Source organism: Hoplias malabaricus, chromosome X1 (assembly GCF_029633855.1).
Source record: "Hoplias malabaricus isolate fHopMal1 chromosome X1, fHopMal1.hap1, whole genome shotgun sequence".
NCBI lineage: Eukaryota > Metazoa > Chordata > Actinopteri > Characiformes > Erythrinidae > Hoplias > Hoplias malabaricus.
In genome coordinates, this window is record NC_089818.1 from 26,202,224 (window position 1) to 26,274,312 (window position 72,089).

At 45.6% G+C, this 72,089-nt stretch overlaps 3 protein-coding genes across 4 annotated transcripts in view; 1 reads left to right on the forward strand and 2 right to left on the reverse strand.

Moving 5' to 3' along the window:
* The window catches only part of LOC136675499 (kin of IRRE-like protein 1), an 89,588-nt gene extending 77,045 nt beyond the window's left edge, over positions 1–12,543 (forward strand). Inside the window, exon 14 of the mRNA XM_066652047.1 lies at positions 11,953–12,543. Coding sequence (XP_066508144.1) covers positions 11,953–12,543 — 591 coding nt within the window. The remainder of the gene's footprint in view (positions 1–11,952) is intronic.
* A 15,909-nt stretch (positions 12,544–28,452) lies between these two features.
* LOC136675982 (WD repeat-containing protein 47-like) lies at positions 28,453–51,874 on the reverse strand. 2 transcript variants are annotated; one of them, XM_066652819.1, is made up of 15 exons: positions 51,741–51,874; positions 50,041–50,207; positions 47,297–47,380; positions 46,999–47,083; positions 45,131–45,942; positions 43,772–43,883; positions 41,653–41,834; positions 38,981–39,214; positions 37,615–37,675; positions 36,478–36,635; positions 35,110–35,279; positions 34,752–34,922; positions 34,484–34,615; positions 34,077–34,295; positions 28,453–33,487 (listed from the first exon to the last, which is right to left on the reverse strand). In XM_066652819.1, the coding sequence occupies exons 2-15, from the start codon at positions 50,196–50,198 to the stop codon at positions 33,345–33,347; spliced, it is 2,721 nt and encodes a 906-aa protein (XP_066508916.1). In that variant the 5' UTR covers positions 50,199–50,207; positions 51,741–51,874; the 3' UTR covers positions 28,453–33,344. The 2 variants fall into 2 exon arrangements, with proteins under 2 accessions (XP_066508916.1, XP_066508915.1); XM_066652818.1 differs by having other exon boundaries at positions 37,615–37,690.
* A 10,760-nt stretch (positions 51,875–62,634) lies between these two features.
* Positions 62,635–72,089, reverse strand: part of LOC136675431 (calmodulin-regulated spectrin-associated protein 2-like) — a 67,607-nt gene continuing 58,152 nt past the window's right edge. The window contains exons 13-18 of the mRNA XM_066651978.1: positions 68,623–68,759; positions 68,198–68,418; positions 67,173–67,269; positions 64,877–64,986; positions 64,322–64,440; positions 62,635–64,025 (exon numbers count right to left, since the gene is read on the reverse strand). Coding sequence (XP_066508075.1) covers positions 63,729–64,025; positions 64,322–64,440; positions 64,877–64,986; positions 67,173–67,269; positions 68,198–68,418; positions 68,623–68,759 — 981 coding nt within the window. The 3' untranslated portion in view covers positions 62,635–63,728. The remainder of the gene's footprint in view (positions 64,026–64,321; positions 64,441–64,876; positions 64,987–67,172; positions 67,270–68,197; positions 68,419–68,622; positions 68,760–72,089) is intronic.

The following is a 72,089-nucleotide window of genomic DNA, read 5'->3' on the forward strand; positions in this document are numbered from 1 at the left end:
AAGCCCTGCAGTACACACCAACACACACACACACACCTTAAACACAGTGACCCCCACTCATACCGTTACAAAGCCGTGCAGTACACACCAACACACACACACACACACACCTTAAACACAGTGACCCCCACTCGTACCGTTACAAAGCCCTGCAGTACACACCAACACACACACACACACACACACCTTAAACACAGTGACCCCCACTCATACCGTTACAAAGCCGTGCAGTACACACCAACACACACCTTAAACACAGTGACCCCCATTCGTACCGTTACAAAGCCGTGCAGTACACACCAACACACACACACACACACCTTAAACACAGTGACCCCCACTCGTACCGTTACAAAGCTGTGCAGTACACACCAACACACACACACACACACCTTAAACACAGTGACCCCCATTCGTACCGTTACAAAGCCGTGCAGTACACACCAACACACACACACACACACCTTAAACACAGTGACCCCCATTCGTACCGTTACAAAGCCGTGCAGTACACACCAACACACACACACACACACCTTAAACACAGTGACCCCCACTCATACCGTTACAAAGCCGTGCAGTACACACCAACACACACACACACACACACACACACCTTAAACACAGTGACCCCCACTCGTACCGTTACAAAGCCCTGCAGTACACACCAACACACACACACACACCTTAAACACAGTGACCCCCACTCGTACCGTTACAAAGCACTGCAGTACACACCAACACACACACACACACACACGCACCTTAAACACAGTGACCCCCACTCGTACCGTTACAAAGCACTGCAGTACACACCAACACACACACACACACACACACAAACACAGTGACCCCCACTCGTACCGTTACAAAGCCCTGCAGTACACACCAACACACACACACACACACTAAACACAGTGACCCCCACTCGTACCGTTACAAAGCCGTGCAGTACACACCAACACACACACACACCTTAAACAAAGTGACCCCCACTCGTACCGTTACAAAGCCCTGCAGTACACACCAACACACACACACACCTTAAACACAGTGACCCCCACTCATACCGTTACAAAGCCGTGCAGTACACACCAACACACACACACACACCTTAAACACAGTGACCCCCACTCGTACCGTTACAAAGCCCTGCAGTACACACCAACACACACACACACCTTAAACATAGTGACCCCCACTCATACCGTTACAAAGCCCTGCAGTACACACCAACACACACACACACACACTAAACACAGTGACCCCCACTCGTACCGTTACAAAGCCGTGCAGTACACACCAACACACACACACACCTTAAACAAAGTGACCCCCACTCGTACCGTTACAAAGCCGTGCAGTACACACCAACACACACACACACACCTTAAACACAGTGACCCCCACTCGTACCGTTACAAAGCCCTGCAGTACACACCAACACACACACACACCTTAAACACAGTGACCCCCACTCATACCGTTACAAAGCCCTGCAGTACACACCAACACACACACACACACCTTAAACACAGTGACCCCCACTCATACCGTTACAAAGCCGTGCAGTACACACCAACACACACACACACACACACCTTAAACACAGTGACCCCCACTCGTACCGTTACAAAGCCCTGCAGTACACACCAACACACACACACACACACACACCTTAAACACAGTGACCCCCACTCATACCGTTACAAAGCCGTGCAGTACACACCAACACACACCTTAAACACAGTGACCCCCATTCGTACCGTTACAAAGCCGTGCAGTACACACCAACACACACACACACACACCTTAAACACAGTGACCCCCACTCGTACCGTTACAAAGCTGTGCAGTACACACCAACACACACACACACACACACCTTAAACACAGTGACCCCCACTCATACCGTTACAAAGCCGTGCAGTACACACCAACACACACACACACACACACCTTAAACACAGTGACCCCCACTCGTACCGTTACAAAGCCCTGCAGTACACACCAACACACACACACACACACACACCTTAAACACAGTGACCCCCACTCATACCGTTACAAAGCCGTGCAGTACACACCAACACACACCTTAAACACAGTGACCCCCACTCGTACCGTTACAAAACCCTGCTGTACACACCAACACACACACACACACACTAAACACAGTGACACCCACTCGTACCGTTACAAAGCCCTGCAGTACACACCAACACACACAAACACACACACACACCTTAAATACAGTGACCCCCACTCGTACCGTTACAAAACCCTGCTGTACACACCAACACACACACACACACACTAAACACAGTGACACCCACTCGTACCGTTACAAAGCCCTGCAGTACACACCAACACACACACACACCTTAAACACAGTGACCCCCACTCGTACCGTTACAAAGCCCTGCAGTACACACCAACACACACACACACACCTTAAACACAGTGACCCCCACTCGTACCGTTACAAAGCCCTGCTGTACACACCAACACACACACACACCTTAAACACAGTGACCCCCACTCGTACCGTTACAAAGCACTGCAGTACACACCAACACACACAAACACACACACACACCTTAAATACAGTGACCCCCACTCGTACCGTTACAAAGCCCTGCTGTACACACCAACACACACACACACACACTAAACACAGTGACACCCACTCGTACCGTTACAAAGCCCTGCAGTACACACCAACACACACACACACCTTAAACACAGTGACCCCCACTCGTACCGTTACAAAGCCCTGCAGTACACACCAACACACACACACACACACTAAACACAGTGACCCCCACTCGTACCGTTACAAAGCCGTGCAGTACACACCAACACACACACACACCTTAAACAAAGTGACCCCCACTCGTACCGTTACAAAGCCGTGCAGTACACACCAACACACACACACACACCTTAAACACAGTGACCCCCACTCGTACCGTTACAAAGCCCTGCAGTACACACCAACACACACACACACCTTAAACACAGTGACCCCCACTCATACCGTTACAAAGCCCTGCAGTACACACCAACACACACACACACACCTTAAACACAGTGACCCCCACTCATACCGTTACAAAGCCGTGCAGTACACACCAACACACACACACACACACACCTTAAACACAGTGACCCCCACTCGTACCGTTACAAAGCCCTGCAGTACACACCAACACACACACACACACACACACCTTAAACACAGTGACCCCCACTCATACCGTTACAAAGCCGTGCAGTACACACCAACACACACCTTAAACACAGTGACCCCCATTCGTACCGTTACAAAGCCGTGCAGTACACACCAACACACACACACACACACCTTAAACACAGTGACCCCCACTCGTACCGTTACAAAGCTGTGCAGTACACACCAACACACACACACACACACCTTAAACACAGTGACCCCCATTCGTACCGTTACAAAGCCGTGCAGTACACACCAACACACACACACACACACCTTAAACACAGTGACCCCCATTCGTACCGTTACAAAGCCGTGCAGTACACACCAACACACACACACACACACCTTAAACACAGTGACCCCCACTCATACCGTTACAAAGCCGTGCAGTACACACCAACACACACACACACACACACACACACCTTAAACACAGTGACCCCCACTCGTACCGTTACAAAGCCCTGCAGTACACACCAACACACACACACACACCTTAAACACAGTGACCCCCACTCGTACCGTTACAAAGCACTGCAGTACACACCAACACACACACACACACACACGCACCTTAAACACAGTGACCCCCACTCGTACCGTTACAAAGCACTGCAGTACACACCAACACACACACACACACACACACAAACACAGTGACCCCCACTCGTACCGTTACAAAGCCCTGCAGTACACACCAACACACACACCTTAAACACAGTGACCCCCACTCGTACCGTTACAAAGCACTGCAGTACACACCAACACACACAAACACACACACACACCTTAAACACAGTGACCCCCACTCGTACCGTTACAAAGCCCTGCTGTACACACCAACACACACACACACCTTAAACATAGTGACCCCCACTCGTACCGTTACAAAGCCCTGCAGTACACACCAACACACACACCTTAAACACAGTGACCCCCACTCGTACCGTTACAAAGCCGTGCAGTACACACCAACACACACACACACACCTTAAACACAGTGACCCCCACTCGTACCGTTACAAAGCCGTGCAGTACACACCAACACACACACACACACCTTAAACACAGTGACCCCCACTCGTACCGTTACAAAGCCCTGCAGTACACACCAACACACACACACACACCTTAAACACAGTGACCCCCACTCGTACCGTTACAAAGCCCTGCAGTACACACCAACACACACACACCTTAAACACAGTGACCCCCACTCGTACCGTTACAAAGCCGTGCAGTACACACCAACACACACACACACACCTTAAACACAGTGACCCCCACTCATACCGTTACAAAGCCCTGCAGTACACACCAACACACACACACACACCTTAAACACAGTGACCCTCACTCGTATCGTTACAAAGCACTGCAGTACACACCAACACACACAAACACACACACACACCTTAAACACAGTGACCCCCACTCGTACCGTTACAAAGCCCTGCTGTACACACCAACACACACACACACCTTAAACACAGTGACCCCCACTCATACCGTTACAAAGCCGTGCAGTACACACCAACACACACACACACACACACACACACCTTAAACACAGTGACCCCCACTCGTACCGTTACAAAGCCCTGCAGTACACACCAACACACACACACACACACACCTTAAACACAGTGACCCCCACTCATACCGTTACAAAGCACTGCAGTACACACCAACACACACACACACACACCTTAAACACAGTGACCCCCACTCGTACCGTTACAAAGCCGTGCAGTACACACCAACACACACCTTAAACACAGTGACCCCCATTCGTACCGTTACAAAGCCGTGCAGTACACACCAACACACACACACACACACACACACCTTAAACACAGTGACCCCCACTCGTACCGTTACAAAGCCGTGCAGTACACACCAACACACACACACACACACCTTAAACACAGTGACCCCCACTCATACCGTTACAAAGCCGTGCAGTACACACCAACACACACACACACACACACACACACACCTTAAACACAGTGACCCCCACTCGTACCGTTACAAAGCCCTGCAGTACACACCAACACACACACCTTAAACACAGTGACCCCCACTCGTACCATTACAAAGCACTGCAGTACACAACAACACACACACACACACCTTAAACACAGTGACCCCCACTCGTACCGTTACAAAGCACTGCAGTACACACCAACACACACACACACACACACACACACCTTAAACACAGTGACCCCCACTCGTACCGTTACAAAGCCGTGCAGTACACACCAACACACACACACACACACCTTAAACACAGTGACCCCCACTCGTACCGTTACAAAGCCCTGCAGTACACACCAACACACACACACCTTAAACACAGTGACCCCCACTCGTACCGTTACAAAGCACTGCAGTACACACCAACACACACACACACACACACACACCTTAAACACAGTGACCCCCACTCGTACCGTTACAAAGCCGTGCAGTACACACCAACACACACACACACACACACACACACACCTTAAACACAGTGACCCCCACTCGTACCGTTACAAAGCCGTGCAGTACACACCAACACACACACACACACACACACACACCTTAAACACAGTGACCCCCACTCGTACCGTTACAAAGCCGTGCAGTACACACCAACACACACACACACACACACACACACCTTAAACACAGTGACCCCCACTCGTACCATTACACAGCCCTGCAGTACACACCAACACACACACACACAAACACAGTGACCCCCACTCGTACCGTTACAAAGCCCTGCAGTACACACCAACACACACACCTTAAACACAGTGACCCCCACTCGTACCGTTACAAAGCACTGCAGTACACACCAACACACACAAACACACACACACCTTAAACACAGTGACCCCCACTCGTACCGTTACAAAGCCGTGCAGTACACACCAACACACCAACACACACACACACACCTTAAACACAGTGACCCCCACTCGTACCGTTACAAAGCCGTGCAGTACACACCAACACACACACACACACCTTAAACACAGTGACCCCCACTCGTACCGTTACAAAGCCCTGCAGTACACACCAACACACACACACACACCTTAAACACAGTGACCCCCACTCGTACCGTTACAAAGCCCTGCAGTACACACCAACACACACACACACACCTTAAACACAGTGACCCCCACTCATACCGTTACAAAGCCCTGCAGTACACACCAACACACACACACACACCTTAAACACAGTGACCCCCACTCGTACCGTTACAAAGCCCTGCAGTACACACCAACACACACACCTTAAACACAGTGACCCCCACTCGTACCGTTACAAAGCCGTGCAGTACACACCAACACACACACACACACCTTAAACACAGTGACCCCCACTCGTACCGTTACAAAGCCCTGCAGTACACACCAACACACACACACACACCTTAAACACAGTGACCCCCACTCGTACCGTTACACAGCCCTGCAACACACACACACACACGTTAAACACAGTGACCCCCACTCGTACCGTTACACAGCCCTGCAGTACACACCAACACACACACACACACCTTAAACACAGTGACCCCCACTCGTACCGTTACAAAGCCCTGCAGTACACACACACACACACACCTTAAACACAGTGACCCCCACTCATACCGTTACAGCCGTGCAGTACACACCAACACACACACACACACACACGTTAAACAGTGACGCCCACTCGTACCGTTACACAGCCCTGCAGTACACACCAAAACACACACACACCTTAAACACGGTGACCCCCACTCGTACCGTTACAAAGCCCTGCAGTACACACCAACACACACACCTTAAACACAGTGACCCCCACTCGTACCGTTACAAAGCCGTGCAGTACACACCAACACACACACACACACACCTTAAACACAGTGACCCCCACTCGTACCGTTACAAAGCCCAGCAGTACACACCAACACACACACACACCTTAAACACAGTGACCCCCACTCGTACCGTTACAAAGCCCTGCAGTACACACCAACACACACACACACACCTTAAACACAGTGACCCCCACTCGTACCGTTACAAAGCCCTGCAGTACACACCAACACACACACACCTTAAACACAGTGACCCCCACTCGTACCGTTACAAAGCCGTGCAGTACACACCAACACACACACACACACTTTAAACACAGTGACCCCCACTCGTACCGTTACAAAGCCCTGCAGTACACACACACACACACACCTTAAACACAGTGACCCCCACTCATACCGTTACAAAGCCGTGCAGTACACACCAACACACCAACACACACACACACACCTTAAACACAGTGACCCCCACTCATACCGTTACAAAGCCCTGCAGTACACACCAACACACCAACACACACACCTTAAACACAGTTACCCCCACTCGTACCGTTACAAAGCCGTGCAGTACACACCAACACACAAACACACACACACACACCTTAAACACAGTGACCCCCACTCGTACCGTTACAAAGCCCAGCAGTACACACCAACACACACACACACACACCTTAAACACAGTGACCCCCACTCGTACCGTTACAAAGCCCTGCAGTACACACCAACACACACAAACACACCTTAAACACAGTGACCCCCACTCGTACCGTTACAAAGCCGTGCAGTACACACCAACACACACACACACACCTTAAACACAGTGACCCCCACTCGTACCGTTACAAAGCCGTGCAGTACACACCAACACACACACACACACACACACACACACACACCTTAAACACAGTGACCCCCACTCGTACCGTTACAAAGCCCAGCAGTACACACCAACACACACACACACACCTTAAACACAGTGACCCCCACTCGTACCGTTACAAAGCCCTGCAGTACACACCAACACACACACACACACCTTAAACACAGTGACCCCCACTCGTACCGTTACAAAGCCGTGCAGTACACACCAACACACACACACACACACCTTAAACACAGTGACCCCCACTCGTACCGTTACACAGCCCTGCAGTACACACCAAAACACACACACACCTTAAACACGGCGACCCCCACTCGTACCGTTACAAAGCCCTGCAGTACACACCAACACACACACACACCTTAAACACAGCGACCCCCACTCGTACCGTTACAAAGCCCTGCAGTACACACCAACACACACACCTTAAACACAGTGACCCCCACTCGTACCGTTACAAAGCCCTGCAGTACACACCAACACACACACACACACCTTAAACACAGTGACCCCCACTCGTACCGTTACAAAGCCCTGCAGTACACACCAACACACACACACACACACCTTAAACACAGTGACCCCCACTCGTACCGTTACAAAGCCCTGCATTACACACCAACACACACACACCTTAAACACAGTGACCCCCACTCGTACCGTTACAAAGCCGTGCAGTACACACCAACACACACACACACACCTTAAACACAGTGACCCCCACTCATACCGTTACAAAGCCCTGCAGTACACACCAACACACACACACACACACCTTAAACACAGTGACCCCCACTCGTACCGTTACAAAGCCCTGCAGTACACACCAACACACACACCTTAAACACAGTGACCCCCACTCGTACCGTTACAAAGCCGTGCAGTACACACCAACACACACACCTTAAACACAGTGACCCCCACTCGTACCGTTACAAAGCCCAGCAGTACACACCAACACACACACACACACCTTAAACACAGTGACCCCCACTCGTACCGTTACAAAGCCGTGCAGTACACACCAACACACACACACACACACACACCTTAAACACAGTGACCCCCACTCGTACCGTTACAAAGCCCAGCAGTACACACCAACACACACACACACACACCTTAAACACAGTGACCCCCACTCGTACCGTTACAAAGCCCTGCAGTACACACCAACACACACAAACACACCTTAAACACAGTGACCCCCACTCGTACCGTTACAAAGCCGTGCAGTACACACCAACACACACACACACACCTTAAACACAGTGACCCCCACTCGTACCGTTACAAAGCCGTGCAGTACACACCAACACACACACACACACACACACACACCTTAAACACAGTGACCCCCACTCGTACCGTTACAAAGCCCAGCAGTACACACCAACACACACACACACACCTTAAACACAGTGACCCCCACTCGTACCGTTACAAAGCCCTGCAGTACACACCAACACACACACACACACCTTAAACACAGTGACCCCCACTCGTACCGTTACAAAGCCGTGCAGTACACACCAACACACACACACACACACACACACACCTTAAACACAGTGACCCCCACTCGTACCGTTACACAGCCCTGCAGTACACACCAAAACACACACACACCTTAAACACGGCGACCCCCACTCGTACCGTTACAAAGCCCTGCAGTACACACCAACACACACACACACACCTTAAACACAGTGACCCCCACTCGTACCGTTACAAAGCCCTGCAGTACACACCAACACACACACACACACCTTAAACACAGTGACCCCCACTCGTACCGTTACAAAGCCCTGCAGTACACACCAACACACACACACCTTAAACACAGTGACCCCCACTCGTACCGTTACAAAGCCGTGCAGTACACACCAACACACACACACACCTTAAACACAGTGACCCCCACTCGTACCGTTACAAAGCCGTGCAGTACACACCAACACACACACACACCTTAAACACAGTGACCCCCACTCATACCGTTACAAAGCCCTGCAGTACACACCAACACACACACCTTAAACACAGTGACCTCCACTCGTACCGTTACAAAGCCCTGCAGTACACACCAACACACACACACACATTAAACACAGTGACCCACACTCGTACTGTTACACAGCCCTGCAACACACACACACACACACGTTAAACACAGTGACCCCCACTCGTACCGTTACACAGCCCTGCAGTACACACCAACACACACACACACCTTAAACACAGTGACCCCCACTCGTACCGTTACAAAGCCCAACATTACACACCAACACACACACACACACACATACGTTAAACACAGTGACCCCCACTCGTACCGTTACAAAGCCCTGCAGTACACACCAACACACACACACCTTAAACACAGAGACCCCCACTCGTACCGTTACAAAGCCCAACATTACACACCAACACACACACACACACACATACGTTAAACACAGTGACCCCCACTCGTACCGTTACAAAGCCCTGCAGTACACACCAACACACACACACCTTAAACACAGAGACCCCCACTCGTACCGTTACAAAGCCGTGCAGTACACACCAACACACACACACACACACCTTAAACACAGTGACCCCCACTCGTACCGTTACAAAGCCCAACATTACACACCAACACACACACACATACGTTAAACACAGTGACCCCCACTCGTACCGTTACAAAGCCCTGCAGTACACACCAACACACACACACCTTAAACACAGAGACCCCCACTCGTACCGTTACAAAGCCGTGCAGTACACACCAACACACACACACACACACACGTTAAACACAGTGACCCCCACTCGTACCGTTACAAAGCCCTGCAGTACACACCAACACACACACACACACACACGTTAAACACAGTGACCCCCACTCCTACCGTTACAAAGCCCTGCAGTACACACACACACACACCTTAAACACAGTGACCCCCACTCATACCGTTACAAAGCCGTGCAGTACACACCAACACACACACACACACCTTAAACACAGTGACCCCCACTCATACCGTTACAAAGCCGTGCATTACACACCAACACACACACACACACACACACACACACCTTAAACACAGTGACCCCCACTCGTACCGTTACAAAGCTCTGCAGCACACACACACACACACCTTAAACACAGTGACCCCCACTCATACCGTTACAAAGCCGTGCAGTACACACCAACACACACACACACACCTTAAACACAGTGACCCCCACTCATACCGTTACAAAGCCGTGCATTACACACCAACACACACACACACACACACACACACCTTAAACACAGTGACCCCCACTCGTACCGTTACAAAGCTCTGCAGCACACACACAGCCCTGACCGCCACAGACAGACTCCCGTATCTCCTGGGAGAACAGAGAGAGAGCTGCACTCTCGCAGCCCGATACATCCTCGCCTGCCATCGCAAAAGGGACAGTGAGTGACCCTGTCAAACACTCAAACACACACGTACACACATACACCTTTCCCCCAGTTCCGGTCACTGTGGTAAATGTTGCCAAGTGTTTCCAAGTTCTAATAAGTTATTTATTTAATTCAATGTTTATGTTCTTCTTAAACTTTAAAATTGTAACCCAGGCTTTGACAATACAAATGTAACTAATTTGTCATGTCAATAAAGCACCTTGAATTGAATTGAAATTGACTGGAGAGACGAGAGAGAGAACGAAGGTGAGAGATGGCTGAAAAGCCAAAATGATGTGATAAACGTAGATAAACATTGTTTATTGTGACTGATAAATCAGAAGAATACAAAAGTGGCCAAGTGTTAAAGGGCTGTTTTTGAAGCTGTGCTCGGGACACATCTCTAGGAGCGTCTGCAATATTTGAATCCCCTTTTTATCCTTTTCTACATTTCATACTCCTTCAAAAGTAAAAGTAGTATATAACACAGAACATTTCTGTTTTCCCAGGATCCCACGAATGGCTATTACAACGTCCGAGCGACCACCCACGATGAAATCCGCCCCGGTTCCCGCTCTGTACTTTACCAGGAGTTCCGTCCACCAAATCCCGCCTCTGTCTCTGCAGCAGCGCCACCTGCTGGCATTAACCCCGCCCCCATCGGACGCTATGAGCCACGCCCACAATCCCGGATCACTCACAACACCTACGCCCACTTCAACACCATCGCCAGGACCAAACAGAGCCAGGCCCCACCCATCCCACCACCACAGACCACTGACTATTCCCGAGAGTGCGGATTGCTGGAGTCCACCAATCAGCTCGCTTACGACAGCTACGGCTACCCAACCAGCGCCCAGTACTCTCAGTACAGGCTCGGCTTTGCCCCACCCCTGGAGGAAGGCCCCGCCTATGAGATGTATCCCACGGGACAGGGGGTGGGGCTGAGTCAAGTGGCGGGGGCGGGGCCGGGGCCGGGGCCAGGGCCAGGGCCAGAGCCTGCATTAGGGAAGTACGGAAGCTCAACGCGTTTCTCCTACTCATCGCCACAAACGGAATACTCTCAAAGACACACCCAGAGAATGCAGACGCATGTATGAGGGTGTGATAGAACTGACACACACACACACACACACTTATACATTCACTGAGCATGCAAAAAATATAAAAAATTAAAAACAGAGCAAAGAAAGTGTGAAGTATGAAATCAATCCGGACTCACACTCTACTTTAAAGGAGTACATTGCCGACCTCATAATGATTCATTCTATAGGGAAAAATTCAGTTTCTAACAATGCACTTCACACAAAAAGGAGTTATTTACACCTCAGAGAGGAACAGACCACACTCAAAAATCAGACATCCTTCAATACACTTTCTGTCAAAACAGTCATTAAGTAAATTACTCACAAAAAAGGGAAAGATAACATTTAAAGGAACACTACGAAGTATTTCTACCTTAAAATCCTGGCTTCTAAATGATCCACGGAGCTGTAACAGAGAATAGAGCCCCTGTGGCTGCTGCACTGGGGCCTCTGCTGCTTACTGCACTAAGACGAATATAGCTCGGTATTCCCAGTAAAGACTGAGAGAGAGAGAGAGAGATACAGGAGAGAGAGAGAGAGATTTTTAAAAGCATAACTTATATTCACCCATCCATAAACACATAGATCAGTGAACAAACACAGTACGACATCACAGACATTAACACAGTATCATTTACAGCATTCAGCTCCAAGGGCTTGTGAGGATCAGCTCTCCCTCCTCAACCCTGCACAGGATTCCAGCTCAAACACTTCAGTGTTATTCAAAGTTTTGTAGAAACCAAACTCAAAAAGAATCCTGGACTTTACCAGGGACAAGAACAAAGGCAGAACCTCTCGATCAGATCTGTCCTCCATGTTATTCCTCCTGGAGTTATAGTTCGCCAGTATCTCTCGACCCACTATGAAATTAAGCAGCTGCCACTGAACACGGTCTTTTTGTCGATACCCAGCCCCAAAAATAAAAGCACAAGAGTTAAAACTTTCCCCACATTTCAAAAATAAAAACTCAAGTGTGTGAAAAAGCGACTTAAGCCTTGAACAGTCTAAAAAACAGTGAAAGATGGTCTCTCTGAGTCCACAAAAAACACACCTATCACTGACTTCTGGATTGATCACAGACACAAAAGAGTTCACCGCTATGACCCCATGTAGGATCCTCCACTGGAGATCTCCAGACCTCTTTGTTAGCGGTTGTTTATACAGAACTCTCCAGACAGGCTGCCTTTCCGTCCCTACCCCCAGCTCGTCCCTCCTGCCCCATCACATCCCTCAGTCTGGTAGCCAAAGCTTTGGAGAAGATCTTAAGGTCAGTGCAAAGAAGACTGATCGGCAGTTTTTAATGTTCTACAAGTCACCCTTCTTAGGCAGCAGGGTGATCACCGCCCTCCTGCAGCTTAGGGGCAGGAGACCATCAGCCAAGCTCTCATTGAGAACTGCCAGCAGATCCGAAACCCACCTCTGTCCAAAAGGCCTTATAAAATTCCACCGGTAGGCCATCTATACCAGGGGCAGTACCACCCTTCATGCCCTGCAAAGCAGCATGAAGCTCCTGCTCTCCCAGTGGTCGTTCCAGTTTGTCACTAGAGCATGTAGAGATCTTTCGTAGTCCTTCATAAAAACCTGCCGCCAGTTCTCCATCGTCTCTACGCTCACTCTCGTACAGTTCAGCACAGAAACGTACAGCCCGCTTACGGATCTCAGTGGGTTCAGTCAGCTCCTGTCCATCTTCAGCACGCAGGGAGTGCATAAACCGGCACTGACCATTCTTCCTTTCCAGACTGAAAAAGAATTTTGATGGGGCGTCCATCTGTGTTAGATTCTGGAACCGAGAGCGAACCAGAGCCCCCTGTGCCCTGACACCCAGGAGATCGCCAAGAGCATCCCTTTTAGATTTCAGAACCCGGGCATGATCCCGGTCTCCAGTGCAGTTCATCTGCCTTTGAATTTCTAAAATTTCACTTTCTAATTTTTTTATATTCCGAGTAATATGCCGCGAAACATTGAGAGTATACTGCTGGCAGAGCTGCTTAATTTCAACTTTTCCATAATCCCACCACCCTCGCAGATTATGAAAGAACTGTTTTTGGGTTCTAAAACCAGTCCAAAACACAGTAAAAGCTTTTTTAAAATTCATATCTGACAACAGGGAGGTGTTAAAATGCCAGTAAGCACTTTTAGGCTTAAGGTTTGCAATAAAAAACGAACATAAAACCAAACTGTGGTCTGAAAAATGGACCGGCGTAATCCCACACCCTTTAAATATATTAAGATGATGTTTAAAGCAGTAAAACCGATCTAGTCTGGCCAACGCCACATAACCGTCCCTCACATGGGCCCATGTATACTGTCGAACTTTATCGTTAAAAGCTCTCCACACGTCAAGCAAATCATGAGCAGACAATAGCTCTCTAAGAGCGCGCTGAGATGCAGGGTGAGGTTCGGTGTGATTCCTGTCCGTATTATCATCCTCAGTGCAGTTAAAATCGCCCCCCATGATCAGATAGTCATCACAATTGAGTGATTTTAAAGCTGTGTTAACTGTGTTAAGAAAAACCACCCTCTCAGCTCCAGAAGTGGAAGCATAAATATTAAAAATGGCAAATTTAAACCGCTCAAACTGAGCACGTACAACCATACACCTCCCTGCCTTCACCTGCTCAACCTCACACGAGACCGGCAAGAAACGCTTGGCAAAAAGAACAGCCACCCCACCTCTAGTCAAGCTCATGTGGCTAAAATAAACCTCCCCTTCCCATTCCTTCTTCCAGTCGACTTCATTTGCCCCGTCACTGTGCGTCTCTTGGACAAGCACAATATCCATGCCCTTCTGTTTAATCAGTTCAAATAACAGTGCTCTTTTCTGTACGTCCCGCGCCCCATTCAGGTTCAGAGAGCCGATCTTAACTCTACTCATAAAAAGAGGAAGGTTAAGGACAAGCAGCAACCAGTTTTTTAAGTCTGTAGATTTCCTGTACCGTAAATTTATCTTCGCTATCCCCTCTCATAAATGTCTGTACCGAGTCAATGAACAGTTTACGATCGGGAAAGTACTCTTCTACAACAACCCCCTTCATATTCTTGGTCTTATGCAGAAAAGACCGTATCTTGTTAAACGCATAGACACTTCTCCTACTCCTTTGACTCAAAGCTTCTGGTAGATCACCATCAGAGTCATCCAGAGCAGAACCAGTCACAGACCCAGAGTCCTCCACATCCTGTACCTTCCCCTTTTTAACACCTGCCTTAGCCCTCCTCATTTTCCTTTTTCCTGACTGCACTCTGAACACAGCCTCCTCGGATACAGAGTCTGTTTCCATAGCCTCCCCTTCCACAACTAAACTAGCAGCAGCTTTAGGTTCCTCACGTCCCTGATCTTTAGCCGCAACGTCATCAGGCAACACAACACCAACAGAGACCACCACACCACTGCCAGAACTGACGTCAGCATTAGGTACAGCCTCATGTCCCACCCCAGCCCCACCCTCTACAGTAGGCTCAGGCCCAGACCCACCCCCTGCGGTGGGCTCAGACCCAGTCCCAGACCCAGTCCCAGACCCAGCTCCAGCAGAAATAGGCCCAAATACCCTAGAGGAGCTTTCACCTGCCCCAAAGGGACATGAACGCCTTAAGTGCCCTTCCTGTCCACATCCAGAACACTTCATCGTGGCAGATGTTGCAAAAATAACAATCAAAGCCATCAATTTTAAATTTAAAAGTCACATTTAGTTCATCAACACCATCCTTTAAAATAATGAACAGCTGGCGTCTGAAGCTGACGTGTCTCAGTAAAGGGGACTTAGAACCTAGTGGGACCTGTCCGGACCGGTCCAACTCTGCAGTCAGCGCCTCGTCGGTAATAAACAGTGGAACATTTGACAGAGTGATGTATTTAGCAGGTCGTGAGAGGGGCAGCACAGGTGTAAATGTGCCCTGAATAACCACACCATTCTGGACCATAGTGTTAACTTTCTCAGTACCATCCAGAAAGATCACAACTGCACTGTTCAGACACGATACTGTCACCACCAACAACCCCCCCCCACAACCAACAAACCCCCCCCCCCCCCCCCCCCACAACCAACAAACCCCCCACCGACAACTCCTCCACTGAACACTTCACCCCGGGGGCGATTTTAACACCGTGTCTGCGATAGAGTTGCTCAAAACGAACTTTCTCCGGCGCCGCCATGGAGACCGCGCCACGCGCTAAACACAAACACACTTTAATTAACACGAAAACAACTAAACTAACGAACAACCAAAGATAGAAAAGTTCAGAATTCACTCACCCAACAACAGCCAGCCTCACTCAGTCACACACCTGCACTCACAATCGCGCATGCGCAGAGAGAGAGAGAGAGACAGGAGACAGACAGAGAGAGAGAGAGAGAGAGACTTGATTTCAGACTAAAAAGCCAGTTCCTTTAACAGACACCAGATAAACCTCAGCATGTTTTAAACAGTGTCATTAAAAATGCAAACTATTATTAAATTGATATTTCTAAAGTATAGTTTTAGAATTAGACCTGAAGTAAGAGCATTGCTCACAGTGAGGTTTAGAGCTCTGTTCTCATTAGAAATGCACTGTGAACAATGGATAACGCACAGTAAAGGAACACATCATTAAAATGCTCCACTGAGCTGTAGCAGAGAGAAGAGGGTCTCTGTCGGTGCTACTTCAGAAACTGCACTGTGTAACTTTCGGAGGGAAATTAATGTCACTAGGGGGAGCCCCAGGAGCGAAAAACTCACACTTTACATAGTGTTTCTTTAAATATTTAATGGCTGTTTTCACTGGAAAGTGTCTTTTGTTGATCGTCGTAAAATATCAGCCCTAAGGTCTTGTTCAGAAAGAAAAGACTGACTTTGATCATTAGTCATTAGTCACAAAGTAAATCAGCGCAGTGGCATCATCACCTTCAGACGGACTTCTACAACCCCATTATACAAAGATATCTTCATAATTAGTTTTATCAATGAAACACACACACACACACACACACACTCACACACACACACTGTATTTTGTGTTGTGTTTTGTCTCCATTGTGTGTATCTCCTGATGTGAGATAGCAGTGCCAAACCAGGACAAAGTGAGGAAGAGCACGTCCCGATGGAAAAGAAGGAAGAATGGAGGAATTCAGAGGAGAGAAGGAGAATATGGAACACATTGATTTCAGCCTCGGAGTCTCTCCTTCGTTCTCTGCCCCGGTGTCTCACCGTCTCTTTGCTTGTCGATATTTGTAAATATACTCTACAGAAGGGTGAGCCGTGCTTTTTATAAATCAATACCTCTGATCTGTTCAGAAGTGTGAGCTGCTTTGCTGAAGAAGAGCAATAGGATGTTTGTTCACGTGAGGAACGCCGCGGAAGTTCGCTTTAACTGGGAACCGAAAGAGGACACCAGTGTTAACTCTACGACAAAGACCCCAGTTCTTATCACTGGACTGTGTGTGTGTGTAAAGACCTGGAAAGACCAAATAGGTTTTCTTCTCTGAAGCGACACACCAGAAGACGCTGAATGTCTCGAAAAGGAACAAATGAAACAATCAAAACAATGTTATTGCTGCTCTCCCCGTGGAAGGAACACCTCACTCTGCCACGACACGAAGCCAGAACCACAGCAGAACACTTGTGTCCAAAGGCAAAGCTTTTAATATCATTTTTCTTGGTCGTGCGTCATGATCTTTGCATTGAACTGGCAGCTGTTGCACATGTTTTTAGGAGAACGTCTGACGATGGATTCTTCTCATCCATCGTCCTGTGTGTATCTAAGGAAAGTGCAATTGAGTTACTAGTTTTTGCCAAACTGCAAAACAAGACCAACTTTCTAAGCCTCCTCCACCTGCTAGAATACGTATTCCCCTCCCCCTGGTCCTGTGCTGCACATTGTTACTAATGCACCTCATGAAAGTAGATTGTAACTGAATCACTCACTCACTCACTCAGTCAGTCCCTCAGTCACTCAGTCATTCACTCACTCAGTTACTCAGTCAGTCACTCGCATTTAAAACAAAGCTTCAGAAGTGGTGTGACTCAGTGCAGCCATTGTGAGACATTAAATATAAATATTAGGGCTGGACAATAATTCAATATCGATATTTATCACAATATAAAATGTTTCAATAACGATGATATGATTTTAAACACATTTTCATTATTTCAGTACACGTTATTTACAGCATGTGTCACTGACTGACGGTCATTAGAGGGCGATGTCCTCAGATCAACACTCAATTTAAAATGTAGTTTAAAAATATAAATATAGACAAAGCCAAGAGGTTAATGTTTGATTTGTTTTAAAGAATTATATTGAATCAACAGAGATTAAGGGATATATTGTGATATATATTTTGTCGTATCGTCCAGCCCTAATTTAATACTCATTTTAATGATGAACTTAATGTTGTAAAACAGACCAAAATAAAACATCAGTTCTTAGCCGAGTTAGCTAGACCAAATCCAGTACATCGTTATTGTCTATATTACTGTCTAGACAGTGGAGTGTACCTTTAAAGGCACAGACAGTGGAGTGTACCTTTAAAGGCACAGACAGTGGAGTGTACCTTTAAAGGCACAGACAGTGTAGTGTACCTTTAAAGGCACAGACAGTGTAGTGTACCTTTAAAGGCACAGACAGTGTAGTGTATCTTTAAAGGCACAGACAGTGGAGTGTACCTTTAAAGGCACAGACAGTGGAGTGTACCTTTAAAGGCACAGACAGTGGAGTGTACCTTTAAAGGCACAGACAGTGGAGTGTACCTTTAAAGACACAGACAGTGGAGTGTACCTTTAAAGGCACAGACAGTGGAGTGTACCTTTAAAGGCACAGACAGTGGAGTGTACCTTTAAAGGCACAGACAGTGGAGTGTACCTTTAAAGGCACAGACAGTGGAGTGTACCTTTAAAGGCACAGACAGTGTAGTGTATCTTTAAAGGCACAGACAGTGGAGTGTACCTTTAAAGGCACAGACAGTGTAGTGTATCTTTAAAGGTACAGACAGTGTAGTGTATCTTTAAAGGTTCAAACAGTGTAGTGCATCTTTAAAGGTACAAACAGTGTAGTGTATCTTTAAAGGTACAAACAGTGTAGTGCATCTTTAAAGGTACAGACAGTGTAGTGTATCTTTAAAGGTACAAACAGTGTAGTGCATCTTTAAAGGTACAAACAGTGTAGTGCATCTTTTAAAGGTACAAACAGTGTAGTGCATCTTTAAAAGGTACAAACAGTGTAGTGTATCTTTAAAGGTACAAACAGTGCAGTGCATCTTTTAAAGGTACAGCAGTGTAGTGCATCTTTAAAGGTACAAAGAGTGTAGTGTATCTTTAAAGGTACAAACAGTGTAGTGTATCTTTAAAGGTACAAACAGTGTAGTGTATCTTTAAAGGTACAAACAGTGTAGTGTATCTTTAAAGGTACAAACAGTGTAGTGCATCTTTTAAAGGTACAAACAGTGTAGTGTATCTTTAAAGGTACAAACAGTGCAGTGCATCTTTTAAAGGTACAGCAGTGTAGTGCATCTTTTAAAGGTACAGCAGTGTAGTGCATCTTTAAAGGTACAAAGAGTGTAGTGTATCTTTAAAGGTACAAAGAGTGTAGTGTATCTTTAAAGGTACAAACAGTGTAGTGTATCTTTAAAGGTACAAACAGTGTAGTGCATCTTTTAAAGGTACAAACAGTGTAGTGTATCTTTAAAGGTACAAACAGTGTAGTGTATCTTTTAAAGGTACAGACAGTGTAGTGTATCTTTTAAAGGTACAGACAGTGTAGTGTATCTTTTAAAGGTACAGACAGTGTAGTGTATCTTTAAAGGTACAGACAGTGTAGTGTATCTTTAAAGGTACAGACAGTGTAGTGTATCTTTTAAAGGTACAGACAGTGTAGTGTATCTTTTAAAGGTACAGACAGTGTAGTGTATCTTTTAAAGGTACAGACAGTGTAGTGTATCTTTAAAGGTACAGACAGTGTAGTGTATCTTTTAAAGGTACAGACAGTGTAGTGTATCTTTTAAAGGTACAGACAGTGTAGTGTATCTTTAAAGGTACAGACAGTGTAGTGTATCTTTAAAGGTACAGACAGTGTAGTGTATCTTTTAAAGGCACAGACAGTGTAGTGTATCTTTAAAGGTACAGACAGTGTAGTGTATCTTTTAAAGGTACAGACAGTGTAGTGTATCTTTTAAAGGCACAGACAGTGTAGTGTATCTTTTAAAGGCACAGACAGTGTAGTGTATCTTTTAAAGGCACAGACAGTGTAGTGTATCTTTTAAAGGCACAGACAGTGTAGTGTATCTTTAAAGGTACAGACAGTGTAGTGTATCTTTAAAGGTACAGACAGTGTAGTGTATCTTTTAAAGGTACAGACAGTGTAGTGTATCTTTAAAGGTACAAACAGTGCAGTGCATCTTTAAAGGTACAAACAGTGTAGTGTATCTTTAAAGGTACAAACAGTGTAGTGTATCTTTAAAGGTACAAACAGTGTAGTGTATCTTTAAAGGTACAGACAGTGTAGTGTATCTTTAAAGGTACAAACAGTGTAGTGTATCTTTAAAGGTACAGACAGTGTAGTGTATCTTTAAAGGTACAAACAGTGTAGTGTATCTTTAAAGGTACAGACAGTGTAGTGTATCTTTAAAGGTACAAACAGTGTAGTGTATCTTTAAAGGTACAGACAGTGTAGTGTATCTTTAAAGGTACATACAGTGTAGTGTATCTTTAAATGTACAGCAGTGGTGTTAGAGTCCAGTTGTGTTCCCTAAAGGTTCATTACATTCTCTTCTCCAGAAGGAGAGGGGGATCTCTGTAATCTTTCATTATACAACTGTGTAGAATAAAAGAACACAATAAAAGTCCTGCAGGTGTCATCCATGGAGATGAAACGGGGCGAATGACATCAACACAACTTTAACATCTACAGTTAATACAGAGTGAGGTACAGTTCTGTTCCTAATTAAAGACACTGTACCTGTTACACTGAGGTTTTTCTGAGTGTGTACATTATTCATTTACCGTCCAGTACCTGCTGCAATTAAGCAAACTTTCATTAATTTTAATCAAACGGAGAAAATCTGTGGTAAGACTCATTTGTGGCCGATACATTGTCCAAGAAATAATCGCAATAAACGATATTATTGTCATTTTAAGACCATTGTATAATGATAATATAATGACATAATACACCATTTTAAAGGTTATTAAGAATAGACTGACAGCCACAGTTTACATCATAAATATTTAAAATAAAACCACAGTTTTCACACAAATCAACAGCTCCAGAACGGAGAGATCTGAGAAAACCAGAAGAGAAGTGGTTAAAACATTGATATTAGACACTGAGTTCAGCAAAAATAATGAAGGAACTGTTGATATATTGAAGCAGGGAATCACAACAGCCCCGAATAGATAATGAGCGCTCAAATGAATGTATAATGTGAAGGAACAGGACTGGGGTTGGGGAAATACTGACGTTTGAATGTGGGATTTAAAGTTGGTCTTGTGTCAGTGCACGAGGAAAACCCTCAAAACTCTGTGCGTTCTGAAAAATGGACTCCGTTGGGGATTTAGGATTTTTTCTTTTTTAATGTTTGGTACCTGAAGAGTATCAAAGAAAAGAAACAGAAACCTCCTTGCTATAAAAGCAAAAGAAAAAAGGAAGAAAAAAAAAAAACACCTCACAAACCTTTGCTACTTTACGTGCTCCTGATGTGGGAGCGCTTTCAATTCTTTCTATTTGTACAGTCCTCATCCAGCATCATGTATCTGCCCCCCTTCTGAAGTAGAATAGCAGTCTTTTATCACATTTGTATTTGAACTTAGAGTATGACATTTGAAAGCATTTTTATAATATTTTTATATTTAAAAAAAAAAAGAAAAGGACACGGGCCAACGGTTCTGATGTGGTGTGGAAAGTCTATTTGTTTCATTGTTGATGTGGATTGTTTGTACCTTTGTACAGTTCATTTGGACCAGACAGCGTCCGCTGAGTTAAAGAAAAAAGAAAAAGTCAAAACAAAGACTCGTTTTTGAGACGAAAAGCCGTCCGAACCCTGCATTATAAAAGTACCATTACATTTTTCTCTCCGGCGGTGGACTTCTTTATGCAAAGACTTGTGCACGTTTTGTAAAGTCCGAGTTGAACACTTGTACAAACTATAGTTAGACTGGCTCTTAGATCAGACCTTAATATCGGCACAGAGCGTCACTTCTGCAGAGTTCAGATGGAACTTTAAAGCTGTCAAACCCTTTCCCCATTCCACCATTGTTATGGAACAGCTTTTATAAAAATAGGATGCAGACAGAACATTAATTTTTAATTTACATCCTGCTTCATCGACTGAGACTAAGTTCACAGACAAATTCCCACAGGTTCAGCTTTGAACACAGCGCAGAATGACGAAGAAAAACGGTTCCATGAAAAGGAATGTATTTCTGCTCAAGGCTTTGAAACTAACGTACACCATGGAGCTAACAGTGTGTAGACTCACTCCCCCACATTTAGCCATCAGGAAATTGTCCCCCTCAACTCCAGTGAGGGTGCTGAAACATTGCTGCAAGGATTACTAAAAGATTACTACTCAAGTTGTACTGATGCTTACATATTTTTTTAGATCACGTATAATTCCCAACTCATCCTCACAGTTCTACTGCACCACAGCTCTTCTAGCTGATGTTTTGCATTGGGCATGGTGACCTCAGGGTCATGTGCAGCTGCTCTAATGCCCCCCATTACACAGTTGAACTTCTGCGTCAGTAACAGCTGCTTTGTAAATTAGTGAAAATCAGAGAGGTGTCTACACACTTTTGGCCACGTAGTGTACAGTGCATCAAGTTTATATTGTGTATACGGCTCAAAGATACTGTACATGTCGTAGTGGACTTTAAGCCAGTTTATTTTAGACCATGATCATGAGAAAATAAGGTCATGACCTTTAAACTTGGATTGACCTTGTGTTTTTTTTTTAAAAACGGTGGTGAAAAAAAAATTGGTGCCACTTTCTCCTTTTGCCAGCTCCCAATAAAACACATTAGCTACTGTCTCCACCACTTCATGAGTGGAGTGATGACTGGATGAATGTGCTGTACCCTTGGGGTGTGTGTGGGTGTGGGTGGGTGGATGGGTGTGTGTGTGTGTGTGAGAATGACTCCCTCGCCCCCAGTTACTGTACCTCTTTGACTCCTATTCTAAAAGACCATTTAATATTATTACGTTTCTATTGTGTCTCTTTCTTGTCATTGTGTATTTTATAGTTTTATTCATATTTGAAACATGTACAGAAAATAAAATTATATGATTCATATTTGCACTTTTCCTCAACCTTATTTTACATTTTTAACTTTTTTTTTAATCGTGTGATTATTTTTCCACATTATTGAATAAATACACCTTTCATAGTAACAAAGTTTCTGTCATTTCTTGACTGATCAGTGGAAACACACACACACACACAAAATTAATGCTGAACTGTGACGACATTTATGTAGCTCTACGCGCAACCTCATATTGTTCATTTAACCTTCATGATCAGGGACACACAGACACAGGGAGAACACACCACACTCCTCACAGACAGTCACCCGAAGGAAACCCACGCAGACACAGAGAGAACACACCACACTCCTCACAGACAGTCACCCGGAGGAAACCCACGCAGACACAGAGAGAACACACCACACTCCTCACAGACAGTCACCCGGAGGAAACCCACGCAGACACAGGGAGAACACACCACACTCCTCACAGACAGTCACCCGGAGGAGACCCACGCAGACACAGAGAGAACACACCACACTCCTCACATACACTCACCCGGAGGAAACCCACGCAGACACAGAGAGAACACACCACACTCCTCACAGACAGTCACCCGGAGGAAACCCACGCAGACACAGAGAGAACACACCACACTCCTCACAGACAGTCACCCGGAGGAAACCCACGCAGACACAGGGAGAACACACCACACTCCTCACAGACAGTCACCGAGAGGAAACCCACACAGACACAGGGAGAACACACCACACTCCTCACAGACAGTAACCTGGAAGAAATCCACGCAGACACAGAGAGAACACACCACACTCCTCACAAACAGTCACCCGGAGGAAACCCACGCAGACACAGAGAGAACACACCACACTCCTCACAGACAGTCACCCGGAGGAAACCCACGCAGACACAGAGAGAGCACACCACACTCCTCACAGACAGTCACCCGGAGGAAACCCACGCAGACACAGAGAGAACACACCACACTCCTCACAGACAGTCACCCGGAGGAAACCCACACAGACACAGAGAGAACACACCACACTCCTCACAGACAGTCACCTGGAGGAAACCCACGCAAACACAGGGAGAACACACCACACTCCTCACAGACAGTCACCCGGAGGAAACCCACACAGACACAGAGAAAGCACAAAACACTCCTCACAAACAGTCACCCGGAGGAAACACAAGCAGGCACAGGGAGAACACACCACACTCCTCACAGAAAGTCACCCAGAGGAAACCCACACAGACACAGAGAAAGCACAAAACACTCCTCACAAACAGTCACCCGGAGGAAACACAAGCAGGCACAGGGAGAACACACCACACTCCTCACAGACAGTCACCCGGAGGAAACCCACGCAGACACAGAGAGAACACACCACACTCCTCACAGACAGTCACCCGGAGGAAACCCACGCAGACACAGGGAGAACACACCACACTCCTCACAGACAGTCACCCGGAGGAAACCCACACAGACACAGAGAAAACAAACCACACTCCTCACAAACAGTCACCCGGAGGAAACCCACCCAGACACAGAGAAAACACACCACACTCCTCACAGAAAGTAACCCGGAGGAAACCCACACAGACACAGAGAAAACACACCACACTCCTCACAGACAGTCACCCGGAGGAAACCCACGCAAACACAGGGAGAACACACCACACTCCTTACAGACAGTCACCCGGAGGAAACCCACGCAGACACAGGGAGAACACACCACACTCCTTACAGACAGTCACCCGGAGGAAACCCACGCAGACACAGGGAGAACACACCACACTCCTCACAGACAGTCACCCGGAGGACTAACTGTGGGAACACACACACACACACACAAATTTAATGCTGAACTGTGACAACATTTATGTAGCTCTATGCGCAACCTCATATTGTTCATTTAACCTTCATGATCAGGGACACAGACACAGGGAGAACACACCACACTCCTCACAGACAGTCACCCGGAGGAAACCCACGCAGACACAGAGAGAACACACCACACTCCTCACAGACAGTCACCCGGAGGAAACCCACGCAGACACAGAGAGAACACACCACACTCCTCACAGACAGTCACCCGGAGGAAACCCACACAGACACAGAGAAAACACACCACACTCCTCACAGACAGTCACCCAGAGGAAACCCACGCAGACACAGAGAGAACACACCACACTCCTCACAGACAGTCACCCAGAGGAAACCCACGCAGACACGCAGGGAGAACACACCACACTCCTCACAGACAGTCACCCGGAGGAAACCCACGCAGACACAGGGAGAACACACCACACTCCTCACAAACAGTCACCCGGAGGAAACCCACTCAGACACAGAGAAAACACACCACACTCCTCACAGACAGTCACCCGGAGGAAACCCATACAGACACAGAGAAAACACACCACACTCCTCACAGACAGTCACCCGGAGGAAACCCACGCAAACACAGGGAGAACACACCACACTCCTCACAGACAGTCACCCGGAGGAAACCCACACAGACACAGAGAGAACACACCACACTCCTCACAGTCACCCGGAGGAAACCCACGCAGACGCAGAGAAAACACACCACACTCCTCACAGACAGTCATTAGGACGAAACCCACGCAGACGCAGGGAGAACACACCACACTCCTCACAGACAGTCACCCGGAGGAAACCCACGCAGACACGCAAGGAGAACACACCACACTCCTCACAGACAGTCACCCGGAGGAAACCCACGCAGACACAGGGAGAACACATCACTCTCATCACAGACAGTCACCCGGAGGACACCCACGCAGACACAGAGAGAACACACCACACTCCTCACAGACAGTCACCCGGAGGAAACCCACGCAGACACAGAGAGAACACACCACACTCCTCACAGACAGTCACCCGGAGGAAACCCACGCAAACACAGAGAGAACACACCACACTCCTCACAGACAGTCACCCGGAGGAAACCCACACAGACACGCAGGGAGAACACACCACACTCCTCACAGACAGTCACCCGGAGGAAACCCACGCAGACACAGGGAGAACACATCACTCTCATCACAGACAGTCACCCGGAGGAAACCCACGCAGACACAGAGAGAACACACCACACTCCTCACAGACAAGTCACCCGGAGGAAACCCACGCAGACACAGGGAGAACACACCACACTCCTCACAGACAGTCACCCGGAGGAAACCCACGCAGACACAGGGAGAACACATCACTCTCATCACAGAGAGTCACCCGGAGGAAACCCACGCAGACACAGGGAGAACACACCACACTCCTCACAGACAGTCACCCGGAGGAAACCCACGCAGACACAGGGAGAACACATCACTCTCATCACAGACAGTCACCCGGAGGAAACCCACGCAGACACAGGGAGAACACACCACACTCCTCACAGACAGTCACCCGGAGGAAACCCACGCAGACACAGGGAGAACACACCACACTCCTCACAGACAGTCACCCGGAGGAAACCCACACAGACACAGAGAAAACACACAACACTCCTCACAGACAGTCATTAGGACGAAACCCACGCAGACCCAGGGAGAACACACCACACTCCTCACAGACAGTCACCCGGAGGAAACCCACGCAGACACAGGGAGAACACATCACTCTCATCACAGACAGTCACCCGGAGGACACCCACGCAGACACAGAGAGAACACACCACACTCCTCACAGACAGTCACCCGGAGGAAACCCACGCAGACACAGAGAGAACACACCACACTCCTCACAGACAGTCACCCGGAGGAAACCCACGCAGACACAGGGAGAACACACCACACTCCTCACAGACAGTCACCCGGAGGAAACCCACACAGACACAGAGAAAACACACAACACTCCTCACAGACAGTCATTAGGACGAAACCCACGCAGACGCAGGGAGAACACACCACACTCCTCACAGACAGTCACCCGGAGGAAACCCACGCAGACACAGGGAGAACACATCACTCTCATCACAGACAGTCACCCGGAGGACACCCACGCAGACACAGAGAGAACACACCACACTCCTCACAGACAGTCACCCGGAGGAAACCCACGCAGACACAGAGAGAACACACCACACTCCTCACAGACAGTCACCCGGAGGAAACCCACGCAAACACAGGGAGAACACACCACACTCCTCACAGACAGTCACCCGGAGGAAACCCACGCAGACACAGAGAGAACACACCACACTCCTCACAGACAGTCACCCGGAGGAAACCCACACAGACACGCAGGGAGAACACACCACACTCCTCACAGACAGTCACCCGGAGGAAACCCACGCAGACACAGGGAGAACACATCACTCTCATCACAGACAGTCACCCGGAGGAAACCCACGCAGACACAGAGAGAACACACCACACTCCTCACAGACAGTCACCTGGAGGAAACCCACGCAGACACAGGGAGAACACACCACACTCCTCACAGACAGTCACCCGGAGGAAACCCACGCAGACACAGGGAGAACACATCACTCTCATCACAGACAGTCACCTGGAGGAAACCCACGCAGACACAGGGAGAACACATCACTCTCATCACAGACAGTCACCTGGAGGAAACCCACGCAGACACAGGGAGAACACACCACACTCCTCACAGACTGTTCAAAATGATGCACTTGTTCACATTCATTATTCAGTTCTTAGCGTTTATTTTACAATACACTGGAGAATATCCATGGAATGATAAAATGACAACAATCATTAACCTGAAGATGAAACTGACAATGATGCTTTTATTCAGAGTACAGCAGCGGAACATAAGTTTTCCTGTAAGCCAATGATGACTTTAGTTTCAAATGTTAAAAAAGCTACACACACCACAAAGTAACGTTAATGTTCTGAAGTGTTAAATAAATACAGCGATGTTAGTTTACCTCTGATATAAAATAAACTATCAGTAAAAAGGAAATAAATAAAATCAATAGTCTATCCTGATAAAATCTATTACATTCCCTTGACAAAGTGCAGGAAAACAGAGTGAGAGAGAGATGGCGATAGACGGAGAGGTATTCAGCATCATCAGAGTCACACTGAAGCTGTTCCCTTTAAACTGAAGAGTCTGGTAAGATTTAGATCAGAACAAGCTCCAAACGAAGCGAGGCTATTTGCAGCTACTTCACGAATGCATGCACTGCCCCATGCCGTCTGCGGGGGGAACGAAGGGGTCCTCAACACTGGGCTGTGGAGCAGTGGAACTGTGTTCTCTGGAGCGCAATGCGCTGGAATGGAGTTTGTGATCCAGAACTAATCACTCAACAGCAGTAGCTCTTCACTAATGTTCTTGGATTGAATGTAACCAAATCCTCACAGCAATGTTCCAACGTTTAGTGTCAAGTCTTCTCAGGGGAGCAGAAGCTGTTACGGCAGTAAAGGGCAGTCAAATATGCTTTCTTTCAGGCCAAAGTTTGGAGACAATAAAGAGCCACTAATTCAAACAAATAATGGATGTTTTTGTCCGTTTAGCGTAAGCCAAATACATAGTGCAGTACAACAAGCACATGGATATACACTGTACCCTCTGCAGCAATATACACCACGATATTTAAGACGAGTGTCTCTCTGGTTTCACATTATCAGCAGCAAAATATACTTTAGAAGCTGTTTTCGGTGAGAATCTGGATCCAGATTCAGACGCTCAGAGATAACGCAGTAGGAAAGTTGTAACCACAGAATAAAATAAAAACAAAGTTATCTCTGAATGTCACATGGAACGTGTGCTCATCAGCTCCAGTGGCTTTAACTGAACTGAACACTGGAACGAGACCAGCACAAACCTCGGTGACACTGACCCTGAGGCCTGCTTCTGTCACTGAGGAAAATACATCGAGCCACAAATCACAATGAGAAATGCTATCATTTTCCCATAAATATGACTTACGACCTCATAATAATGAACATACAGTGTATTAGGTCTCATCATTAGGAGATTAGCAAGTCATAATTACGCGAGGCTATGTTCATAATTGTTTATTCAAATGGTGGGAATGGACTTCTGTTTGAGGGGGAGGGGAACATTACAGAAATATTATACAGAAAAGACTCAAGGCACCATTCTGCAAACACAGCACATTTTAGCAAGCATCTATTCACGAGAGAGACGGCTGAAGAAGTCCTTCATTAGCTTCAGTCAACAGCAAAATGTGTGGACCCTCATGGACAACTTTTAGGTTTTGTTTGTTTTCTAAGTGAAAATAAGTGTAAAATCTTTACAGAAAACACATTTTAAAGCGTTCTGTTTATCTGCTGAAATTAACACGGGAACAATATGCTGTAGAATATGTTCAGTGAATAAACTGAATAAACTGCACTAAACCCAGCAGAATTTGCTCCCTGTAGTGTTTCCCAGTTCTGACGCTGGTGGCACACTGCTCTGTACACACACCCACACAATCTCACTAATTATTTTTTTTAAATGAGACGTGTTCATATTAAAGGTGAAGTTCACGATTGTAATCAAGAAACATTTTTATAACATTCAGAAGAATTTGCTGCTCCCCAGTCTAATGTGTAAATGAGTGAAAAAACAAAGCGTCTCGGTGCGGTACGCTAGGCTTTCTCTCTCTCTGCTCACGGCAGAGGTATCTGGAGTATTTCGGTCAACGGAGACAACTGCGCTTAGCTACAGTCGTAGATTTTCTCTCTTTAAGTGTTGGGAGGACTGAAAAATGTGTTCAGGGCAGTGTGTGGTTCCAGGGGTGTGATTCCTGGGCACCGAGGAACTTTTCACTTAAAGGCTAAGCAGCAGCTCTATGAAAGTGTCAAACAAATAAATACAGTGGAGTTTGAGTTCCTAACTTGTGTTTATTGATAGTCAGAAAAACATGTTATTTCTTACTAATTCAAGGAATAAGGTTTAAAAGACCCAAATGGCCCAAAGATGAGGACACTCACTTCGCCTGTTTTAGTTGGTGTTAGTTAACGTTAGCTTGACTCGCTAAACTCGGTGCTCAGATTATACTCGGCTACGTAGCTGCATTACGGAGGTTTATAGTGTCGGATGAATTCGAGTTCGACTTCGATCACATTTACAAGAATAACGGTACCTCTACATTTGAGTTTAGCTTATTGCTAGGCTATTGTCATGAATAATGTTGGTTATTTAGCTAGATACTGTCATAACAGTCCGTCATAACGGTGTTTTACCGCGGCATTGTTCAGCTGTTGTCCACCAGTGACGTCACGGTTGCGTTCGAGAATTTCCGAATTGTCAGTTTTAAAGCAAATTAAGCTGCTCTTTTCATTTTAATTTATACTTATATCTGTCAGTAACTACAATAATGTGAGATATTCATGGAGGTCCATTAAGTGGTGCTTAGCCTTTAAAGAAAACAACAAAGCCTGTATTTAGACAAAGTGTAAAAAGTGTGTCCACAATTCTGCATTAGACTGAATCTGTTTAGAGCTCAGGGTGTATTCCCGTGTGTCCCCAAATAAAATAAAAAAAACAACTGAAACACACACACACACACACACACATATCCCTAGAAAAGTAGTTCAATCTAATTAACTTAACTAATGTGCTTTGTAGGTACTTGTACAGTTGAATCTAGAAATGGCAGTGATCTGATACAGAAGCTGCGTCTCAAAGCCTAGGCCCCAGCCGCAGACGGACGAGTCGCCAAAAAAGCTTCGCCTTTTCATGGCTGTGTTGGGAAACTTAAAAATAAATAAAACTGAAAAATTCAGCATGAAATTTTAAAGACTTCACATAAACGTCAGCACTGTTTGAGCGCAAGACAATTCTGATTTGGACAATTCAGTTTCCACCACGTTTTGGGGTCGTCACACACAGAGCAGAGGAACTCGGGGACAGGAAGGAGACACCTAGAGCGTCTGGCTTTGTGAATGAAATGATTCTTCACTTCAGAAGAGACACTGGTAGAGCCTACGTCTTAGAGCCCCTCTCACACATGCACCGTAACCCAGAACTTCTCCAGACATTACTTGGAGGAGCTGCATGTGTGAATGTAAATGTCATTAACAGTTGTATCAGACATTACCTGGATTTAACCTGACAGCCCCCAGCAGAAGCTCTGGGTAACTTCCGCGTGAGCGCCTGTGAGTCATTTAAATAAAATAAATATACACACATTTTTAATACGATTTTGAGAATAAAGTCAGAATAATTTGGAGAATAAAGTCAGAACAATTTGGAGAATAAGTCAGAATAATTCTGAGATTATTCTTGGAATTATTTAGAACTTTTTTTATCGCAATTCAACTTTAAGTAATATTCACATAAAGTGAACGTTGTTAGAGTTACACTATCACACAGATTTCAGGAATAAATACAGTCCTCTGACTCACTGGGACCAGACTGTGATTAGTATCTGAACGCCGAGCAAGACGTCGTTTATTCAGAATCCAGAGGCCGACACTGAAACGATACCATCGCAAAATCCTACGCGGAGAAGTCACGTCAACACGGAAATGAACTACACGTGTGAAAGGACAGGGAAAACGGCTTAAGCTTTGGGATGCAGCTAGAGTATCATTATTGGACCAGTATTAGCAGGAAATGCTGGACTGGGTTGAGACCAAAGTTTATAACAAGTACACCCTGAACACACTCATCCCATTGAGGATCAAGATAAATATCTCAACTAATAATATCTTTATATCAGTCCCGGTGTAAATGTGTTCAAGTGTAAGATCATTTAAATTTACTGTTAGAACATGTGCTTCTTTAGCACTGCACTTCTCTACAATAATTAACATTCCTGTCAGTGTCCATGGATTTATTATTCCGCACTAGTTTAACCTTTCCTCGTCTTATATAAAGTTAGATGTAACGTATAACTGATAAATAACAGCCTCGCACTGAAATATCAATCTAGAAATTTCTAAAATAATTGTAAAAACCAAAAAGTGAAGATTGTCAGCTTTTCCAAATGACCACATTCAATTACCCATCATCCTCTCTGTTACGACACGGAGCATCCACATTGTTACTGAGGTTATTATGGGGTTGAGGTTACGTTCAAATCTGTTCTGTTTTTAGAATAGATGTGTAACCATCTTTTCTTTTTTCCTCTGATTTATAATCAACACTTTTCTGCTGATATTAGCCAAATACTTACACAGACGCATTCTCTATAGTTATTTACAAACTCTGAACTTAACGGTCAGACTGTGAAAATGACGGATATTTCCTATTAAAACCTCATGCATTCATCTCTAAACCATTAAACTGAGTTACACTCGCGGCTGGAGAGCTTTACTTACGGAGCGTCCTTTATACTGTTTTCATTAAACAATCTATGTTTCTTTCTGATGTTAGGAAAGACTTTCTGGAGCGCAGCAGGGTCACACACAGCGGTCTGTAACAAATATAACTGCTACTATATACATAAGGTTCACAAAGAGGAAGCAAGCAACAGATGCTGTTGGAGAAAAAGAAAGAGCACATAAATAATAAATAACATACAATCTCATACTCACACACACACACACACACTATTTACATTTTGATCCACTAAAAGAATTTGTTGAGTAGAGTGAGCTGTGTTGTGTTGTCGCCCCCTGCTGCTCAGTGCGTGCTCTACGTGTTGTGTGTCCAGAGTGTAACTGTGCGGTCAGCAGATGATGAGAGGAAGGAGAGTTGCTCAGGATGCCACCTGCACTGGATCACCTTATCACTGTGCTCCCCTACAACAGTCAATGGCAGCTGCTTCGTGAGGTCACCTACACACACACAAACACACACACACACACAAAGAAATCCTCTAGGTTATAAACAATTGACAGATTCATTGTGGGAGCCATGGGAGAAGTCATGGGAGAAGGACAGCCTGGCTGTGTCTGAAAGGACTGCAGTGCTGCCTACGGAGGCAGGATCCTGAGGGAGGGAGGGAGCGAGGCGAGTCTGAGTCGAGTGTCTGTGAAGCATCCTTCACTGCATTAGAATTCCCATAATCCTGTGCGTCAGCTTTCCTCAGAATATAGAGGGTTTAGAAGATCGTCAGACCTCTGCGCTGCTGCGTCCTCTTCACACACACTGTATTATTATTAACATTTGTATCGTGTTCCTTCTGAATGTTATTTCAGTTATAAACAGTGATGTGTGTGTTGTGTATCACACGTGAACGCAGTCAGCTCTCTGTATCCTAACAACGTCGTGACGTGTCGCTCCTTGGATGCGTGTGTCAAACGTGACTCTGTTACGGTGCCTTCGCGTCTAAACGCTGCCTTCTGAGGCACTGACTGAGGACACGCAGGCAGCAAGGCGTCGGTTTCAGACACAGCCGTTGTGTAATGGGGTGTGGTATGTTACCTTGCAGGTCAGTGACGATGACCTTTGCATCATAGGAGCCAGTCAGGAGGTAGTGTGCTCCAGGGGAGAAGCGAACAGAGCGGACATCACTGCTGTGGGGGCGGTACGTCTGTACCATCCGTCCTCCTCTGATATCATACAGCATACAGGCACTATCCTCCTGCCCTGTGGCCAACAAACGCCCGCTTGGATCCACTGCCACCGAGGCTACTGGACTGCCTAAAGGCACAAGTACTTCAGGACGCTGTTTTTGTAAAGCTAATATAGTTACAGAAACATCAGTTAAATATTAGCTAATGCTTTCTGAATAAGAATAAAAATAGAATAAACTCCAGATTCAATCCTACTACACATTTACAGCTTTGCACAAGCTACTGCATAAATGTCGTTATGAGTTGGAGGCCAACCTGAGCCATGGAAGGCTGTGCCCACCACTCTCACACAGCTGGGCACACGCAGGTCCCAGAAGCGCACCGTCTTGTCCTGTGAGCCGGATGCAATCATCCAGCCTCCCCATGTGTACAGAGAGAGAATATGACCTGAGGGACAGAAGATACAGTTAGCTGAGAGCTTTTAAATTTTGAGTGCGCGCTGCAGACTGCAGACAGACCTCGTGGTACAATAACTGTTGTTCTCACTAACAGGATTTTGCGGTTTGTCTGTCTTAGGACCCACCTGTGTGCCCACTAAGAGCGTGTAGACCCTGTCCTCGCTGGCAGTCCGTCGTGTAGATGTTACAGTCTCCTGCTCCAGCGCTGATTAAAATAGAGCCTCCACTCTCAGGACCTTCCATAAACGCCAAATCCCTAATAGTCCCATCATGCATACTGAACTCCAGATCAGGACCTGAGGGAGGGTGGGGTGAGAGAGAGACAGACACAGACAGACAGACAGAGAGGAAAGGATCAAATGAAGGGCGAGTAGATATTAAGGAACGAAGAAATAAAGTAAAACAAAACAAGCATAAAATAGTGTTTAAATTCAGATAACAGTTATGAGAAAAATGAGAGAAGACCTGAGTCTCTGTGCTCACCAGTAGCATTACAGCTTTCAGAGTTGAAGGGCAGTACTTTGACGTATTTGTCATTGGAGCCAGTGGCCAATAACTGACCGCAGGGGCTCCACGCCACACAATAGATAGAACCTTTATGATGCTTATTCCGCTTAAAGCGCACCACTGGGGGCTTAGTCGCACTAGAACCACTAGAGGGAGATACACACACACACACACACACACTATATCATAACAGTAACTTTCATAAACATACAAAACAAACATCATACTGAAGAATAAACAGGAGAGTTAGCGCTAGTGTAAGCTCTAGTCTGGAATGGACCGGTTCATGGCATTTCTAGGTGTAAATAAATTTACTGACTGCGATCGGTATCACTTTCTGAAACACATGAGAAAATGGACTTTAAACGGTTGATCTCCACAAGTCTTTAGACAGTAAATTTAAACGACTCGACGTAAGAGAACGTGTTGATACGTACAGATGAAGCAGACAACCACAGACAGAGGAGTCTGGACATGTAACGCTCTCTAAGTGTAAGACGTTTAAACTGAATCCTATACTCAACAGGAAGCCTGTGTAAAGATGCTAACAGAGTGGTAACTTGAGACCGTGCGATTCTGAATCGCCTGCAATCGCTCACGAGTAGAGACAATCATCTCATCTCTACTTCTGCGTTTAAAACTACAGACATCAATTTACTAATATTTCTCAAGTTGAAATAGCAAGATCTCACCAGCTGTTTAAAATGTGAGTCAAACAACAAAGACTGAACAAATCTAACACCCAGATTACGCAGACTACAGTGGCCAGCAGGGGACAGAAGCCCAAGATTTTGTTTAACCACTGGGGCAATCTTTTCATGTGCAACAATCAAGACTTCAGTCTTATCTACATTTAGCTGTACAGAGTTATTTAATGGCCACCCCTGGCCAAATGACTCTCTGTCTCCCTCTGTCTTGTTTGTTTTGGCAGTTTTTTCAGAATTATATTGAATCGATATAATCGAAATTAAGAAATACATCGTGATATAAATGTTGTCCGTATCGTCCAGCCCTAATTTAATATTTTAATGGTGATGTCATGTTTCTGGGATTATATCGAACCTATGAAATTTTGAAAAATATCGTGATATAAATTTTGTCCGAATCGTCCAGCCCCATTACACTTACATACCATGTGACCTGTGCAACAGTCTGTACACCTTCCAAAATCATTACATAGTAAACCCTCTTTGGCACAAGTTACTTATTCAGTTCTGCGTACAGAGCTCTGAGGTGGATCCAGTGAATCGCGGAACTGACATAGCTGCTTTTTTTGTCTAAAACGTAGCGATGTAGATGAAGCTAGCTCTCATTTACATAAACGTGCTGCTTGGGTGTGTGTACCTGGTGTCGAGTGTGTCAGGGTAAGCACACACACGCAGGGTTTTGGAGTTGGAGCCCACAGCATACAAAGCCCCTGAAGGATGAAAGGCCACAGCACGCACAGCCTGAGTGTCCTCCAGAGTTCCCACCGCAACAAACTTCGCCTTACACTTCTCTCCCTTGTGAAGAGAAAAATAAACAGTCACCCATACGTCACATGTTCACAACTGCATGGCCAGGTGGCTGTGTGCGCAGCTGCGATATTTAAGCACGCTGAATTCTGAATGCAGTATTAGATATGACTGGATTTACTGATCAAAAACAGGTGTCCAGTATCACCATTATGTTCATCATCTCTAGTCATGACCCTTTATAAAAATGTATATCAGTTTCTTCAGTATAAAGTCACACTGTGTAAAGTCTAGACATTACATGATGTCACACTCTAGCTGGGGCCCACCCTTTCCTTTGTCTGTTCTTTCTTCACAGGGTGGAGTCAGTGGGGCTCGATTATAGACCATAAGAAAAAAATAGGATATGAAAAAATAGTGTGTGCACTGTTCTCCGGTCTGTCTCCGGTTCCATATGGTTCTTTGGTTAATTTATTTTTGCACAGCTCTGATGTCCTAAGCTGGGTGTTTGTAATGTAATGTAATGTAATGTAATGAAAACATTTCTTTAGAGAGACGCATCCAGTTCTCCCTTGTCTTTACCAACCTTTTAAAAACTGGAGAGCAGAATGAGCTTGGTGCGAATCACTGTTGGTACTTACAAGGCTTTGTGTGTTATACACAAGCCGAGAGGATTAGGAAACAACAGTAATTACTCTAACACCAAATCCTCTAGAGACAGGGCGAGAGAAACAGGGAGGGAGGGAGAGATGAGGAGCGAGAGAGAGAGAGAGGGGCGAGACAGAGCGAGAGGAGAGAGAGACAGATGATGATGAGAGAGAAAGAGAGAGAGATAAATGGGGGGAGCGGGGGGGTGGGGTGGGTGGGTCAGATGTTCCAATTTAAAACTATTATTTTAAATTTTGGGGAAAAACAGCACAAAGTAAAAAACCCTTATAGCCCTATTACCATTAAACCGCTTGTTATTAATAACACCATGGCGGTGAAGCAGAGTGTTTGTTTAGTGTGTGATAACTGCTGCAGTTACCTCAGCTGTTTTAGTGCGTGTCAGACTCCCATCATTCTGTCCCCCTTTGTCCTTCTGTCCACTGCAAGACAAAGCACTTCATAATTACATCCCATACCTCTTCCACTTTAAACCCCCTACACACATGCAGACAAAACTTTTTTCTATTTTACTTATTTTTAATCTTTAATCCAATAATTTAAAACAGTGCAGCAGCAAGTACTGTCTCTGTCACAGCTCCAGGGTCCTAGAGGTTGTGGGTTCGAGTCCTGCTCTGGGTGACTGTCTGTGAGGAGTGTGGTGTGTTCTCCCTGTGTCTGCGTGGGTTTCCTCCGGGTTACTGTCTGTGAGGAGTGTGGTGTGTTCTCCCTGTGTCCGCGTGGGTTTTCTCCGGGTGACTGTCTGTGAGGAGTGTGGTGTGTTCTCCCTGTGTCCGCGTGGGTCTCCTCCGGGTTACTGTCTGTGAGGAGTGTGGTGTGTTCTCCCTGTGTCTGCGTGGGTTTCCTCCGGGTGATTGTCTGTGAGGAGTGTGGTGTGTTCTCCCTGTGTCTGCGTGGGTTTTCTCCGGGTGACTGTCTGTGAGGAGTGTGGTGTGTTCTCCCTGTGTCCGCGTGGGTTTCCTCCGGGTTACTGTCTGTGAGGAGTGTGGTGTGTTCTCCCTGTGTCCGCGTGGGTTTCCTCCGGGTGACTGTCTGTGAGGAGTGTGGCGGGTTTATCCCTGTGTCTGTGTGGGTTTCCTCCGGGTGACTGTCTGTGAGGAGTGTGGTGTGTTCTCCCTGTGTCTGCGTGGGTTTCCTCCGGGTGACTGTCTGTGAGGAGTGTGGTGTGTTCTCTCTGTGTCTGCGTGGGTTTCCTCCGAGTGACTGTCTGTGAGGAGTGTGGTGTGTTCTCTGTGTGTCTCTCAAAAGGTTTTGGGATTCAAATATGGTATTAAATATAGTCCAGTTTTTATAGTATTACATTTTTAAAAAACTTTTTCTTGTGTGTAATTCTATCAGATAAACAGCAATAAATAAATGCTAGTTTAAACGAAAGATATTACAAATGTACCTTAAGTATTTTAGGAGGAGAACCGAGCTGTTGTTTCTGTTAAACTGATCGGAGCAGAACTCAGGGGAGGGTATCGTGGTCCTTGGTTATTTTAAAACGTTATTCCATTTTACAGTTGGTTTTCCAAAGCAAATTTAAAACTACATTTGTGTTGTCATATCTGACGAGTTACTGTTCCCTCCAAAAGAACGAGTACTGATCTATGCAGAATTCCCCTTTACCTTTTTGTATCACTGTTATTGAGTGTTATTCAGGTTGTACATATATTTAATAAATCATTCTGGACCATGTCATTTCCATTATTTTAATATTTTAGAGCAGTGAGGTTTGATCTCACCTTTGGGGTAACACAGGGGATTCAGTGGGTGTGTGTATAGCCCCCCGCGTCCCTGGTCTCTGAGGAGTGCTGCTGGAGAGCCCCACCCCTCCCTGAGGCTGCGGGCCATCTGTGGCACCCCCTGTATTTCCACCATTCTCTCCTCCTCTGCCATTACACTGCAGAGACAGAGCCTGCACCTCCTCTCCCAAATCATCCATTCCCACATTCAGCTCTTCCAGCTTCTGAATGGACCTGTATGTGGACAGACAAAAGGGTGAGTGCAGAGAAGAGGACGCCTAAACCAGTGCTGAAAATACTTCTAGGCATTACATCTCTCTCCTGAATTCTCATCAGCCGTTACACTGCATTAAAGATAATCTACACACACTCTACACACTTATGTGCACTTTTACTGTGATCAGTTTGGACAAGCTCAAGACACACTTGTGGTTAAAAGATGCAAATGCAGCTATGAATTCAGGAACACATCTAAATGACGGTTCCCCAGCTCAGGGGCATTGGCTGCGTTTGTAAAAGCACTACAAAACTGATGTTTGTGGAAAATTAAACAATGAATAAAAACTATGTGGAGCTTCTGAACGTCAACAAACCAGAGAGAACAGAATTTCCCCACGATCGTAGATGTTTCCTTCAATGTAACTTCTCTAGTGTGGTGTAAATAACTGGGCTATCTAGGACTATCTAAACCATGGAAGAGTGTCTCACTAATTTACTTACAGCTGAATGCAACCAAACACAGCAATGTTCCAACATCTAGTACAAAGCTTTTAGTACAAATGATCTCCAGACTAGGATTTTCATTTTAATTTGAGGCGTTTAGGAAGTGAAAACTACGAGTAAAGCATTTTTGTTTTGTAAAAAATAATGGGAAAAGGAAAAAACTCACATTCATGAGTCATGGTGTTTGAGAGAGACCTGGTAAATTTGCACTTGGAGTGAAAGAAACATCAGCTCATGTTGACCTCGGTTTTCACATAGAGCTCGATTTTTTATTTGTATTAAAACGTTTAAAAAAGAAACCCTACTGATAGAATTAGTCTCATGTCATGATCTACCGAGAGAACCGGATCCGTGTGTGTTTGGGTGTGAGGGGCGTGGCTGTTTACATTAATATGGCCTTATATTTGTGCATGTACTGAAGTGTTCTCCCCTGGGGATTCTCCACACCCTCCCAATCACTGAACTCTAAGTGTACCATCTGGACACCCCAGGTGGCCTTCATTTTCTCCTCTTCATCTCCCTTTCATTAGATACTCATCCCTCCCTCTCTCCCTCTCTCTCTCTCCCTCCCTCTCAGGCCACAAAAGAACACTACCACGTGAGTATTGTTCATTACCAATGTTACCGTTAACACCTTTCAGTCCTGTTCTGAAAAGCCCTAAAAGCTGCAGGTCTGTGTAGGTTTAAAAAAAGCTTAGCCTTAGTTCTGTGCTTCTGTTCTTATTTTATTTAAACGCAGCAACAGTTCTCATTTGTTCACTTTTAAACTCTTAATTAATTAAGTTTCAAGTGAACTGGCATTTAAGTTAATCATGGAACAGCAGATATTTCTCAGATTAAAACATTAAAGACCATTAGAGATCAACGAAAAACATGAAAAAATAACCAATTTATAAAAGAAAAGCTGCCCAAACTGTCACTATCCGATAAACAGCAGAAATAAAAAGCTCCACGGTCAGAAAAACACATTTTTCTTAATTTTCCATCTGTCAAGGAGCTGTTAACGAGAAACGGAAAAAAGACAAAAACATCTCTTTTTTAGTTTGAACCTTGAACATGAAAATTCAAATAAAGACGTTGATGACTGATCACCAGCCGTCAATATCACTGTGAAATATAAGTAGAAACTACAACAAAATCTTACTAATGAACTTTAGAGGAGGTAAGACATTAACGCTAACGAGCAGCTCCCACCACGAGCATTAAAACCCCCATCTCCCCCTCTGACTCCCTGCATTATCTATTGACAGCAGTTTATTATAATGACAGAATCTGTGGAACCTGTTCTGCTTTGGAAACACTTTGTTCATTCAGAATCATGATTATCAATCACAGCTCTCAGAAACACTACTGAAAAAGGCCCTGAACAGTCTTCTGACCTGTGCCCATCACTGTACACCAGGGGGAGGAGGAAGATAAAAGAGCCAATTAGCTTCCATTCCCATTACAGCTGGGTTTGATTTAATAACACGGTTCCAGTGAGTGGCTGGTGAAAGAGGGGGACTCTTGGTGAGGATATGTTCAAGTAAAAGAACACAACAGTGTGTATGTTTCACACTGCACCTCGACCAAATGAACTCTGAATGTCGAACTAGTTCCATTCAGGATCCTTAGAGCCTTGGTGGTATCCTGTATCCACAGTCCCCCCTATGGAGCAGGAATAGACCAACATCCTCATCTCGGTTGGTGCTTTTCAGCGTTTGGAGTCTCTCCGTTGTCTAAAAACCTCCAGATGGAGAGAAAGCCTAGCACCAGACCCAGACTAGAGAGCATCACTTGGAAAGGAAACATCCTCAGAGTTTTATACAGTGTTTTTTGATTAAAATCATGAACTACATCTTTAAGAGTATTAAATTACAAACGCAAATGATTATCAAATATAAAATAAACCGTTTAACAATCTTCAAACGTGTTCTATTTGTTTATTAAATGACTCCTTTGTGTCTAACCTGTTAAGAAAGGTCTCAGTGAGGTTGTGCTTTGCGTTGGGCAGGGTCTCCTGCTGTTGGACTCCACCCTCCAGGAGCATCTGCTGGTAGAGCTGTCTCTGCTGCTGCTTCTGCTCCAGGTGCTGCTGCACACGCAGTCGCTGCCTGTAGTATTCCTGATACTGCTCTGTGGAGTCTCTCAACTGCAGCGAGACAAACAGACAGACGGAGAGAGAGAGAGAGACACAGAGAGAGAGAGAGAGAGAGACACACACAGAGAGAGAGAGACACAGAGAGAGACAGACAGACAAACAGAGAGAGAGAGAGACAGAGACAGAGAGAGAAAGAGAGAGAGACAAACAGACAGACGGAGAGAGACAGAGAGAGAGAGAGAGAGAGGCAGACAGAGAGAGAGAGAGACAGAGGGAGGGATAGAGAGAGAGAGAGAGAGAGAGACAGACAGACAGAGAGAGACAGAGATAGAGAGAGACAGAGACACAGAGAGACAGACAAACAGACAGATGGAGAGAGACAGAGAGAGAGACAGAGGGAGAGAGAGAGAGACACAGAGAGACAGACAAACAGACAGACGGAGAGAGACAGAGAGAGAGAGAGACAGAGCGAGAGAGAGAGAGAGGTAGAGAAAGAGGGAGAGAGACAGAGATAGAGACAGAAAGAGAGACAGACAGAGAGAGAGACAGAGGGAGAGAGAGAGAGACACAGAGAGACAGACAAACAGACAGACGGAGAGTGACAGAGAGAGAGAGAGACAGAAAGAGAGAGAGAGAGAGATCCTGTCATTAACTGAGAAATAGAATAAATATCATTAGATTGCTTTGTTGTTGTGTAGCAGACAGTGGCTTGACCTGAAACGGCCCCATGCTCTCAGTCTAAGGCATGTGCAGGTGTGCCTTATAGCTGGGTGTCTGCTTGGGGTGTGTGTGTGTGTGCTGCAGACTGTCTGCTTCATAACTCTGCTGCAGTCCTGGGCTGGATGATTAATGCAGCCTCTACTGTCCCATCTGTGTCCCACCGGAGCTCTCAACTAGATGTTGCCAGGCTACTGATGCTGGGTGTGTGTTTGTGACAGATGTGAAAGAATGTATGTGGCTGGTTATTCCACAGGGATATATTGTAGGAAAATGTTACTGATCCTAATTGAAGAAGGTAAAGCGATATCTGTCATTAAAATGGATTTTCATATGTTTTTATACGAGCTGTTGTTTTGAGTCGAATACAAACGTGATCTCTGCTGTAACTTGTCGAGTTTGTGCTGGTGGTCTGCATTTCGCGGTGTAAACAAGTCTCTCTGGGCAAGGTTTACACGTCACCTTTAGTATCTGCTCGGTTCGTTTGTACCAGTCGAGAGCAGAGACAAAATAAGGAACAAGTTCCAGGAACCAGGTACAATTTTCAGCCGAGACGAGTCGAGTAGGATCCATGCAGTGGAAAAGTGCTATTTCAGGAGCGCCTCTTCTGGAGCGGAATTCTGTTTGTGTTTTATTCTGTGATCACGCCTTGCGTCCAATCACAGTGCAGTTCACACCCCCCCAGATTGCCAGGTAGACTCAATAGCTGCCACAGAGATAGCGTCCTGCACCAATGGAGGTGACCAAGCGAATAGAGATCACATTAGATTATTCCTTAAAAGCCTCGGCATCCTTCTAAAAATCTCCATGACCCGAGAGTAAAATGAGAGGAAATACTGCCCATGTATTTGAAAAATGGAGGAAGATTGGAAGCAACAAAATCACAATAAGAAAATGGTAGCTCCTCATTCACTTTTGTGCCTTTCTCTAGCACAGGTTTTAGTGAAATGCTGTACACTTTTCTGTGTAAACAGGTTGTTTACAGCACTTTAATATTAATTATGAAGATCCCACGTTCTTAAACTTGTCTTAAACTCACGTAGGTTCAGTTTCCCTCACCTTGGCAGCCTTGTTGAGCTTCGCACTGGGCAGGAGGAGGAGGGGGAGGTGGGCCGACAACTCTCCTCACTGATAAACATTTGCTATCAGTTTTACAAAATGCTTTTTTCTCAAATCCAATTCATATGTCTGTAGACCTTTCAGATTGAACGCCACACAAGTGACATACTAAAGTCTAGCAGCTGCCCAATCAAAGGATCTGACACGGTTACCTCGTTCTTCTCGGAGGGAGATGGAGCGTCCTGACCGGGGGCAGGGACAGGGCGAGAGTTCTGGGCTCCTGTTGAACTCATCATTTTATCAGAGGGAGTATCAGTTCTGGAGCTGAAAACCAAACAACAAACACATTACTCTTCGTGCCATCGCACTATTATTATTACAATCCTTGTTTATAACAATCACCACAGTTATAATTCATATTCTCTGTCCTTCACGCCCACATTATAATTACAGATTACAAATGATTGTGTCCTTATCACACACACAAACACACACACACAGCAGTAACCGTACAATTACTAGGAGTCTGCAGACAGCTCTGTTAAGCAAAGACTTCTACATCAAACGTGTTCACACAAAGCAAGTCGTTCACTGTTTACAATGTGTATGAAACATCACTGGGATTAGGATTCGAACACCACAGTTTGATAAGATTTTTATTCTAATTGAAATCAGAAAACAATTCTTGATGCACATTATATTCCTGTTAGCTCCATTATTTTGAATGCAGCTCAGTAACCATGACTTCACTGTGATTTTAACACGCATTAATATGATTCTGTCCTTTTTCCCCTCCTCCAAGCCATGATACCCCATAATATTCCATTTCATACGTTACCTGGGAGGTCATACATTTATTTTACAGCAGGGGAAACAAATATCACAAATAACATTTTGTAAATTACTTCAGAATATTTCAGAGCATTGCACTTTGGGAATGCACTTTTTTTGTGAAACACTGAGGTACAGTATAATGTTAAAAACCTGGGGACATCTGCTTAACCAACGTTATTATCCTGTAATAAAGGGTATAAGGGGACATCGATGATTGTGGGTAAATGCTCTTCTCTCTGGTTTGTTTACGTTCAGAAGCTCCGCATCTTTTAAGGTGGAACATTACGTTTGAGGGGGAAAAAAAAGGATGTAGTTTGTATGTGGTCGAAGTTTTTGTCTGTAAGATTTTATTCACTGTCTGAATTCCCACAGAAACTCGTTTGTAACTCGAACTGTTTATTTTTGTAGCACTTTCGCTAATGCGATATGTCGTCTGAATTTAGAGACATTCCCACCTTAAGTGATCTGAAACAGCAAAAATAAGTCAGTGTTACCCCCCTATGGAGCAGGAATAGAGCAACATCCTCATCTCGGTCGGTGCTTTTCAGTGTTTGGAGTCTCTCCGTTGTCTAAAAACCTCCAGATGGCGTTTCTCTGCCGTGAGCAGAGAGAGAGAAAGCCTAGCACCGGACCCAGACACTTTTGGGAGTTGTTTGTTTACCCATTTACTGACACTGGGGCTTCGTAAACACATTAGAGCGGTTGAAACAAAATTCCGAACATTACAAATACATTACCTATCAGGTGATTCCTCAAAGATGCTGTGGCACTGAGACTCCTCCATCATCAGACTGCGGCTCAGGTTCTGACCACCAGGGTACTGGAAGTTGGCGAAGGAGTGGGACATAGGCGAGGCTTTCCTTGGATCTGTGGCTCCACTCCCTGCCCTTTTCTCCAAGCCTGAGAGGCCATAGGAGAGGCCGTCCAGTGCGGGGTTGAGTGACCGGGACATGTAGGTGTCTGCTGACTGTGGGCGGCGCAGGGGAGAGGCCGGGTATGGAGACAGTTTGCTGATTAATGGAGTCAGCAGGTCAGCGTAGGCCGCTTTGGCCGGCTTGACCAGGCGATCCACGTGGATGTTGAGGATTTTCTGCTCAAAGGCACAGGAGAAGACGCTGGGGGAGAGGTTCTGCAGCCACGAGAGCAAACTGAGGTCCAGATCGTCACAGCCATTTCCACAGAGCATGTCGATCCCTAGTAGAACTTCGCCTTCTGTGATTTCTTCACCTGTGGCTTTACTCTGGCAGAACTCCACACAGCATTCATACAGGACGCCTTTAATAAGCAGCTGGAACAGGCGGTTTCCACTGGCCTTAAAGCCGGCCTCGCTCAGCTTGCGGTCAGCTGGGATGAACTCGGCCACCATGCCGCAGGCCTCCTCGAAGCAGTGGACTCGTGCGGTGCTGGGGTTCCAGTCTTTAAACTCTGCGTGGTTGGTGAGGCGAGGCAGAGTCAAGAGAAGACACAGCTTACTGTAGTCCTCTTTGGACGGGCAGAACTCCTCCAGGGCATGGAGGCACTTCACAGCCTCCTGCATGGTGAACTCCAGCTGTTTGGGAGCAGAGAGAAGAAAAGACAAAGAGCTACACCTCTACATTTTTGTGTGTTTATTGTCTTCATGGTCTTCACTCTCAGTGTTGACTGTTGTTTAAAATACAAAAGGGATTTATCTGTAAATAAGTAAGTAAAATGTGTTTATACAGTACTTTTCACAGACACAAGCCACAAAGTGCTTTACAAAGACATGACACAACACCAAATACAGCACAACCCATGACAAAAAAAGGCAAAAGGCAAGAACGGCAATGACAGGCAGGGAATTAAGAGTAGGTACGTCTAGTGCCGGGATCAGAATACTCAAACTCAGCCCGATCTTGACATGATAGTGTCGTATCTGACAAATTACCCGCTGAATCTGAGCGTCGGGGGCGAGGAGCAGCTGTGGAGTACGGCACACGCCACAACTCCCGAGGTAAAGTCAGACCTATTGGCCCAGTCTGACACGGGCCATGTTCCTGATGATGACCAATAGGAGACTGTCAGAGCGCTGTCAGCCTCACATCTGTAAACACGGAGAAGAGGGAGAGGGAGGCCCTGCTGCAGCTGTCAGTGGAACAACCAAACCTCAGGTTCTCTTTCAGGAGCCAGTCCACACTGTCCTCTCCGTAGCACCCAGGAACGGCCCCCTCTCGCTTTTCTTCTCATCTTTTCAGAACAAAATCCCAGCGTCACGCACAACACTTCTGTAGCCGTGATCGACAGTTTCTGACCCGCCTCCTAACGACATCTGAACTCACGCAACGACGCAAACGAAGAACGGTCCGTGTCCCCAGTCTCTTTACCAAGACACGGCACCAGTTTACAGCTCTGATTGGACACGGTGAACGTCGTGATCGCGATATCGTGTAGTCTGATCCCAGCATTATGGAACTGAGAGACAAAGCCCAACATAAATCTGTGATTTACTCTTCTGTAATTTCCATCAACATGTTGGGTTTAACATTTAGTTAAATATTAACAACCCAAAAGAAAAGGTTTATCATCATATCACACAGAGACACACTTCATCAACAGTATTATTAACTCTGTAGGCTGTAGTACTCACGTGCTGCGGCTCATCCTCAGCTGACATAGCATTGTTCACACATAGAGCTTCCAGAAACTTCTGCTTCAGCACTATGTAGCGGAACCTGACGTGACATTAAAACTCATTTATAATATCAGAAGATTCAAAGCACAATAGGAACGCACAATGATTTTAGGGCCACACTGGTGCCTCGGATACTGAGTTAATATAACATTATTACTCCAACAGATGTTTAGAATCGAGTCTGACTCTGTGTTGTATGAATGTTGTAAGTCAAATAAAATAGCAAGAGAACAGTAGAGGAGACACAGCTCACCGTTTTTTATCAAATTTGTCCATGCATTCCAGTGGCTGAATGAACTGCAGCACTTCATCCCACTGTCCATCAAGAATAAGCTGCCTGAGAGGGAAAAGAGGACATAAGGCCTTGTGATAGTCCAAACATTACGTGAAAAACTATGTTTCAGAGCATTTTTGTGTAAAACGTAAGAGAATGTTTGAATTTGGATTTACAAATTACACGTTACAAATACACCGAGACTCATTCGTGTACAGGGGGTCCTCGACTTACGACGTTGATCCGTTCCTACATCGCGTCGTAAACCGATTTTCGGTGTAAGTCGGAACATACGTAGATACTGTACGTAAATAACATACTGTAAGCACTGATCCTAACACCTATCCTCCTCGGTCCCGAGCCGCATAACCGTGTATTCTTCCGCCGCGCCGCGCACACCACACACGAAGTTCACGTTACGACGTTTACGACGCAAAACCACTTACGTCGAAACAAGGCTTTATACAGTAAATGGGAGATGTGTCGTAACCATGAAACATCGTAACTCAGGACTGACGTAACCCGAGGACCTCCTGTATTTACTATTTACGGTTACAGAGGCTAAAGCTTTAACGTCCCTCGCCATCACATAACATTGGTGACACATTCAGATCCTCAGCCAGCTGCTAAGAGAAGTGTTAGATATAAAGTTGCAGAGAATTTATTGTTCCCTGGAAGTGTTATATAAGCTGACACCTCATCATAACAGTTCCTAACCTGCCGGACCAGTCCTAAAAGGTTACTTAGAGCCCAACAAGTTCATCTGAGATATTAAAGCTGGAAAGGTAAGTAAAACCTTCCCAAATGCCACAATTATTATTAAGTCAATCAGTTATAAAATAACACGCTGTTTTTTTAAAACACTTGGCTTTGTTTCTTTTTACAGCTTTTTATTAAGAAAAGAAATGTCCATGATATGAATGTCACATAATACGTTTGTGGGTGCACCGTGTCTGATTATGGCGCCTCAAACACTCCTCACAAGTCACAAAAAGAGGAGCTTAGGGGTTCTAAACTGGAACATGAGATGAGCCATTCCGTCCAATCAGGGAATTTTCTGAATTTGGAGAACCTTCAAACTCCCAACGCTTCAGCAACACACTCCCTGTAAACACACAATACCCTCACACACCGCAGTGTGTGTCTGTTCACAGCTCTGTTTCCTTCTACACTACAACCAGTGACAGGATCAGGGTGAACGGCATGAATGGATGCTATTGTAAAAGCACTGCCACACACACACACACACACACACACACACACCCCAACACACACCCCAACACACACACACACACACACACACACACACACACACACCACCAGTCTTGTCCTTCACTAAAACTGCGCTTTAAGCTTCCTTCAAAATTAAACTCCTCCCTAACCTCCCACAACTCAGTGGATAATTAATCAGCTACAACCGAGTAACACTTTTTTAAAGTATAGAAGCCATAGTTTTTTGTTCCTAAAACACTTCTAACGTTTTCTGTCAAAGACAAAACTGCTACTTTAATGAAATATGTAAATCTGTGCGCAGTAACAGCATCCATCCACTGGCTAGTGTGTGTACTCCGCGCTGGAAGAGTGCTGCTGTTGGATCACAAACCCCATTCAACCCCTCCAACCCGCCACTCCAGAGAACACAGTGGAACCACACTTGGCACAGAAAAGTGTGGCCTTGTTTACCTCCTGTCCTGTTCTATTGGATGTTATTGGCCAGTGCTTAGAGATTATATAATAATGGGTGCAATGGGACACTCACGTCAGCAATAACTAAGTACACATTAAATTAGGTGAATTCAGTCAGAAGAAAGACTGTCCAGAAGATGTTGGGCTCACAAAGATATGATTAATCAAACTGTGTATTAGAGCAACAAAAACAACAACGCAGGAGCAACACTGGGACGTGAAGAAGGCACATTGTAAACAAGCATCTTTTACAAACGTTAAAACAGTCCTGGAATGAGATGATTTCTGATATATTTTGAAGAATGGAGGAAACAACAATCAATCTAAAGAAGTTTAAGAGGATTTCCTTGGTTCCTAAGATGAATTTGCTATTGATTGTTGGTTATTTAACCCTTATATTGTGTGTCAATTGCCTCATAGCCGCACATGTCTTTAACAAGATACAGAACATCCATCTACAGGTAGAAACACAAACTGAGCAGTGATCAGCTATTAACTGATAATCTACAGGCGTCTGTAAAGTACACAGTCGTAACATCAGGAAAGAACATAGACATCAGCTCAGTCTCTAAACACTGCAGAGTTTAACACAGGGACATTTTAACTGGGTCCTTCACCTTCATCAATAACCAGGTTTCCTCTGCTACATAACGCTGTTTCCTCTAGTGCTTCAGCGGCTTTCAGTTCGGTTCATTACAGATTATAACAGGCATCGGTTAACGTTTTTACTTTTACTTTTACACCGTGTGTGTGTTCTGTACAGAAATCAGTACAGACCCATAGCCCACGGTGTCAAAGGGATGTGCAGTAACAGCAGCAGCTCCCCCAGGTCCTAGTGCCCCCAAGTTTCATTACATTATTAATATGGAGACAGAGAGAGAACCGTTGTTGGAAATGAAACAGGTCCGACGCCGTCCATGCATTAATCTACACTCATAAGAAAACAAACCCAATGGAAAACCCCTGGACAGCAGAGATACATCTACAGCATTTCAAACTTTACCATGAGTACAGTACGTGGTGAGTGCAGCTCACACCTGAGGAAGAGCATGTCGTCCGAGTAGAGTCCGTTTATCACTCCGCTCTCTTTCTCCAGAGCCAACATGCTGATGTGCAACTTCCGAGAGTTCAGAAAGTCCAGGATCACCTTAATGATCTCCACCTCCTTTACATTAATGGTCTCCTCTGCCGTCATGGTGGCAGGCTGTAGTGGAGTAGAAGGAGAGAAAGGAAGAATGTGAGAGAGCGCAGGAGGGAGAGAGAGGGTGACACACACACACACACAAACACACACACACACACAAAGAGAGAAAGGAAGAGAAAGAGATGAACTAGAAAGTAAAGAGGTTTGGAGACAGGAGGGAGAATGTGTTTCTTCTTGTGCTTGTGTTATTTGAAAAGATCATACAGCTCTATTAAAAATTACTCTTGTAAAAATACTCAGGGCAGAGATGAGAAGGATTCCAGCCGAGTACGAGCCCTGCCTCTGAGAATAATCTCTTTCACAGATCCGGGCTGAGCTGAGCTCAGAGGAGCTGCTAAATGGATAACCGGTGTTAGCTGGGTTTCTGTTCTCCTTTGGTCAACAAGCTACAGCCTCTGTCAATGTGTAAACGTCCTCTGATGGAGTATAGCGTTGTATCAAATCATTCACGTGACTTTATGAGCAAGTCCTTTATGAGAAATCCTAATTTACTAATCACTATCCCATCCCTTCTTCAATAATGGAGTTCTGAAGCAATGAGTGGTGCTTTAGAGAAAGTGCGAGCCCAACTGAGCACGTCGTACACTAGTTTTGTGGCTAATGTAGAAGACGGTCACTTAATGCATTCTTAGGAGGTAAATCTGAGTCAAACGAGAGCAATAACAGCACATCAACTTTATCAGCTCTGCTCATCGTGTAGGAGACGTGTGTGGACCCTGTTCCTCGCTGGACCGGACACACCAGAGATCCTGACCTATCACAGTGGGGGATCATCCTCAGGACTGCTGACACTGACATGGGGCACTGGTGTTTGAAGATCAGACACAGCAGCAGCTGCTGGAGTTTTATAATTCTCAGTGTCACGGCTGGACCGAGATCAGTCCACGTCTAAAACCGTGTAGCCACCAAGGTCCACTGATGTAGGACCAGAAGACCAGCCCAAACTGTGCACAGCTCACCTGCTGCTGGACAGTGTTTACAAACTTCAGCAGCACTGCTGTGTCTGATCCACCCGCACCAACAACAGAGGGGCTGCATTCTGTGATTACAGTGACACAAAACGCATATATAAAGGTGAGTGGAGCTGAAAAATGGGTGGAGGAACAAGGAGGTGGCTGTGTGTGGTCTGTGTATATAAATAATATCATATAATACTAGCAGGATATGACTATAAGGTTTCCTTCAAGCACCGGGGTGTCCCACCCATCTGAGGGGAGCTGAGAGGAGTCGTTATCCGGTGCGTTTGCTTACTCACGTTTCCCCCAGCCCTGCTTCAGCTCCCCGGAGAAGGGCGCTTACTCCTACCTTACGAGCAGCACCGAGGCGTGTAAACACCAGCAGGCCCGCTGAAGTCAGCGGAGAAAACCCGGCTCTCTCTGAACACGCCTCTGTGTCCGCGCTGCGCAGATTAACCTCTGTGAGAGGAGGCTAACTAGCGCCCGGCTAACGTTTACTGAGAGGAGTGAACACAGCCCAGCCTCGCCTTCACACACACACAGGAATAACGGACATACAGATAGGCCCTCAGCTCACCTGACGTCTACATAAACACAAAACACTGCCGTGCTCCGGGGGGGTGTGGGGCCGTGCTGCCAGTCGCGCTCCTGGGTGTTCTTTAATCCCGTTAATCTTCGCTCTTTCTCTCTCTCTTGTTGTCGATGCGCCGCCGTTACCTCCCTCTCTCTGCGCTGGTTGTCAGGCGAAAGCTTCCTCCGCAGAGCTCCACCAATCAGAGCCGAGCAGCAAGAACAAGCCCCGCCCACGCCCTTCTGGAAAAAGCTTCGTTTTGTGTCACATATTACAAATATATATTAGTATTAAAGTATTAAGATATAACTAACCCGGCGTGTTTACAGTTTAACACTGCGTCTAAAAACACAGAGTAAGAGTTCTGTGCTTTTGCTCCCGGAGTCCTCTACAGTAGCAGGGTGTAACTGGCTTTTACAGCAGCATCCTGAAATCTGTGTGGAGGAGGAGGAGAGAGGAGACGGTTTCCTACACTCCTCCAAGTTACACAGTGCTGTTTCTGCAGTGCTGAGCGCACAGTAGCTGTGATAGTGGCTCTGTTCTCTCTATTACAGGAAAGTAAGCATCACAATGATTTTAAAGTTGTAGTTTTAAGTTAAAAGTATTACCTAGTCTTTTTTTAGCTGCTTTCACACTGAACAGGGGAGATTCAGTGCTGTGTTTCCAAGCACATTATTTTCTATGGGATATAAGGCACAGATGTGTTTCTATGATTTTCATATAAACAGATCTTAAATTCCAGATTTACAGCTTGTAATTAATTGATAATGATGCGTATTTATTCATTCATGGTCTGTAAGCTCTTATCCAGTTTAGGGTGGCGGTGGGTCCAGAGACTACCTGGAATTAATCGGTGTTGGGTGGCAACACACCCTGGGGGGGGCGCCAGTCTATCACAGAGTGACACACACTCACACATTCACACCTACAGACACTTTTGAGTCTCCAATCCACCTACCAACGTGTGTTTTTGGAGTGTGGGAGGAAACCGGAGCACCCGGAGGAAACCCACGCAGACACAGAGAGAACACGCCACACTCCTCACAGACAGTCACCCGGAGGAAACCCACGCAGACACAGAGAGAACACGCCACACTCCTCACAGACAGTCACCCGGAGGAAACCCACGCAGACACAGAGAGAACACGCCACACTCCTCACAGACAGTCACCCGGAGGAAACCCACGCAGACACAGGGAGAACACGCCACACTCCTCACAGACAGTCACCCGGAGGAAACCCACGCAGACACAGAGAGAACACGCCACACTCCTCACAGACAGTCACCCGGAGGAAACCCACGCAGACACAGGGAGAACACGCCACACTCCTCACAGACAGTCACCCGGAGGAAACCCACGCAGACACAGAGAGAACACGCCACACTCCTCACAGACAGTCACCCGGAGGAAACCCACGCAGACACAGAGAGAACACGCCACACTCCTCACAGACAGTCACCCGGAAGAAACCCACGCAGACACAGAGAGAACACGCCACACTCCTCACAGACAGTCACCCGGAGGAAACCCACGCAGACACAGAGAGAACACGCCACACTCCTCACAGACAGTCACCCGGAGGAAACCCACGCAGACACAGAGAGAACACGCCACACTCCTCACAGACAGTCACCCGGAGGAAACCCACGCAGACACAGAGAGAACACGCCACACTCCTCACAGACAGTCACCCGGAGGAAACCCACGCAGACACAGAGAGAACACGCCACACTCCTCACAGACAGTCACCCGGAGGAAACCCACGCAGACACAGAGAGAACACGCCACACTCCTCACAGACAGTCACCCAGAAGAAACCCACGCAGACACAGAGAGAACACGCCACACTCCTCACAGACAGTCACCCGGAGGAAACCCACGCAGACACAGAGAGAACACACCACACTCCTCACAGACAGTCACCCGGAGGAAACCCACACAGACACAGGGAGAACACACCACACTCCTCACAGACAATCACCCGGAGCGGGACTCGAACCCACAACCTCCAGGTCCCTTGAGCTGTGACAGCGACACAATCAATTTTTGCTAAATTCTGATCACTTCGCTTTGGCCTTGTCTTTGGGACGAGTTCACATCTTCTTTCAAGAACTCAGAATTAATAATTAAATAATCAGTGCTATTTTAATCAGTTCTGCTAACATGCTGGCGTTGGATAATGGGGATTTTAATAACAGAGTGTACGGTGGCGCAGCAGGTAGTGTCTCTGTCACACAGCTCCAGGGTTCTGGGGTTATAGGTTCAAGCCCCACCTCAGGTCACTGTCGGTGAGGAGTTTGGGACAAGTGTTCTCCCCCATATCTGCGTGGGTTTCTTCCCACAGTCCATGAAAAGGGTTCAGATGTACCCTGTGAAGGACTGGCGCCCCCTCCAGGGTGTGTTCCTGACTTGCGCCCAGTGATTCTGGGTAGACTCTGGACCCACAGACAATGAAAGTATGAAGGAACGCATCTCTGATAAAATCGGAAAGTGCCATATTTAAAATAGTAGAGAATGTAGGATCGTAAATCATTTATACTTGGAACTCAAAAATTAGCTTTTGTATCTGTAATGAAAAGCAGATGTAAATAAGCAGATTAAAAACATCTGGAATCCAGAGTGTACTTCTAAATAAAAATTAATCTTTTTAAATAATCCACTGTAAATCCATTGCTGAATTATTCTGTATAAACCCTGAGAGGTCTACTCTGACATAATGACACCAGCCTAATCTTAATCCCTTAATCTCTGGCATCATCTCAAACCAGAAACACTACAGGTTTAATTGCTTATTTCATGACATCTGTATAATGTTTATTCTAAATCTGAATCAGTTCAGCAGACATTCACAGCTCCATCCGACTGGAAACATCAGCTAGGAGCTCGTTGTTGGATTAAAGGGGCATTTCACCGCTCTCTCAGCAGTGGGGCAGTAATTTAATGTAAATATTCCACTCTACAGAGAAACGTTCTGAATCAGAACAGTGTCGATGATAGGAACCAGACGTCTGAGTAGTTTAAAGCCTGATTCCTGAGAGTTGTGAGGTTAGATATAAATAGTATTTTTAATTATAAAATATATAACAAAAGAGAATGAATCCTGGTTATATGTCGCTAAAGTTCATGAATCCAAATCTACATCAATCCAAAACACTGTATATGTGTCGGTCTAATCTAATAATACATCATTTATTCTTATTATTATCATGTGCATGTGTCTATTTATTTTTACAATTAGGAGCACCCACCTAGTATCTACACACTGTCCATTTCCTCAGCTCCACTGACCACACAGGAGCACCTTGCCACTGCCCCCTCTCTACTCTTCAGGGAAGGATTTAATCTAGACACCAGAACGTGGTCCGATTTGAGAGTATTCAGCCTCGTAACTATTACCACAGGGGATATTATACACTTCTGGTGGACACTGGGAGCTGGGCAGGGTGACCTTAGATTCATGTGCAGCTGCTCCAGAGTGTCCCATGTCCTTCTAGTGTGAGTACACAATTACCTGTTCGAAGTAGATCATTCTTAAAGGGAACCTCCAGCATTGGTGAATGAAACCAGATGTCCAAAATATTCATTCATTATCTGTAAGCGGTTATCCAGTTCAGGGTCGAGGTGGATCCAGAGCCTACCTGGAATCACTGGGTGCAAGGCGGGAATACACCCTGGAGGGGGCACCAGTCCTTCACAGGGCAACACAGACACACACACATTCACACCTATGGACACTTTTGAGTTGCCAATCCACCTACCAAAGTGTGTTTTTGGACCGTGGGAGGAAACCGGAGCACCCAGAGGAAACCCACGCACAGGGAGAACACACCACACTCCTCACAGACAGTCACCCGGAGGAAACCCACGCACAGGGAGAACACACCACACTCCTCACAGACAGTCACCCGGAGGAAACCCACTCAGACACAGGGAGAACACACCACACTCCTCACAGACAGTCACCCGGAGGAAACCCACGCAGACACAGGGAGAACACACCACACTCCTCACAGACAGTCACCCGGAGGAAACCCACGCAGACACAGGGAGAACACACCACACTCCTCACAGACAGTCACTCGGAGGAAACCCACGCAGACACAGAGAGAACACACCACACTCCTCACAGTCACCCGGAGGAAACCCACACAGACACAGGGAGAACACGCCACACTCCTCACAGACAGTCACCCGGAGGAAACCCACACAGACACAGGGAGAACACACCACACTCCTCACAGACAGTCACCCGGAGGAAACCCACGCACAGGGAGAACACACCACACTCCTCACAGACAGTCACCCGGAGGAAACCCACGCACAGGGAGAACACACCACACTCCTCACAGACAGTCACCCGGAGGAAACCCACGCAGACACAGGGAGAACACACCACACTCCTCACAGACAGTCACCCGGAGGAAACCCACGCAGACACAGGGAGAACACACCACACTCCTCACAGACAGTCACTCGGAGGAAACCCACGCAGACACAGAGAGAACACACCACACTCCTCACAGTCACCCGGAGGAAACCCACACAGACACAGGGAGAACACACCACACTCCTCACAGACAGTCACCCGGAGGAAACCCACACAGACACAGGGAGAACACACCACACTCCTCACAGACAGTCACTCGGAGGAAACCCACGCAGACACAGGGAGAACACACCACACTCCTCACAGACAGTCACCCGGAGGAAACCCACGCAGACACAGAGAGAACACACCACACTCCTCACAGACAGTCACCTGGAGGAAACCCACGCAGACACAGAGAGAACACACCACACTCCTCACAGACAGTCACCCGGAGCGGGAATCAAACCCACAACCTGCAGGACCCTGGAGCTCTGTGACTGTGACACCTACCTGCTGCATCACCGTGCCGCCCCATGTCCAAAATAGGTCAAGCTTATTCATGTAAACAGACAAATTAAACAGAGTATATCGCATATAAAAATCTAAAACAACCAATCACTGCTATAGGGATTTACACTTGTGAATCTCTCAATAAAAGTTGTTATCTCCAATAAAGTTCCTAGAGATTTTTTCATTGGTCCTGAGCTTATATCGAGAAAAGAATAACAATTTGGGGACGTGAGTCCAGACAAAGGTCATAACCTTAAACAAGTGCCAGATTTTTTCTGATGTTCTTTGGAATATTTGTTAAACACATTTAAGGCCACGTTTATCACGAAAACTCAGTGACTAACACATTTTCCCCTAAAGATGAGACACGTGGTGGTGAATGGAACCAGATGTCAGTTTGTCGTCACCCAAATTTGATACATTTTTATTTGCAGTGAATAAAACTAGCCCCGATTTCCCGATAAAGCGCTCTCCAACAGTTCTGTAGAGATTCCTCTGATTTCTGGCTGATTTTAAACACATTGAAGGTTTTAGCCAAAAACTCAGCCCACTGTTACCATAGAAACAGACTGGACAGATCACCAGGGTCCAACTCATTTTCCACAAAAGAGGATTCCTTGAAATCTGAGGTGAGAAAGCTGACCCAAGGCCAGTGGCCTTCAGAGTTCCTAAAAGAAAGATTTTTAAAGAAACCCAGCACAGAGGGGGTTACTAACAACCTCGAACCTCTGATCTCCACCCAGGGGGTGATATAGTGATTTAGATGTTCCTAGTGCCCCTACAGTAACCATATGACCTTTCTGGAGGAAGACTGGTGACTGAGGATTGAACACGAAAAAAACAAACTGGTTTAAAAGAGGCCTGGGATGTTCTGACATGAAATATTTTTATCCAGTGCCGCTGTGATTGACTGCAGCCACAAAAGTCCCACCCACTTTCATCTGAAATGGTAAAGACCCAAAATTAAACATACTGTGATCAACTATCAAATACAGTGACATGTTAAAAGTATGTAAAGTAGTAAGCTAATGTGTCTTAGGTGGCTGCTAAGGTATCCCTGGTGGTTGTTAGGGTGGCTGTTTGGGCGGTTGCACAGGAATTCATTTTGGTTGCTAAGGCTTAACAAGTGGTTTCTATAGCTGCCAAGGCGTTGCTATGTTCTCAGGTGGTGGCTAGAATGGTAGCTGTGGAGCCTCATGTGGTTGGTTGGTTTAAACTAGTGATTGTGTATCATTGGGGCATCAGAGGCTTGCCCCCCTTTCATTCCTATGGGAAAAATATGGCCAACAATCCGTTGCTATGCAGAAGCCACACATCCAATGAGATAAATGTATTAAAACATGAATCAGACACAATCTGACTGAACAATTTGTAATTTGTACATTGTTGATGTCTTAAAAAGATTGGGCTGAGTTAGTGGACAAATATCTGGGATAAAACTAAGAGGAAGACTAGAAAAAAAACTATGCATGTGAATACAATTATTCAGGCATTACTCATTGTGTAATAATTTATTAATTCATTGTAACACTTATCCAGTTCATGGTGGCAGAGGGTCCAGAGTCTACATGGAATCACTGGGCACAAAGAACACACCCTGGAGGGGGCGCCAGTCCTTCACAGGGTGACACACTCACACCTACGGACACTTTTGAGTCTCCAATCCACCTACCAACGTGTGTTTTTGGAGTGTGGGAACACACCACCCTCCTCACAGACAGTCACCCGGAGGAAACCCACGCAGACACAGGGAGAACACACCACACTCCTCACAGACAGTCACCCGGAAGAAACACACGCAGACACAGGGAGAACACACCACACTCCTCACAGACAGTCACCCGGAGGAAACCCACGCAGACACAGGGAGAACACACCACACTCCTCACAGACAGTCACCCAGAGGAAACCCACGCAGACACAGAGAGAACACACCACACTCCTCACAGACAGTCACCCGGAGGAAACCCACGCAGACACAGAGAGAACACACCACACTCCTCACAGACAGTCACCCGGAGGAAACCCACGCAGACACAGAGAGAACACACCACACTCCTCACAGACAGTCACCCGGAGGAAACCAACGCAGACACAGGGAGAACACGCCACACTCCTCACAGACAGTCACCCAGAGGAAACCCACGCAGACACAGGGAGAACACACCACACTCCTCACAGACAGTCACCTGGAAGAAACCCACGCAGACACAGGGAGAACACACCACACTCCTCACAGACAGTCACCTGGAAGAAACCCACGCAGACACAGGGAGAACACACCACACTCCTCACAGACAGTCACCCAGAGGAAACCCACACAGACACAGGGAGAACACACCACACTCCTCACAGACAGTCACCCGGAGGAAACCCACGCAGACACAGGGAGAACACACCACACTCCTCACAGACAGTCACCCGGAGGAAACCCACGCAGACACAGGGAGAACACACCACACTCCTCACAGACAGTCACCCGGAGGAAACCCATGCAGACACAGGGAGAACACACCACACTCCTCACAGACAGTCACCCGGAGGAAACCCACGCAGACACAGGGAGAACACACCACACTCCTCACAGACAGTCACCCGGAGGAAACCCATGCAGACACAGGGAGAACACACCACACTCCTCACAGACAGTCACCCGGAGGAAACCCACGCAGACACAGGGAGAACACACCACACTCCTCACAGACAGTCACCCAGAGGAAACCCACGCAGACACAGGGAGAACACACCACACTCCTCACAGACAGTCACCCGGAGGAAACCCACGCAGACACAGGGAGAACACACCACACTCCTCACAGACAGTCACCCGGAGGAAACACACGCAGACACAGGGAGAACACACCACACTCCTCACAGACAGTCACCTGGAGTGGGACTCGAACCCACAACCTCCAGGACCCTGGAGCTGTGACAGAGACACTGCTGCTCCACCGTGCCACATAACAATAATAATAATAATAATAATACCAACACCAAAGTTGCGCTTGGATGAAAATCTGTATTTGTGAAGGTTAACAGATGTTCAGATAAGACTCGACAAACAGCACATAGTCAATAATAAACACACAGACAACAGGAGAGGAAATGTGAACTGAACTGAAGAGAAAAGGTTCAGGGATTCAACAAAATGCTCTCAATGCACTGCAGCATCGTCCACGGCCAACACAGGCAACATTTACCAATAACACTTCGCAAGTGGAAAGCATTTCCTTGTTTATATGAAAAATATCATTAATATTCAATGGCTTTAAAAATAGGCTTAACATGTAAAACTATATATGTACAGCTTTTAATAAATGGATGATTTTCTTCAGCTAATAAAAATAAAAACATCTTTAAGCTTTTGAACCTGAAGAAAAAAAAACGTTATCAGACACAAAGCCTGTAAAAATGCAACAGCTCCTGGAAATGTCATTTCTATTTAAACGAATAAAGCAGGTTACTCAGCATCAGCAACTATACGGAAGCATCGTAATATCATGTTCAGTTATTATACGTTCTGGGTGTAATACTAACTTGCCGATGTAAACTAGTCCAGACGGCAGCGGAGCCGAGGCGTGTCTCTAGAAGATGTTTATCTGTATGTTTTACACACTCTCTTTACATAAACATTAACACCTCAAACATCACGGTGTGGTCTGTGTGAATGACGTAGTGTTACAGTCCAGCAGCGAAAACGTTTACGTCCGTGTTCATTTCATTGACAAAAGGCCATACAACGACATGTAGAAGCCAATGGATTTCTGCATTCAGTACATGATGGCTATTATACACACACACACACACACACACACACACACACCCTGCTCATTTGTTATATGCATCATTTTCAGGACAATTTAAAGACATTTATCAAAATATAAATAAATCAGAGTAAGACAAAAAGACACATCATTAACACGACTCTTAAAACCCAGATTAGACTTTGAATGTTCCCTATAACATTCATTCATTGATTGTCTGTAAACATCGGACCCCCCGCGACACTCAACTGGATAAAGACTTACAGACAATGAATGAATGAATGTTTGGTGTCAGTTTGAATGCCACTGATGTTTTCTAATCAGTTTGTGATGAACACTTATGCCATTAATTGACAGTGCTGTTGATATTTGATGTGCACCCACACACACTCGTATTTAGATATATTTCCTTTCCCCTCACGTGGTGTCTGCTGCCACTGTAAATGCCACTTGTTCTTAATGACTTTAATTAAATGTTCAATAAAACATAAAATGAATGATACCATACTCCAACTCTGTTCAGACAAAAAAAACTCTGGGTACTGGTGGCTCACACACCTCAATGACCCATTAACGGAGAGAGATCTGAGCTAAGAAATAAAGAGCAATAGTGTTGTTGTAATGCAAATACATTTATTACTGTCTGTAAACTTTAAGGTGTTGGTTGCTCAGCCTTGACCTCATAGGATTTTTAAACTTGTAAATTAGTCCAAGATTAGGTTTAAAGGCAACATCAGCGATTCTGGGGAACTGTGGTTCTCTCTGGTTTGTTCATGTTCAGAAGTGCTGCGTTTTTTAAGGTGGAGCGGTGCGTGTGAGTAAGAAGCGACTGTATCTTTTAAGGTGGAGAGGTGCGTGTGAGTAAGAAGCGACTGTATCTTTTAAGGTGGAGCAGTGTGTGTGAGTAAGAAGCGACTGTATCTTTTAAGGTTGAGAGGTCTGTGTGAGTAAGAAGCGACTATCTTTTAAGGTCGAGAGGTGCGTGTGAGTAAGAAGCGACTGTATCTTTTAAGGTGGAGCGGTGTGTGTGAGTAAGAAGCGACTATCTTTTAAGGTGGAGCGATGTGTGTGAGTAAGAAGCGACTGTATCTTTTAAGGTGGAGCGATGTGTGTGAGTAAGAAGCGACTGTATCTTTTAAGGTGGAGCGATGTGTGTGAGTAAGAAGCGACTGTATCTTTTAAGGTGGAGCGGTGTGTGTGAGTAAGAAGCGACTATCTTTTAAGGTGGAGCGATGTGTGTGAGTAAGAAGCGACTGTATCTTTTAAGGTGGAGCGATGCGTGTGAGTAAGAAGCGACTATCTTTTAATGTGGAGCGATGCGTGTGAGTAAGAAGCGACTGTATCTTTTAAGGTGGAGCGGTGCGTGTGAGTAAGAAGCGACTGTATCTTTTAAGGTGGAGCGGTGTGTGTGAGTAAGAAGCGACTGTATCTTTTAAGGTGGAGCGATGCGTGTGAGTAAGAAGCGACTGTATCTTTTAAGGTGGAGCGGTGCGTGTGAGTAAGAAGCGACTGTATCTTTTAAGGTGGAGCGGTGCGTGTGAGTAAGAAGCGACTGTATCTTTTAATGTGGAGCGGTGTGTGTGAGTAAGAAGCGACTGTATCTTTTAAGGTGGAGCGATGCGTGTGAGTAAGAAGCGACTGTATCTTTTAAGGTGGAGCGGTGCGTGTGAGTAAGAAGCGACTGTATCTTTTAAGGTGGAGCGGTGTGTGTGAGTAAGAAGCGACTATCTTTTGAGGTGGAGCGATGCGTGTGAGTAAGAAGCGACTGTATCTTTTAAGGTGGAGCGGTGCGTGTGAGTAAGAAGCGACTGTATCTTTTAAGGTGGAGCGGTGCGTGTGAGTAAGAAGCGACTGTATCTTTTAAGGTGGAGCGGTGCGTGTGAGTAAGAAGCGACTGTATCTTTTAAGGTGGAGCGGTGTGTGTGAGTAAGAAGCGACTGTATCTTTTAAGGTGGAGCGATGCGTGTGAGTAAGAAGCGACTGTATCTTTTAAGGTGGAGCGGTGCGTGTGAGTAAGAAGCGACTGTATCTTTTAAGGTGGAGCGGTGTGTGTGAGTAAGAAGCGACTATCTTTTAAGGTGGAGCGGTGCGTGTGAGTAAGAAGCGACTATCTTTTAAGGTGGAGCGGTGCGTGTGAGTAAGAAGCGACTGTATCTTTTAAGGTGGAGTGGTGTGTGTGAGTAAGAAGCGACTGTATCTTTTAAGGTGGAGTGGTGTGTGTGAGTAAGAAGCGACTGTATCTTTTAAGGTGGAGCAGTGTGTGTGAGTAAGAAGCGACTGTATCTTTTAAGGTGGAGCAGTGTGTGTGAGTAAGAAGCGACTATCTTTTAAGGTGGAGCAGTGTGTGTGAGTAAGAAGCGACTGTATCTTTTAAGGTGGAGCAGTGTGTGTGAGTAAGAAGCGACTGTATCTTTTAAAGTGGAGCGGTGTGTGTTCTGTAAGTGTTTATTGCACTTTTGCTCTGTGTTTACCCTGAACCCACAAAAACAAGTCGATATCTCCCACCTATGGAGCAGGAATAAAGCAATGTCCTCATCTCTTTTCATGATTTTACATGTTTAGTTTTCTCTCTGCTCCTCCAGATGCTGTTTCTCTGCTGTGAGCAGAGAGAGAAAGCCTAGCCTACTGGACCCAGACCATGTGTTTTTTTACCTTTTTAATGACACTAGGGCTTTGTAAACACATTTCCAGCTCATGTTTCCAGCTCAAACCAACTGGAGAGCAGCACATGGAGAGGAAACATCAGAATATTTTAAAAAAGTGTTTGATGTGAACGTGGCCCCAAGTTTAAAATAATGTGGTTCTTCCACAAATGCAAACGTGCACTTCATTTAGCCCTAAATAAGTCATTGGCTTGTTCAGAAAAATCAAGAGTGTAGTGTTGAGAATGAAGCAGGAAATATGTTTTAAACAGTTCAAACGTAAGGCCACGAAAGTTTAAAGTGGAATATGTTTAAAATAAAAAGTTTAAATAATTATGACACTTTGGGGCTCTCACAAACAAATGCTAGAACCTTTAGATTTGGCGCACAGACACATACACACCCACACACCCATACACACACACACACCCATACACACACACACACACCCATACACACACACACACACGTGGTCAAACTATACAATGTGTGCTACAAGCTAAAACTGATGTGGGGTTTGCCACATGACGTGGAATTCCTATCCATCCTTTGATCTCGACATTCAACCTGTGCGTAACAGCGGAATTCGATCATGATCCGGCCGTTGCTGTCACTCTTGAAGCAGCGAGCTAAATAACGATGACATCCAAGTGTCTGAAACCCTGCCTGGCTCCTCCAGTGAGTGTTTGCTTGCTCCTTGCTGGGGCTCATTTGAGCAGTTTTTTGGGCGTACTCTGTTTCTTGTAATGCCAGAGGTGGCTGAAGATGGTGATGGCGTCTATGCTAGCAGACATGGTCTTGGCAGGGATGCGGCAGAACTGCTTCTTGTCTGAGCTGTACTTGTACAAGTTCTCGATCATCTTGGTCGTGATTGTTTTGGGGCCGATTCCCGTCAGCTTGCTGATCTCCTCCGTCTCTGGGAAATATGTGTAAAGCGCACGGAACTGGCAACCCGAATCCCGGAACAGGATCAGGAAGCTGTTCGAGTCCGTCTTCTCCATTTCCTGGAAGAGAAGGGAACATTCAGATCTTTCTGAAGGAACTAGGGAGAGCAAATCTGCATCAGATCGATGTGACATTAACTGTTTTTATTATTATTATAAAGGACTAATGAAGTATAACACGTATCATTCAGATCCACTCCGACCAAGAGCACGGTGAAATGGGAATAAAGAAGTATGCAGAGCAACAGCTGGACTACAGTGTGTAAGTGTAGAACTACAGAGTGCTCCTGTGTGGACAGTGGAGCTGAGAGATGGAACATCTTTCTACAGCACTGATTATGACGATCTGTCCTGACCTCCAGTATCTTGTTCTTCTGGCCCTCGTTGACCTTCCCTGCCAGGCAGCAGTGGGCCAGAGCGTTCTGGATGATGTACTTGTTAGACTTGGCACTGGGCTCCTTGTAAAGCTTTGGGCCTGTTTAAGAAACACGGAAGAGATCATCAGTGCTCTGAAAACTATAATAAATAATAAATACTTTTTACTCTTTTACAATCTCCTCTAGTGTTTAAACTATATTTAAAATCATACAGTTGCCTTCATGCATCAGAGTGAAATATTGCTTTGAACGGAATGAAGCAGTGATCTAATGTTTAAAGCAGAGGGCTGAGGGCTGAAAGGTTGTTGGTTCTATTCCCACGAGCAGCAGGAAGACTGGGGGCGGTGAGAGTGAAGGAACAGCACTGTCCTCCTCCTCAATCCACAGCTGAGGGGCCCTTGAGCAAGGCACTGAACCCACAACTGCTCCCTGGCACCGGGGATAACTTCCCCCTGCTCTGGGTGTGTGTTCACAGCCCCTAGTGCACTAGTGTGTGTGTGTTCACTGTTAAATGTGGAAGACACATTTGTGTACCTGTGTATTCTGTGTTAGATGCTGCTGATGATGTCGACTCGTTCTCCCAGTTCTCCCCATTCCTACTTACTGACTGACACGGAGACAAGTGACCTTCTGCTGATTCTGGCCTGTGGAGGCACACACACACACACACACACACTCTTAAATACTGCACAGATGGATTTAGGAGGATGATAAAAGCACTGAGTTGTTGAGGCACGTTTTTTTTTTTAAAAAAAAAGGCAACTCAAATCCAGCACAGTCAAGCGCAGCCAAAGAGGAGCAGTGTAAACACTAGGACTAAATAAGAGCACTCATAAGTGTTCAACCAAAAACTAGTACATGGTTAATATGGAACAGCAAGCGAAGGTTAGCAGATGAACACATCACAGATCTGCTGCTGCAAAATAAAGACTTTTAAACAAATGATGAAGGACTTCATATGAAATCTGGAAGCAGATGATCCACCGAAGGTGACCTATGAACTGTTACGATCGAAGGGGTGCTGTATTCACACACATCTGTATTCCTATTTATGACCTGGTGTGTGTTGGTGTGCACTTTCCTGACCACGAGACCACATTAACTCTGCATTCGAGTGGTGACGGAAACTGCTTCAGAACGACAGACAACGGCTGTGTCCCAAATGACAGTGATGTCTACGGAGGCAGCATCCTGAGGGAGGGAGGGAGTGAGTGAGCGAGGCGAGTCTGAGTCGAGTGTCTGTGGAAGAGTGTTTCCCAAGAGCATTTCTAAATGAAGTTGACTGACCCAAGGAAGTAAACGGCCTCCTATTTCATCCACACACCCTTAAGATCGTAACAGAAACATAGCAGTGTGTTATGAGTTGCATGATCTGAATACGGAGCGCAGCTTCAGTTTACCGCATTAAGTATTAACGAGGGCTGTCACGATTAATTGAAACAAAGTAATAAATTACAATTTAAAGATCTGATGAACTAGTGATTCGTTGATAATAAAGAATAAGCCGCTGGAAACCTTCAAATCGCAATAAAGCCCTACGTACAATAAAGCCCTACATAGGAGGTTAATGGACAACTGCATTAGGCTGATGACAACATAGCATTGAAATCCCAATAGAACGAGCACGGAAATGAATGTTATCTCCATGAACTCAGGACACTCATAAAATGACATTTCAGCCTTAAATTCTAGTACACAATCCTCTGTTGAACCGTGAGTATCGTTTTGGTCTCAGTTTGGAGTGTTTTTGGCTTCTGTGATCGTGACAGCCCTGGGTTAATAACAGACATTTCAGTGCATAAACGTATAGAATGACACATGATTACATCAGAACTAAGCTAAACGAATCAGAGCTGTCGATTTACTGCTACAACAGATTAGTCAGAATCTTCTTTCAGTATTGATCAGTTACGTAAAGCGACGACGGTGAGGTGTTCTGGTCCGATCTGAGGGAACTGACCTGGCCTTGGCCCCTTTGGGTGAGGTCAAAAAGAAACACAGACTGCCTGGTGACAGTTTACTGCGTCTGTCACGGCACGCAGGAGAGGGGTTAGAGAACCAGGGAAAAACATCAGACACAAAGACACAGACTGTGAGATTAGTCACAAAGATAACTGAGAAAAAAGGAATAAGGAGAGAAACATCAGGACGGAAAACAATGAAGAGTTTAGAAAAATGAGAACAGAGGGAGTCTAATGACGTTCGTAGATTTGTTGAATTTCACATAGAACTCAGAAGAAAGTAGAATTTGTGCACAACGTTATGACATTTACGTTTCTTCTCTGAGTCGTGTATTTGACCAGCGGTGTCTCACTGTTAAACTCACAGCCATGAGACAACAGAAACACACCAATCACTTTAGTTTAAAGTCTGTCTCTTAACGGTTAATGAACTCTTAAGTTCATTACAAGGAATTAACCATGACTTAATAATAATAACAAGGAAATCTCAGAGCGCTAACGGAGAATCAGAATCAATAAATAAAATCCATTAAGAAATAAGTAAATAAAAACAAGACGTATTTATTAGTCACATGTCTGTTTTAAGCTCGTATACTTATGTAAATTAGTGTGTTTATTTAATGTATTTAAGAATGATTAAATAGATTATTAACTGTTTATTTACCAATGTCCTACATATGTAGTTTCAGACCTCAGTCTTTATACGGCACACTGACCTTAGAATATAAACTGCTTCTTAATCATTAATTAACTGCTTGCTGATCGTTAATAAACTGTTAAGAGGCTGACTTTAATATAAAGTGTTACTGGATCGAGTCGTTATAGCTGTACCTTTTGATACTTCTATGACCCTACAACGCTACACTCACCTGGACGTCCTCTTGTCTGATTGGACGCTCTCGTTGTCAGCGAGGTTAAGTGAAGCAAGCGATATGCTGGAGACTGAGAAGCCACGAGGTCGAGAACCTAGAGAGAAAACGATGTCATTTTCATGGAAATAAAAAATGTAAAAGAGTAGCAACAGGTAATGTCTCAGTCACAGCTCCAGTCCCATTCATTCATTATCTGTAACCCTTATCCAGTTCAGGGCGGCGGTGGGTCCAAAGCCTACCTGGAGTCATTGGGCGCAAGGCGGGAATACACCCTGGAGGGGGCGCCAGTCCTTCACAGGGCAACACACACTCACACACATTCACTCACACACTCACACCTACGCACACTTTTGAGTCTCCAGGGTGAGTCTCTTTTTGGAGCATGGGAGGAAACCGGAGCACCCGGAGGAAACAGACGCAGACACAGAGAGAACACACCACACTCCTCACAGACAGTCACACGGAGGAAACCCACGCAGACACAGAGAGAACACACCACACTCCTCACAGACAATCACCCGGAGGAAACCCACGCAGACACAGAGAGAACACACCACACTCCTCACAGACAGTCACCCGGAGGAAACCCACGCAGACACAGAGAGAACACACCACACTCCTCACAGACAGTCACCCGGAGGAAACCCACGCAGACACAGGGAGAACACACCACACTCCTCACAGACAGTCACCCGGAGGAAACCCACGCAGACACAGAGAGAACACACCACACTCCTCACAGACAGTCACCCGGAGGAAACCCACGCAGACACAGAGAGAACACACCACACTCCTCACAGACAGTCACCCGGAGGAAACCCACGCAGACACAGGGAGAACACACCACACTCCTCACAGACAGTCACCCGGAGGAAACCCACACAGACACAGGGAGAACACACCACACTCCTCACAGTCACTCAGAGTGGGACTCGAACCCACAACCTCCAGGACCCTGGATCTGTGTTATATTGGTTTGTTCGTACTGAAGATGTGTAAAACGTGTGAGTCCATGTTTGTACCTGTGTTTGTTCGTGCAGGGGGTTTGGGAGACTCCGTCATGTCTCTGTGCATAGACTTGGGTCGAGGCTTCTTTTGCTTGACGCTCGGAGTGCGGGGCCTGATGACGCTGTCCATATCCTCCATCAGTTTCAGCTGCTTCCTCCTCAAGTACTCATGTCTGATGTATTCTCGTCTCTCCTTCTCCTCCTCTTTCTTCTGACGTTCCTCTTCCGCTTTCAATCTGAAACGGATTCCACTGACTTCATGAAAACGCATTTCTAGTGAGATTCAGGAGCAAACATGAGGGAGGAGACTTCACAATGTTAACAACCTGTTTCATTTCTCAGCTACAAAAACAACAGAAGAGACACATTTTAAATCTAAAAATGTCATTAATACCATTTCATTTTTTTTAATGGGGGATAAACATTTTCAGGACTCCAACCTGGCCACTTCCTTCTTTTGCTCCATTTCTTGCTCCTGCTGCTGTTTTTTCATTTGAGCCTCTTTCTCTCTCCTCAGCCTCTTCTCCAGCAAAGCTGCCTTCTTCTGAGCAATGTCTTCCTCACCTTTCTGATCGTCCTGAGCACAAAGAAACAGACACAAAGCTCGATGAAATGTTACCAACTCAAAAATGTACAAAGACTGCAGACATACACCCTGACTCTAATTATAGTAATAAACTAACTACGATTAAACACACAGACGAGTGAATACACACACAAACTTCAGCACAGTATCAGTCATTAACTGTACGCGGAGTGGGGACGTTTGCTCACTTCAGGTGAACTTTTCAACATTGTGTGTAAAATAAATGCGATAAAAGGTTAAAGAAACACATTTCCCAAAAGATTCTGGGATCTGACGTCTGCCATCGCTTCCAATCAGTTCAAATCATCATTAGCTTCTTATTAATGAAGAAAATAAAGCACACAATTGTACTCAAACATATGAAGCAGACGTATTCTCTGAGTAAAGGATGTGTACTCAGGACTACAACACAGTCCCAGTGCAGACAGACAGCCTGTAAAACTCAGTCCCAGTGCAGACAGACAGACAGCCTGTAAAACACAGTCCCAGTGCAGACAGACAGACAGCCTGTAAAACACAGTCCCAGTGCAGACAGACAGCCTGTAAAACACAGTCCCAGTGCAGACAGACAGCCTGTAAAACACAGTCCCAGTGCAGACAGACAGCCTGTAAAACACAGTCCCAGTGCAGACAGACAGCCTGTAAAACACAGTCCCAGTGCAGACAGACAGACAGACTACAACACAGTCCCAGTGCAGACAGACAGACTACAACACAGTCCCAGTGCAGACAGACAGACTACAACACAGCCCCAGTGCAGACAGACTACAACACAGTCCCAGTGCAGACAGACAGACAGACTACAACACAGCCCCAGTGCAGACAGACAGACTACAACACAGCCCCAGTGCAGACAGACAGACTAAAACACAGCCCCAGTGCAGACAGACAGACTAAAACACAGCCCCAGTGCAGACAGACTACAACACAGTCCCAGTGCAGACAGACAGACAGACTACAACACAGTCCCAGTGCAGACAGACAGACTACAACACAGCCCCAGTGCAGACAGACTACAACACAGTCCCAGTGCAGACAGACAGACTACAACACAGTCCCAGTGCAGACAGACAGACTACAACACAGCCCCAGTGCAGACAGACAGACTACAACACAGCCCCAGTGCAGACAGACAGATTAAAACACAGCCCCAGTGCAGACAGACAGACTACAACACAGCCCCAGTGCAGACAGACAGACTACAACACAGCCCCAGTGCAGACAGACAGATTAAAACACAGCCCCAGTGCAGACAGACTACAACACAGTCCCAGTGCAGACAGACAGACAGACTACAACACAGTCCCAGTGCAGACAGACAGACACAGTGCAGACTAAATGTGTTGTTATCTGTAGCGGATCTGCACTGTATCAGCCACAGCCGTCTCTCCTGGGGATACGACACAGTTTTGTATAAAGAAGTTAATGAAGTAGGTTGTAGAATTCTGGTGGGGCTTAAAGGTTAAAAAAAGATGGAAGTAACAGCTGAAGAAATGTATATCAACATAAAAAATGAAAGGACTCGGGTCACACCAAGTAGATGCTCGTTTGTATACGTTTGTTTACTAAAAAATAAAATGCCTGACAAACACAGAAGGACAACTTATAAAGAGGCTGAAGAGTTTTTAAAGCAAGAGCAGATCAGACTGAGCTGATGGGGATGAGCCACTCATTAAAGCGCTGGAGGTCAGCCCACGCTGTCACATCTGTTCACATCCTACAGATGATAGCCTTGCTGTGGTTACAGACTTAGCAGGACTCGTTTGTGTTTAAGACGGCGCAGGATGTTGTAATAATGGGGCTGTGTAGGAGTGGTCAAGGAGTAAGGGAGGTATATGCAGGAGAGATTTATTAACAATAAACAAAAGGTAACCATTAAACAAGGCTAAACACTAAACACTAAACAAGGCTAAACACTAAACACAAAACAAGGCTAAACACTAAACAAGGCTAAACACTAAACACTAAACAAGGCTAAGCACTAAACACTAAACAAGGCTAAGCACTAAACACTAAACAAGGCTAAACACTAAACACAAAACAAGGCTAAACACTAAACACTAAACAAGGCTAAACACTAAACACTAAACAAGGCTAAGCACTAAACACTAAACAAGGCTAAACACTAAACACTAAACAAGGCTAAACACTAAACACAAAACAAGGCTAAACACTAAACAAGGCTAAACACTAAACAATAAACAAGGCTAAGCACTAAACACAAAACAAGGCTAAACACTAAACACAAAACAAGGCTAAACACTAAACACAAAACAAGGCTAAACACTAAACACAAAACAAGGCTAAACACTAAACACAAAACAAGGCTAAACATTAAACACAAAACAAGGCTAAACACTAAACACAAAACAAGGCTAAACACTAAACATTAAACAAGGCTAAATGCTAAACACAGCTACACACTAAACAAAGCTAAACACTAAACCAAGCTAAACACCAAATCAAGCTAAACACTAAATCAAGCTAAACACTAAACACAAAACAAGGCTAAATGCTAAACACAGCTACACAATAAACAAGGCTAAATGCTAAACACAGCTACACACTAAACAAAGCTAAACACTAAACACAAAACAAGGCTAAACACAAAACAAGGCTAAACACTAAACACAAAACAAGGCTAAATGCTAAACACAGCTACACAATAAACAAGGCTAAATGCTAAACACAGCTACACACTAAACAAAGCTAAACACTAAACACTAAACAAGGCTAAACACTAAACACAAAACAAGGCTAAACACTAAACAAGGCTAAACACTAAACACTAAACAAGGCTAAGCACTAAACACAAAACAAGGCTAAACACTAAACACTAAACAAGGCTAAACACTAAACACAAAACAAGGCTAAACACTAAACACTAAACAAGGCTAAACACTAAACACTAAACAAGGCTAAGCACTAAACACTAAACAAGGCTAAACACTAAACACTAAACAAGGCTAAACACTAAACACAAAACAAGGCTAAACACTAAACAAGGCTAAACACTAAACAATAAACAAGGCTAAGCACTAAACACAAAACAAGGCTAAACACTAAACACAAAACAAGGCTAAACACTAAACACAAAACAAGGCTAAACACTAAACACAAAACAAGGCTAAACACTAAACACAAAACAAGGCTAAACATTAAACACAAAACAAGGCTAAACACTAAACACAAAACAAGGCTAAACACTAAACATTAAACAAGGCTAAATGCTAAACACAGCTACACACTAAACAAAGCTAAACACTAAACCAAGCTAAACACCAAATCAAGCTAAACACTAAATCAAGCTAAACACTAAAC

What these genes read in the sequence shown, in the direction of transcription:
- LOC136675982 (XM_066652818.1), bottom strand. Translation starts at nt 50,198, where the DNA reads ATGACGGCAGAGGAGACCATTAATGTAAAGGAGGTGGAGATCATTAAG. An exon ending in TGAAAGCTGTAATGCTACTG is followed by an intron (nt 34,923 to 35,109) that starts GTGAGCACAGAG and finishes ACCCTCCCTCAG; the next exon opens with GTCCTGATCTGGAGTTCAGT. An exon ending in CACAGCCTTCCATGGCTCAG is followed by an intron (nt 34,296 to 34,483) that starts GTTGGCCTCCAA and finishes TTGTGCCTTTAG; the next exon opens with GCAGTCCAGTAGCCTCGGTG.